The sequence below is a fragment of the Urocampus carinirostris genome, chromosome 5, assembly GCF_059441175.1.
Source record: "Urocampus carinirostris isolate Australia breed hairy pipefish chromosome 5, RoL_Ucar_1.0, whole genome shotgun sequence".
NCBI lineage: Eukaryota > Metazoa > Chordata > Actinopteri > Syngnathiformes > Syngnathidae > Urocampus > Urocampus carinirostris.
The window spans coordinates 31,455-103,543 of NC_142353.1; the positions used below are offsets into that span (position 1 = coordinate 31,455).

The window sequence follows — 72,089 nt, forward strand, 5'->3', positions numbered from 1 at the left end:
ACTGGAGCTTCTTTTTTGAAACTTTGAAGCCCAAGTAGGCCAGTCTCAACAGAACAGCTCGTGTGGCTTCGACACATTGTGTGGGTGTTTCTGCAGCAATTAGGAGGTCGTCCACATATTGGAGTAGCACAGCCCCCTGTGCGAGAGAGCACGGGGCAAACACATCGCTCAAGATTTGATTGAAAATGCCTGGTGAATTTTTGAACCCTTGTGGCAGTCTCGTGTATTGCAATTTGACCCCTCTGTATGTGAAGGCAAACACGTGCCTAATGGCGCGGTCCAATGGCACACAAAAGAATGGATGTGCCAAATCAATCACTGTGGACCACTGCTGGCGGGGGTTCAAGGAAGATAGGATGCGGTGGGGGTCTGGGACAGGCAACACCGGAATGTTTTTGACTTTCGCCATTCTCCAATCGACACCGTTTGCCTTTTGGAAGGGTCCCAGAGGAGTGTTCCACGTAGATATGGATGTCTCCTACACCCCCGCATTCCATAGTCCTGTCAAAGTGTCCTCCATGCCAGCTTCAGCTTAACTGGGCCAACAATATTTAGGACGGTGAATCGGGACCGTTTCATCAATATCCAGTCGAACTGGATCAACGGAGTGACAGTGGCCCACGTCAAAGGGGCCCTGTGCCCACACCTTTTGCGGCATTTGTTCCGACATTTCCTGAGCCTTCTCATGATCTGTGTGTTCTCGGCCATGATGCCGATTCAGAAAAACCATTTCCAAAAGTGCCTCATCCACCATGTTGGCCATGGTTGATATGATTTTGTCTATGGTGAGTACCACACATCTGAAATGTGTGATTTGTGCCAATCTTGTAATTTTGTCAGCCGCAGGACCATGGGCCTCATGACCTGGGGCGATCGCTAATGACACATGTGGCGGCCCCTCATGTGCCATTTTAAACCATCCTTTCTAGTCGGGTGTCAATTGGGTATAGGCTGCTACGCCTTCAGGGCCCACAAAGATGCATGGTGATTCCAACCTCGAATTATTACCTTGAATTTTTTCAAAAGCATCTCTATACACTTCATCTGATTCTCTATCATAATTCAGAGTGCAGTGCAACAGGTCCATTGTGGGGGTGGTATGGGGCCAGGGAAACAATCCAAGGTTTCCACAAAAGGTAGATACCTCCCCCAAATGGGGTCTCTGGGTCCAGCTTGGCCCAGTAGATTCATGCGGTGTCTTGGACAGGGGGCAAAGGTGCCATTAACCATTGCCCTTCCCCCACTGTTTGTGTACACTCCACAGACTGTCCATCCGGAAAAGTCACAGTGACCCCAGTTGGTCCACACAACACTTGAGCTCGCAGCGTTGACAACATGTCTCTTCCCATTAAATTAATGGGAGCTTGGGTGGCATGGATGTACGAATGCTAAAAGTTCTGACCAGTTTTTGAAATTGTCGTTTGCAATGGCCTCGGGAGAGGCAGCGTCTGAGGTTGTCCCGAGAAGTCTACCAACGTTGTGTGTCGTTTTGACAATGCTGTCCTTGGCAGTGGCAAGTTAATGGATGAATGAGTCGCCCCTGTGTCCAACCAACATCTGGAGGGAATGGTCTGCCACTGTCAATAAGCATTGGCTCTGCCTGGCCAGTACTTCCCGAGCTTCTCAGGCCCCCCTATTCACTGGTGTCATACCTGCCTGGGGGGGCACCACAGCCACGGCCTCTGTATCCACCCCGAAACCGCCCCTGACCTCTCCCAACCCCCACAGGAGTCTGGTACATTTGATCAACTTTATTTTTTGTTTTTTCCTGTTTTGCTTCACCATGCAGCTTTGCCTACCGTAATCTTATCAAAATTTTAGCCAGATTATCAGTTTCACTTTGTTCTTTAACTTGTTTCTCACTATGAGCCCGGCAATAATGCAACAAATGCCTTTTGAATCTTGCTTGTGGGCAAACCAGCATATCAGCTTTCATTAAAGCTTGTACTTCATTTGGCAGTCCACCTACTATCGCCGTTCTCAACATCATTTCCGCCTCTGGGTTGCACCCTGGGTACTGTACTGTCAATCCACAAATCTATACATTGTGCATAATGTTGTTCTGGCACTGTATCTGAATCATACACAAAATGGTAGGCGCCAAATCAGTTGGGTGAGGAAATGCTTGCCGCAGTTCCCTGAACTCCCCCTCTCCTTCCGAGAACTACGGAGCCTCCCACGAGTGAGTCTAGCGCTACTAAGGATTACCTTAGGCGCCTTGAGTGACTCAACAACAACAACAACAACACCAGCGGTACATACCGCGGACCATGTGCGGTCTCTACCAAGGGTGCCATGTGTCGTGGTTTCTGCTGAACCATCTGCTACGCGTACCGTAGCCTTTTGTTTCCCCCTCGGGGTCTTTGCCCTCCCCCTCATCTTTTTTACCCACATCATTAAGCACTTTCTACATATACTTTTGTTCCCGCATCAACTCATCTTCACTTTCTTCTTCCTTATCACTGTCTACTTCTCTGTCACTTATCTTATCTATTTATCTATTTGTGACTTCCCTTCCTCACGCACCCTCTCACACTGACTCTCAAAACACTTCTTTCTCAATTCTTGTTTTCCTGTTTTTCTCTCTGTATTTATTTCTTGGCTCCCTATTAGTCTGCCTACTGTCCCCGAGACTCCTGGTGTAGTCATCGGGGTGGCTTCCTGAGTTTGGACCACGCCTCGCACTCTCGCTCGTTCCTGATTTATTGGTTGCTTGATCAACTGGACAGTGGCAAGTCCATTCGCGACTCACTTTCTTCCACATCCATAAGCAAACATCCTCCTAAAGTCACCACCGGTGCCATAACCTGGTTTTGCAGGTACGGTGGTCGCTCCCCACTGAATACATGTAACCTGTAATCAATCGTATAAAATCCTTTCTAGTCAAATGTAAAAAATCCTTTACCGCCAAACTTCACCATCTGAGGCGTATTGAGGCAAGGTTTGAAAACACCAACCCGAGACAGGTCTGGGAAGGTATCGGGGCCATTACAGACCACAAGAAGAAGTTATTATCCACATCAGCTGGTAATTCCACTTTGGCTGAGGATCTTAACTTCTTTCATCCCCGCTTGGACAGGAAAAACGCTGCCCCCCTTACCCTCGACCGACCTTGCTCACGCACGCGTGAGGTGAGATGTGCCTCCCGCCATAATAACATCAGGAAAGCAGCCAGTCCAGATAAAATACTAGAACTGGTGCTGAAAGATTGTTCTGCGGGGCTGGCTAACATCTTCACCTCCATGTACAACAACTCGCTTTCTTGGTCACTGGTCCCTGCCTCTTTTAAATCAGCACCCACCATTCCCGTCCCAAACCAGTAAAATGTCACTTGCCTTAACGATCTCCAGAACTCTGATGGCAAACTTCAACAACTCAATCAGGAGTGTACTAATGTACGGATGCTTAGTGTGGTTTTTCAACTGTCAAGCAGGCTTTCCAGCGGTTGGTGAAAGCTTCCAGGAAAATTATGGGAAAAACTCTCCCTGAGATCAGCACCACCAAGACCACTCGTTGTCTGAGAAAAGTCCTAAACATCTTGCGGGACCGTAACTATCCTGCTCACCACCTCTTCCACCTTCTGCCCTCAGGGAGCAGACTGGCCAACAGTCTATATCAGGGTTGGCGAGCATGCTTCTCTAGAGCCGCATGCGGCTCTTTGCCTCATCATATTTTCTATATACAGTGGAACCTCGGTTCTCGACCATAATCCGTTCCAGAACCCTGTTCGAAAACCGATTTGGTCGATCACCGAAAATCGTGTTTCCCATTAAAAGTAATGTAAAATTGTTTTAATCAGTTCCAACACCCTGAATGTTTACCATGAACGTAAACATGAAGCTAACCCAGGCAAATCGTACGTTCGTGTTAGCGTAATCTTCCGTACGAAAGATTACGCTAACATGAACGTGTAAAAATAAAAAAAATCAGGTTGTTTACACGTGATTTAGCTTCCGGGTCTCCACAACAAGTGGCTAGCGCTTCATTGGAAAGGGAGCTCCGTTCCAACACCCTGAATGTTTTACGTAAACAAAACTAACCCAGGCTAATTGTACGTTCGCGTTACCGTAATCTTCCGTACGAAAGATTACACTAACAGGAACGTGTAAAAATGAACAAAGAAAAGAATTAGATAGATAGATAGATAGATAGATAGAAGGGAAAAGGGAAATTCACATTTCCAGCAGCATCCCTGAGCTAAGAACAATACAATAATAAAGCAAAAAAAATACAATATACAAATACCCAGTGTGACGTGCAAATGCCCACTGTAGCGTGTTATATAGAATAACTAAATAGTGCTACACATAATACATATTGCAATAAGATTTGGTAATATGCAATGTAGGTGGTGTGGTTTACTGTGGGCTTTTACTCTGCCGGGTAGAGTTAAAGAGCCTCATGGCATGAAGAAGAAAAGATCTCTTCAGTCTGTCCGTAGTACAAGACAGTGACAGCAGTCTGTCGCTGAAACTGCTCTTCTGTCTGGAGATAATGCTGTGTAGTGGATGCGATGGATTGTCCATGATTGACCGCAGCTTTTCCAGTGCCCGTCTCTCAGCTACTGTTGTTAGGCTGTCCGGCTCTTTGCCCACAACAGAGCTCGCTTTCCTAGCCAGTTTATTGAGACGAGAGGCATCCTTCTTCTTGACGCTGCCTCCCCAACACGCTGTCGCATAGAAGAGGGCGCTTGCCACTACTGTCTCATAGAATATTTTCAGGAGCTTTTTGCAGATTTTGAAGGAGGCAAGCCTTCTGAGGAAGTAAAGTCGGCTTTGCCCTTTCCTACATAGAGCTTCTGCGTTGGCAGTCGAGTCCAGTTTGTTGTCCAGCTTCACACCCAGGTATTTGTGGGTCTGGACAAATTCTACACATTCTCCTTTGATGGTTACAGGAACCGGTTGAGTTCTAGTTCTCCTGAAGTCCACCACCATCTCCCTTGTTTTGGTGGTGTTCAGGTGCAGGTGGTTTGCGTTGCTCCATTGGACAAAGTCCTGAATCAATTTCCTGTACTCCTCCTCCTGCCCATTTCTGATACATCCCACGATCGCAGTGTCGTCGGCAAACTTTTGCACATGGCAGGACTCAGAGTTGTACTTAAAGTCCGATGTATATAGAGTGAATAGGAACGGAGAGAGCACGGTCCCCTGCGGAGATCCTGTGCTGCTAACCACAGTGTCCGATGTACAGCCCCCCTGTTTCACATACTGGGGTCTGCCTGTCAGGTAGTCAGTAATCCATTCTATAAGGTGTGAGCTAACTCCCATCTCTGTCAGTTTCCTACTCAGTAGCAGAGGCTGTATGGTATTGAAGGCACTGGAGAAGTCCAAAAATGTAATCCTCACAGCCCCCTTAGCCCTATCCAGGTGAGAGAGGGATCGGTGTAACATGTATACTATAGCATCCTCCACTCCCACCTTCTCCTGGTAAGCAAATTGCAGTGGGTCGATGGCGTGACGGACCTGTAGCCTCAGGTGGTGCAGCAGCAACCGCTCCATGGTTTTCATCACATGTGATGTCAGGGTGACCGGCCTGAAGTCGTTGAGTTCCTCAGGTCTTGATTTCTTTGGGACTGGGATGATGCAGGATGTTTTCCACAGCTGAGGGACCCTCCCCTGTTCAAGGCTCACGTTGAAGATGCGCTGCAGAGGGTCTCCCAGCTCAGACGCTCAGGCTTTCAGCAGTCAGGGGGATACTCCATCTGGACCAGCTGCCTTGCTGGTTCGCAGCCTTCTCAGCTCTCCACACACCTGGGCTGCAGTTATTTTTAGTGGGGGGATGTCTTCAATGCTAGTGTCCAGAGAGGGAGGGGGAAGGACAGCTGCAGTACTCAGGGGTGAGGATGAGGCGGAGTGGTCAAACCTGTTGAAAAAGTTGTTCAACTGGTTGACTCGCGCCACATCTATATCCACAGCCGCACCCTGCTTGGTGCTGCAGCATGAATAGGATTTCTTACCTTTGTGGTGCTCAGCAGAATCCATGCTGTACTGTATGTATAGCAAGATCGGAAACTCGCACACCTTCTTCATATTTTGCAAATATAGTTTCTTTGAACGTCAGCCGGGATAGATAAGATTAACCATGTCTTCGTCAGAATTTTAGCGCAACAGTTCGTCATCTCGCGGTTCGATGCCACTTCCAGTTGTTAAATGGTCCAGTTTATTGTCCAGAGAGCGAACGTTGGAGAGGAAAATGGATGGGAGAGGCGTTTTGCAGGGTTTAGCCTTTAGCCTAGCTGTTAGCCCGGCCCGACAACCTCGCTTCCTCGTCCGGCGGTCACGCCGCTGTCTTGCCACTCTGCTTCGCTGCTTTGTAGGCCGCTGGGTCTTGTTGACATAGCAGTCCGTGGCTAATAAACACTCCCGAGTGGTCGTAGCACCGAGCGCTTGATGTCTGGATGATCGCATATCCAGCAAAAAAAACTGCGATCGTATCTTAATCTGCAGTTCGAGCCGACTTTGTGCGCCATCAAAACTGAGTCGAAGACTGGATCTAATGGCCGACGTGTAAAAAACCGTTGCGAGCCGATGCAGCCGCAGCCAAACAGGGGCGGGTCAGATGTATCGACATTTCGTTCTGTATACACGTGTACACGAATGACAATAAAGTAAATCTGAATCTGAATCTGAATAGTTGTACCGCTACTCTTCTTTTTTCACCTGTAGCAACTTTGCTGCTTGCACCGACCTTTTTCGGAGGCATAATTAGGGGCTAAAGCACTTGGTACACCTATATTAAAAGCGAAAGCCAAACGAAACACGTCCGCACGTGATAACAGTTCCTCACGAGGGGTGGGGGCAATCTACACGATCTACACCCGTACGCCGTTCAGAATCGCACCCTAGCGTACCGGCGTTCGAACCGATTTGTTCGAACTGAGAGGCATTCGAAAACCGAGGTTCCATTGTACTGTGGCTCTTTGCATCGTTTTATGTTTATTTTTTTTCCCTCTTCAAACACACTTGAATCCATCAGAGTTAATAACAAATAATAAATAATATTTTTAAATTAATTTGGCAGATGTGTTGTTTTTATGCTCCTCGGGACACAACTGACTGCCAATCATCTGCATAGGTTATGTCTAATGCGGATCAGTGCGTGGTGTGGCTCTTTGTCTCTCACGGTTAAAAATTTCGGCTCTTTGTGTAAAACGTGTTCGCCACCCCTGGTCTATATCCACAGGCTGTAAGTCTATTGAACTCTGTCCCCGCCCCTCTTTGCCTCCCACTCACACACACACTAAGGACATCAATCACACCCACCAACTGACAATAGCTTAACTGGTTGCACTACTGCAGAACTCAATCACTATTCACGACTTGTTTCCATCATGATTCCCGAGTGAACGATAATGACTGTCAGACACAATTGTACTTGAAAGTTGACTGATTTAACTATACTGCTATTAAGTTTTCATGGTACCATGTCTGCACTTTTACTTTTAATGTGTACAGTGGCTTGCAAAACTATTTGGCCCCCTTGAACTTTGTGACCTTTTGCCACATTTCAGACTTCAAACATAAAGATATAAAACTGTAATTTCTTGGGAAGCATCAACAATAAGTGGGACACAATCATGAAGTGGAACACACTTTATTGGTTATCTTAAACTTTTTTAACAAATAAATATCAAATAAAGTTATTATTCAGCCCCATTGAGTTAATACTTTGTAGCACCACCTTTTGCTGCGATTACAGCTGCAAGTCCGTGGGGTATGTATCTATCAGTTTCGCACATCAGGAAACTGATTTTTTTATCCCATTCCTCCTTGCAAAACAGCTCAAGCTCAGTGAGGTTGGATGGAAAGTGTTTGTGAACACCAGTTTTCAGTTCTTTCCACAGATTCTCAATTGAATTGAGGTCTGGACTTTGACTTGGTCATTCTAACACATTGATATGATTTTGGTGAACCATTCCATTGTGGCTTTTGCTTTATGTTTTGGATCATTGTCTTGTAGGAAGACAAATCAGTCTCAGGTCTTTTGCGGACTCCATCAGGTTTTCTTCCAGAATGGTCCTGTATTTGGCTCCATCCAGCTTTCAATTTTATTAATCTTCCCTGTCACTGCTGAAGAAAACCAGGCCCAAACCACGATGCTGCAACCACCATGTTTGACTGTGGGGATGGTGTATTGAGGGTGATGAACTGTGCTGCTTTTACGTCAAACATAACGTCTTGCATTGTTGCCAAAATGTTCGATTTTGGTCTCATCTGACCAGAGCACCTTCTTCCACATGTTTGGTGGGCCTCCCAGGTGGCTTGTGGCAAACTTTAAACAACACTTTTTATGGATATCTTTAAAAAATGGCTTCTCTCTTGCCACTCTTCCATAAAGGCCATATTTGGGAAGAATACGACTGATTGTTGTCCTATTGACAGCTTCTCCCACCTCACTTGTAAACCTCTGCAGTTCATCGAAAGTGATCAAGGGCCTCTTGCCTGCATCTCTGATCAGTTTTCTCCTTGTATGAGCTGAAAGTTTAAGGGGACGGCCGGATCTTGGTAGATTTGCAGTCTTCTGATACTCCTTCCATTTCAATATTATTGCTTGCACAGTGATCCTTGTGATGTGTAAAGCTTGGGAAATCTTTTTGTATCCAAATCCAGCCTTAAACTTCTCCACAACAGTATCTTGGGCCTGCCTGGTGTGTTCCTAGTTCTTCATGATGCTCTCTGCGCTTTAAACAGACCTGTGAGACTATTACAGTGCAGGTGCATTTATACAGAGACTTGATTACACACAGGTGGGTTCCATTTATCATTGTTAGTCATTTAGATCAGCGTTGAATCATTTGGAGATCCTCACTGAACTTCTGGACAGAGTTTGCTGCACTTAAGTAAAGGGGCCGAATAATTTTGCACACCTACTTTTTGTTTTTTTATTTGTTAAAAAAGTTTAAAATATCCGATAAAGTGTGTTCTACTTCATGATTGTGTCCCACTTATTGTTGATGCTTTACAAGAAATTACAGTTTTATATCTTGATGTTTGAAGTCTTAAATGTGGCAAAAGGTCACAAAGTCTAAGGGGGGGCAAATAGTTTCGCAAGCCACTGTATATTGGGTTATCTTTGGGTGAAGTGTTTTTATCTATGTTCTTGTCAAGACCGGAGCAAACAGTGGTCCCAAATAGGTAACGTTTCACACAACACTATCTTTTTTTATAACTTTTTTTTTCTGGTACAAATTTTGACATAGGTTTGATTCCACCATCATACATCAACACAAACACAAAACATATACACTTAACACACCCCTAAATAACACAAGGAACAACAGGAAAAAAAATAAAAATGAAATAAAAAAATAAATGTTAATACAATACAATCAATACAATAAAAAATGAGGGGGAGGTGTTTAGACATCAAGTAAAATGTGTGTGATAGGCTTCCATCTTTTCTCGAATGGATCGAGTTTCAGTTGAAGTCTTGCAGTGATTTTTTCCATTATGTACAGTTCCTCCAGGTGTCCCTCCAGATAAAAAGGGACACCAGAAAGCGGCCATGTCACTCAGGTCAGGGTGACACAACACACTCTTTTGTGGGCCCGACAGCTTTCACTGGTTTACCCCTCCTTCATCATACGGGTGCCCACCCCATCCTTAAAAACGCGTCCACAATCCCACTATCCTTTCACAACACCTCTCCACTCCTTTCTATCACCAACAAGAGCTCTAACTTCCATTATATTTAGACCTCTTTCCTGCAGTGCACTCATAACACCATCCATCCACGTCAATCGCGGCCTTCCTCTTTGTCTCCTTCCATTTACTTCTGCACTGTAGATCCTCTTCAACATTCGCTCCTCATCCATCCTCTCCATGTGTCCAAACCAACCAAGTACTCTCTTATCAACACGCTTGCTCAGTTCCACGAATACTCCAGTTCTGTCTCTCACAATTTTATTTCTCAGTCTATCCAATCTTGTCACTCCTAACATAGTCCTCAAACACTTCATCTTAAAAACATTCAACTTCCTTCTTAAATCTGCGTTCAGGCTCTAAGTCTCTGCACCATACAACACAGTCGGCACAATCACACTCTCATACAGTTCCTCTTAACATCCATTCTCATACTCTTGTTGTTCATCACTCTCCTCAGAGCACCCAAAACCTTGCTTCCTTGATTCACTCTGTGCAATACCTCACAATCCATTCCACCAACTGCAGCCACATCACAACCCAAGTACCTAAAGCTTTCAACTTCTTCCAGCACCTGTCCATGCAACCTGATTTCTAACGTCATGCCCACTCCATCACGTGAACACTTCATCACCTTACTCTTCCCTACTTTGACACATAACTTACCCCTATCACATACTCTTCCAAACTCCAATACCAACCTTCCCAATGTTTCCTCAGAATTAGCCACAAGCGCTGTGTCATCTGCAAACAACAACTGACTTACCTGCCACACTGTTCCACTGTTGTCCATCATGTCTACCCCTCTGCCAAAAACTCTTGCATTCACCTCTCTCACCACACCATCCATTTACACATTAAACAGCCATGGTGACATCACACACCCCTGTCTCACACCAGTCAACACAGGGAACCACTCATTTGTCTCACTCCCTACTCTTACACATGCTCTGCTGTTCATATAAAAACTCTTCAATGCTTCCAACAACTTTCCACCCACTCCATACATTACCATCACTTGCCACAACGCCTCTCTATGAACTCTGTCATACGCCTTTTCCAAGTCCATGAAAGCCAAATAAACATCCTTACCTTTAGCAAAATATTTCTCACACACCTGTCGTACTGCAAACACCTGATCCACACATCCTCTTCCTTTCCTGAAACCACTCTGCTCCTCCATCACCACCTCATTCGTGCTTTCTCTCACTCTCTTAATCAAGACTCTTCCATACAGCTTACAGACAACAAACTGATACCTCTCGAATGGCTACATTCATACTTATCACCTTTACCCTTATACTATGGCACCACATATGCGCTACACCAATCAACAGGAACCACACCACTTAAAAAGCATACATTCAACAAGCGTACTAACCAGTCAATCATAGCTGTGCCACCTTTTTTCAGGCATTCAGCAGTACAACCAACCAGCCCAGGTGCCTTCCCCCCTTTCATTTCTTTCACTGCCTCTTGCACCTCCCATGTTTCCACAGGCTTCACATTTAAATCACCCAACACGGGCATTCTCTACATTCAATCGATCGCCTCGACTCTCACTTCTCTCCCATCCTCCACATTTAGCAACTCCTCAAAATACTCTGCCCATCTCGTACTGACTGCACTACCGCTAACCAGCAATCTACCATCCTCATCTTTCACTTTCTCTTCCTTTCCAGACTCACTGTTTCTTACTCTTTTCACTTCTTTCCAGAACACTTTTCTCCTTTCCTCAAAGTTCACTCCTATCTTTCGACACCATTCATCATATGCTTTCCTTTTCGCTGCTTCCACTGCCGCTTTTACCAACCTTTTCTTCACTTTATATCTTTCATACGCATCTTCACTCTTATCTTGCAGCCACTCCTCAAAGGCACGTCTCTTCTGTCACAGCCTCTGATACCTCTTCATTCCACCATTCACTTCCTTTCCTAATACCTCGACCAACTTTTCTCATTCCACACACTTCTTTTGCACTCCTCAACACTGCCTCTTTAAACCACTTCCATTCAATTTCCACACTATCCATTTCTCTTCCACTAACCCGTTCATACTCTTCCCTTATCCTCTCTTTAAACTCTCTTTCCTTTTCTGCCCTATTCAACTCTGACATTTTTACCTCTTCCCTCACACTCTTCTTATAACTTGCCCTCCACGATCCATCTATTCTCAGTATTCCTTTCACATAAAAATGATCAGACATACCACTCATTTCACCTCTGTAAACATGCACATCCAACAATCTACTTAACATCCCTTTCTTAACCACTACATAATCCATCAGTGCTCTGTTGACCATCTTGCCACTATCCACTCTGACAAAGGTATACTTATTCATGTCCCTCTTTTTAAACAATGGATTTCCAAACACCAACTCATATTCCACACATAACTAAATTAATTTCTTCCCACTCTCATTTCTTCCTGGTACTCCATATCTACCAATCACATTTTCAACCGTTTCATCACCCACTCTAGCATTCAGGTCACCAGTATTACCACTTTCCACCCTTCTTTCGCACTTGCCACACATTCGGACAAGTCCTTCCAGAACTCCTCTCTCCTCAGCGCTTCTTTCTGAACCAGGTCCATATGCACTTATAAACATCCATACTTCTACACCCCACTTCAACCTCACCCACATCAATCTGGAAGATATCTCTTTCCACTCCACCAGTTTTTCCTTTGCTTTCTCACTCACAAGCACAGCCACTCCTTCTCTAGCATGTCCACCCGTAACTCCAGACCTTCTACCATACATACCTCCAAGCTGTAATTCACCCCTTCCTTTCATCTTTGTTTCACTCAAGGCTAACACATCAAGCTTCCTTTTAGTCATCATCCTTCCGATCTCCTCTTTCTTCCACTCAGTCGCTTTACTTCCACATCCTGTCACATTTAAAGACCCTATAACTAGGGTTTGCGAGACCTTTCGGTCTCCCGCCCCCCTTTCTTTGCCTTGCTGTCTCTTAGGGAGTAGAGATAGAGAGGAGAGGATCCCCAGTCCCCTCGCTCCCTCCACTTTAGTCGCCTGTTACTACACACAGTGGACCATGGTCCAACCGCAACTCCCAGCCAATAATTAATTTTATTTCTGTCTGGATACTTCTCCAAAAATTTTATATTACAGGGCAATTCCAGGAAATATGCATGAAGTCTCCGACCCCCCCCCCCCCCTCATCATTTGAATCGATCACTATTGGCTAAAGTTATTCGGAGGTAAAGGGGGCGGATCCTTTTTATCATTTACAGGCTCGCATAGGCTAAAGGGGCAAAACAAAGCCTGCAATTGGCCGAAAAAGATGAACGTGAATAGTATGTTTGGTTGTCTACGGCATAGAGAAAACATGTTTTACCATTCTGTATTTGCAAATATTTTACTCTCCTGGATTTACTACACTCACGGATATAAGAGGACCATGGTTGCACATTATTATTGAACGCAACGACTTCGGTGAGCTACTCCGGCTATATATTTTCCCAGTATCTTGTTTCAGAGTTATCTCGATGTTCTGTGATGGGTCTTTTTTAAATTAAACTCGATTCCAAGTGTTTATTGTCATATGCACAGTAAAGTTGCGAGCGAAAAAGAAAATAGAAACTAAAGAATGGTTGGCATTTCTTGAATCCCAAGACTTTAACCTTCCGAATGATATTTGGAACGATGCATTTGAGTGACATCGTACGGACACCGCATCCGCACGTGTCTACGACACATATTTGCTTCTTTGCAAGCTTTCGGAATGTTAAGGGGCTAATAAGTTTGACTGAACTATCTGACTGTTTTGTCGACGTTCCCATTGTAGCGCCTTATAATCCGGTGCGCCTTATGTATGGAAGATATAGGACCAAAAACTTTTTGGGGTGCGCCCTATAACCCAGTGCGCCCTATAGTGCGGAAAATACGGTAATTTTATATTTTGAAGTGATAGAGGGAGTATAGAAGAATTGCATTTTTACTTTCCATTCAAACTCCCTCCATGTCGGGCTGTTGGTTATGTTGTGTCCCTCTTTCAATGTTTTTTCCCATTCGTTGTCTTTTATCACTACATTAGTTTCTTGTTCCCATTTTTCCTTAACCACCATGTCATCATTACTGAGATCCATTCTCAGGGCTATATATAGTTTTGATATAACCCCCTTTATTGATTGTCCTTTTGAATATAATATTAATAATTCCTCAACTTTAGTTGGCTCCTTACATATTTTCCCCCATTCATCATGTTTCTGGAGGTAATGCCTTAGTTGCAAATATTTGTAAAAATCGTTTCTAGTAGGTCAAATTCTTGTTGGAGTTGTTCGAATGATTTCATTGCCTGTCCTTCGAATACTTGGGTAATCAACATCAATCCTTTTTGGGCCCATTTTTGAATTCCTACCTCCTTAACCCCAGGTTTAAAGTCTGGGTTTTTTGCTATTTTTGTAGCCTTATTCACAGATCTTGATATATTTTTTTTTTTTTTGGTATTGTTGACCAAGTTTTAATAGTTCCCTTAATCCATTCATTCTGGATTTTTGATTTCTTCTACCTCGTGACTGATATGTATGGTAACGATTCCGCTGCTCCATGTCCACCCATATCGTATCTTTGTCTGTAGTAATCCACAAAATAAGTGCTTTAATTTGAGCTGCCCAATAGTAATATTTAATATTGGGTAGGTCTAGGCCCCCTTTTTCTTTAGAAGCTAACAGGTATTTTATTCTGGGTTTCTTGTTTTGCCAAAAGAATTTTGTTATCAATTTATTTAACATTTTAAATGTGGATGCCGGGATCAGAATAGGAAGAGATTGAAACATAAATAATAGTCTTGGTAATATATTCATTCTAATTGTTTCTATCCTTCCGGTAAGGCTTAAGGGCAAAAATTCCCATCTTTCCAAATCTTTCCTTATTTATTTTATCAACATTCCATAATTTGCATCAAACAGCTGTGTGGAATGTGGTGTAATGGTCAACCCCAAGTATTTAAACCCTTTATTTGTCCATTTGAAATCAAATCTTTCAATCACATCTGTTGGACATTTTCCTGATATCATCATTGCTACTGATTTGCTCTCATTATTTAAATACCCAGCTACTTTTCCATATATTTTAAGGCTCTCCAACTGTGGTGGTATTGATAACAAAGGTTCTTTCAGCATTACCAACAAGTCATCTGCAAACAATGATATTTTATGTTCTGTTCCTCCTTCATCTAATATCCCCCTTTTTTCCTCATTTCGTCTTATTGATTCCGCGAGTGGTTCTATGCTTATTGCAAACAAGAGTGGACTTAAACAGTCCCCTTGCCGGACTCCTCTTTTGATATCGAAGAAATTTGAGCAGTGAACTTTTACTCTAAGACGAGATGTAGGATTTTTATAGATTATTTTCACCCATTCTAGAAATTTTTGAGGGAAGCCAAAAGCTATTAGTGTTTGATGTAAGAAGTTTCATTTCACCCTATCGAAAGACTTTTGTACATCCAAGCTTAGTATCATCGAGGGTTGGGTCTTATATTTTGTGCTCGTAATTATGTTTAGTATCCTCCTAATATTGTTTGCACTGTGCCTTCCCTGAATAAACCCTGTTTCATCATGTCTAATTAATTCCACTATGAATTTCTGCATTCTTTTTGCCAGTATGCTTGTAAGAATTTTCAGATCGTTACACAGTAAACTAACTGGTCAATAGCTTTCACACAATATTGGGTCTTTTCCTTCTTTGTGCAAGACTGTTATGATGGCTTCTGACCATGATTTGGGGGATCTCCTTTTGTTAGCGCATAGTTAAATACTCTATGCAGTACCGGTGTTAATTCTTCCTTAAAGCTTTTGTAGAACACCCCCGGGAATCCATCCGTTCCTGGTGATTTATTTATTTTTAAGTTATTTATTGTATCTTGTATTTCCTGTTTTGTAATGGGGCGAATAATTTCTAATGTATCCTCCCCTGTTAGTGTTGGTAAATGTAGTTTTCCCAAAAATTTTTGTGCCGTGTAGTTATCCAATTGCAGCTTTCCCTCCCTCCCATAATATTGATGGAGAAACCTCCCCGTTGTCATTGATTTGAAAAAAATTATACTCTGTTTTATTTCCTGTACTACGTTTTTATCTGAGAGGAGAGATACATTCATCCTCCAATACCTAAAATGTGGTTCATTGTCTAATCTTAATTTCAAAGTAATTTGAGCATGGTCACTTATATTGATATTCTCTATACCACACTCCACTACTGTATGCATATAGATAGATAGATAGATAGATAGATACTTTGTTCATCCCCGAAGGGAAATTCACATTTCCAGCAGCATCCCTGAGCTGAGAACAACCGAGAACAATCGAAAATAACACGGGAGCTGCTGGAGTGGCTGCCATTCGTGACGGCGCCGGAAGAAAAGATTCAATTTGAATCATGTACAAACAAACAAACAAAATATTCATGTTTCAATAAGTGGAGTGTTAATAAAATGGGAGGAAAATAATACTGATATAACCAGGTAAAACTAATTTTAAGTTACCTGTCCAAATGAATGTTGTGCCATCTCACCTTTCCCACTCTCTCTCCTGCAGTTGACTTGCTGCTGCTCGCTCCTGAAACTAATACTTACCTCTTGTGTATTGTGCAGTCCCTTCTCTATGGAAATATTGTTAAATGTATGTTGTCTTGAAATGTAAAATAAATCAATTCTTGAATAGCTGCCATGAGGGTTTGAATAGAAAGTATAGTCTTTAGTTTGGGGATTCTTCTCTCTCCATGGATCTATCAATCCCAAATCTTTAGTTATGTTATTTAACATCCTCGACCTCTTTGTATTTGTTCCATGTACTGATGGATACTTGTACACTTTGCCATTTTGTACAGTGTTAAAGTCACCTCCTATAAGTAACATTCCCTTCGCACAGTTCGTTATTACTTTAGCTAATACTTGAAAAAATGTCCCCTTTTCCTCAATTGGTGCATAAACATTCATTATTGATATTTCCCAACCGGCCATTGACCCTATAATCATTTTATATCGCCCCAGATTGTCCTTCACTTCTTTTTCGACTTTAAACGCCACCCCTTTTCCAAGTAAAATTGCTACTCCCCTTCTTTTACCATAGGATGTGTAGAACACCTGGTTCACCCATTCTCTTTTTAGCTTCTTATGTTCAATCTCTGTCAAATGTGTCTCTTGTAATAAGGCTATTGAGCTCTGCAATGTCTTGAGTTGATTCAATATCTTCTTTCTCTTGATGGGGTGGTTTAGTCCATGTACATTATATGAAACAATATTTAGATTGCTCATGATTTGTATTGAGTCTCACTGATTTTTGAAGCATACAAAAACACTACATTAATTACTAACACCTCCATTGACAAAACAAACCAAATAACTAACAAACATATTGACAAGCACACATAATTCCCCACCAAAAAGAAAAAAAAAAACACACCCAAAAAACAAAAACACATGTCTTCCAAGAGTCCAATCGGAGAGTTGTGGCTACCCTCCTGGAAATATGCACTCAGTGCGTGGACAACTTTTGTACAGTTGTCCATAGTTATAACTAAATAATTTAGTGTAGCTCTATACAAAAAAAAAACAAATATTGTTTTAATTTAAAGATAATAATTTTACTTACTTTTAACTTATTGAATACTTAATAGAAAGGGCAGAAATGGTCCTTACTCCTTCACCCCAAATCAGGATTTAGCTTTGTTTTGCTCCATGAGAGCTTGTAAGTCACCTTCTGTGTTAGGGGTGTTCCTTCGCCTTCCTCTCGTTCCGGTCACTGTGGTCCAAATGATCTTTGACAACATCTTTTGAAATGTCTCCGTATTGTCTTCTTCCACTACGATCCTCATTTCTTTTAGCAATGTTGCTGCCTCCGTCAGTGTAGAAAATGTTTTTATTCCTGAGTCCAAAAACATCTTCAGCTGGGCGGGATATGGTGATTGTGCCTTTACGTTTTTTTCCTTTAGCTTTTTGATGACAATCTTTACTTGTTTCCTCTTTTTTTCGATTTCCGTGGTGTAGTCTTGGTTGAAGTAAATGGTCTTGCCTTAGTACATTGTCTTCTGTTTCCATGCTTCTTTCATCACGGATTCTTTCACTCTTTAGTCAGCGAAACGTACGATAATTGCCCGTGGCGGTGCTTTACCTTGAGACTTGTTCACCAGTGAGCGGTGTGCCCTCTCAATGCGCAAATCCATATGTCCCGTTGTCGGAATGTTCGACTTCACGAAGTTTGTTATGAAGCCGATTGTGTCGTTCCTCCCGGCACCCTCCAGAATGCCATGTATTCGAATGTTGTTCCGTCGTGATCTTGACTCAAAGTCCTCACACTTTGTTGCTAGTTTGGCGGTTTGTTGGAGCAGGAAGGCTGTGAACTGTTCTAGTCGTATCGTTCGCGCTTCTGTGTTAGCATGTAGCTCCTCCATGCCTTCCACCCTCCGCTCCAGCAACGCAGTGCGCTCCAGAAGCTCTTCAATGTTTTTTTCAAGTCTTGCCATGGCAATCTTGTTCTCGTTGGCTGCTTCGGTATGTTCTCGCCTTAATTTACGGATTTCATGGATGATGGCCGAGTCACGTCCCTCGTGGACCGGTGACATTCCTTCTGCTCCCTCGATCTTTTTCTCCTTACACTGCAAAAACTGCCTCTAAAAAAAAAACAGAAAATATAGCCACTATTGCAGGAAATTTACTTGTTTCCGGCAAAATTATCTGCCAGTGCAGCAAGAAAATTCGACTTAAGTATTCTTGAAACAAGAAAAAAAAAGAAAAGAAAATAAGATACCCAAAAATGATATTTTAAGCAGTTAATACTTATATTAAGTATCAAGGTTTTTTGTCTCATTTTAAGATATTTGTGCTTGTTTTGGAGAATTATTGTTTAGAAACAAACTGGGTTTAAGCCAGGATTGCTCAAAAGTAGTTAGCAAGAAGGTTACAACAAGATCAATATTCTTGTATTAAGTTGGAAATAAATTAGAAATGGATCAAAAACAAAATAAATTTGCTTGTATTAAGTATTAAAAATCTTAGCCAAAGAAGTCTTGTTTCAAGAAATTCTCTACGTTTCGATATACTATACAAATGCAAAAATAGTTTTAATACAAAATTACCATTTTATTGGCAAACCACAACCTTTGTCATTATCACAAAACACAATTGACATATCAGTAACAGAAATACTAATTTTCTTGATAAGATCTTGAAACGTTTGTTGGCGAACTGTAAATCAAAGTTATCACTTACACATGTATCAGTGAACTGTCAAACAGACAACACATTTTTTTGACAACAGGATATAAAGTGCAAGTTACAAAATTTCCAACAGAACTGCAAACATTCTTTTTTGTCAGTTGTTTTTTTTTTTTTAAATCAGTGCTTAAACTCAAAACAAGGCAAATAAAACACACACGTAAATTACAGGGAGACTGAGAGGCCAAAGTGTCAGGGGTCACAGATGTTTTATAACAGAAAAAGTTCTCAAAGTGTGTACATGGCTGGGTGTGTGTTCCCTAGGGGAGGCAGCATTATAGAAAGTTATGCAAGAAAGGCCATCCAATCACTTCTTGCTCGTTTAAAAGCTGGTGTGGCATCTTTGTCATGGATTGAGTCCCCCAGGACCTCAGTTTGTAGAAGTGAAAGAACAGAGGCCACACATTTGGGGTAGGTCATATGTAATTCATAATAGTATGCAATTATGTACAATGCTGCATCCCCTAGGTACCTTTTGGGTAATGGGATTGCTTCGGTTCCAAGGCAGAGAAAGGAGTCGAGATTTTCATCCACCAAAAGGAGTGGTGTGGTGAGTGGCCTTCTGTTCAGGAACGTCTCGGGGTCCTCTGTGGGCTTAACAGAAAAACACAACATCAGTAGGACAGCAATCACATCCCTCCATTCCTTGACTAAACATGACAATTTAGTATGAACAGAATAGTGGACCAACAAAAGGATCAACCATATTTGAGAAAGTTTAGTATGCACTTATGTAAAAGTTTGTGACTTACCAGAAGAACATGGATGAGAGCTTCAGAGGCAGATATCATCTTCTTGGGCACAGCAACATTAGACGGGAAAAGAGCTGGCAGCATGGTCAAGAGGTTTATTGCTTGCTCCTCTAAAAAAAAAAGAAATAAAATAAAATATTTGTCTCTCAGTAAACAGAAACAAACAAAGTTACAGATTCTATTGGTATTACGTTGGCTGTCCTTACCAGCTGAAAGTGACATTGGAGGTTTCATTGCCCTCTTGTAAACCCCATAGAAGCATAATCTAGATTTAAATTCGACCCACCGCTCCCTCAGCTCTTGCACGAAGTTGGAGTTGTTCTTGTCTATTATTCGTCTTAGTTCATCAAGAACATTTGGTGGGGAAGACACACAGAAATGTTGTATGGAAATATCCAACACATAATAGTTAAAGCATCACTTGAAAACGACAATTATATGTAGAGACGTATTCTGAAAAACTATGTTCCCCCTTCCCCTCCTCCATTTGTGAAAATAATTCCATTCACACTGATGATAAAACGCTAATAGACAGGTGTGTTGCAAATAACTTGCGAAACCGATGGACTATCAGATATTCTAAAGAAGGAAAAAAATCACATCACGATGCATAAATGCCGTTTTCCCTGTCTACATGCAGAAATAAAACCACATTGCTCGTTTTTTTTTCAGAGAAAATATATGAAAGGTTTTCCTGCATGTAAGTGGGGTCGAAACAGCTATTTAATGTATCAAAGCAGTATGCATCCAATGTTCAAAAGAACAATTTCACTGTTCAACTGAATCAAAGTGTGAATTGTGATCATACTTACATAGTCAATGTCTCTAAAGCATGGCTATGCCTCCAATATTTTTGCCGGTCTGTCTTGTTCCCTTATTGTGTCCAAATCAATGAAGGCCCTCCTCCCCTCAAACTCAAGGTCAAGAAGTTGTGCCACATCAGCTCTGTTCTGTTTGGTATTGCGATATAGCTCCTGCAGAGTTGTGTAGTGTTTAGCCTGGGCCATGCGGCTGTCCTGCCTACATTCTAAAAAGGTCAAAGAAGATATCACAACACAGTTGAGGTCAAAATTGTTTTCTTCTTGCTAATGTTATTCATGCTACTGTTTCTACTGGAACAAAGACAAAATGTCCACTACATCTAATGAAGACATTCATTAATATTACTTGAATAGAAACAGAAAAAGGCAAAAATTACAAGGTCAAGATTTTCACCCCCCTTGTAAAAAAAATAGTATTTATGGGTTTTTTGGTGCCTGGCCTTGTTCTTTTCTGCTTTTTCCTGTTTCTGTTCAGCCCACCAGTTGAAAATTTCAATAAAAGCTGGAGATTTTGTCTGTGCCCTCCTAAAAGAAGTAGAACGATGTGCAGTGCTGATTTATCTTGTATTTTGTGTAATTTCAATGAATGGGTCTACTCCATTGAGAATGCCACAATTTTTTTATACAATTACCAAGAGCATCAGCTTCTTTTGCTGGAGTGCTGGTTATGACTTGGGGGTCCCCTTCACTTTCTGGGTTGCTGATGGTGCTACTGCAGCTTGGGGAGACAATGACAGTGGAAGTGCTGGAGTCAAAATCCCCCTCATCTTCTTTCTCTGTGGCGCTAAACTGAAGGCGTCTCTTTTTTCCCCTTGCTGGTGTAGCCCCCTGGGTTTTGCGTGGAGTCCTGATGTTTTGCAACCTCTTGTTCAGTTGCTTAAAGAGTTTGAACTGAAACATGAAATATAAAGACCATGAGTAAACAGAAACATTTAGACAACACATGGACTAACAAAGACAAACAATCCATTTACTTGTGTTGGTTAGGAGTGTGCAAGGGTAAAGATGTTAATACAGAACCATTTTGTTCCAAGATATCAATACGTTTATCAAACTTAGTTACTTGTCTATAGATAAGATGGACAGCATACTATCTAGATCCCAATTCCCATATTGTCTGAGACTGGAAACAAATTCCTATCAGTCAAATTAAGTGGCTGACTATATCCATTTCATCAATTCATATAATAAATAATGACAACAAAGGATTCCAATCACCAAGTCATTGTACTATTTCACTCATATTGTGATGAAATGATTTCATGTTGAAATGCTTGCTTACCCATCGACGTTGTAGATCCAGTTTATCGGACAACATTGGGTAATACAAAACAAGTCTCCTTGCCATTGACTGCAGGTCTTCTTTGGTAGGGTATTTTATGAAGTCTTCGACGGTCGAGGCCCTCAATGTAGAGACCATGTTAGTCACTGTATTTCTAATGAGCCTACAAGACAGCTCTCTAGAGAGCACACACTCTCCTCCTCGTCCAATTTTTTTCATTTCAAAATAGTGTTTTCTAACATGCTCTAATTCACTATCTGTGTAAATAACATATTGGAGGCTCGGAAGTTGTATGGTTTTGGCTGGACTTTCCTCTTTGTTGGTATCGTCGTTTGTTGGGTGTTGGTTGCTGGATGAGGCCTGCTCCTGTGAATAAATCCATGAAAAGAAGACAAATTTACCCTTGCTGAGATGGTGTTTTAAGAAAATCTCAAGGGACAATGAGACAAGTTTGTCATACCTCAGGATGCACAACATTCCAAATGGATTTTCTCCGACGAAAATGTTCAGGCCCTGGAAAAAGGTCTGAAAGTGTGTGCAGAGCATCTGCATCAATTTGTGCCACTGTGTGACAAATAGAGACAGAGGAAAATGAATTGAAGAATAATGACAACTGATTAAGAATAATCCAGAGATTATGTAGTTCTAGCACTGTTACGTTCCTTTACCTAAAACTCTTGTTCCAACATGCTTAGAGGTTAAGACATGTAGGTCATAATAGAGACAGCAGCACAATATCTCTAAATTTTGTAGTACTGAATAAACGCATATTTCATAAGAAACTATTACAGAAATATTATGAGTAAAGCAAAACGAACTGAGAAAAAGTTGAGCGGGGCAAACACATACAATACCCGTGGAACCTATCCAGTAAACTTGAGTGTGGATAAGTGTTCAACATGCAGCAAATATTACTATATTAATGCTGATATGTTTTTATCCAAACATTTGAAGTCTGCATAAAATAAGATAAATCACCCAGTGTTGGTTTAAGACTAGTGCTATACAGTTAAGCTGTGTGTGATGTGCAAGTAGCGTGCTGTTGATATTGCTACAGTAAGAATTGTGTGCATTCAATTGTCAACATCTTGTCCAATTAATTCATAGTCTAAATATCCAGACCCATATCTACCTCTGGCCATCCAGGGTAATTGAATGATGTACCTTGCTGTGGCTAAAGCCAGACCACAACTAAATCTCCTCTAAGATTGAGAATTGGTTAGGATTTTTTGTGGTACACCCCTTGCCTGGCAAATGCCAGACCAAGCCCTTGTCATGCACAACTTTGAACAGGACTGATCAACAGGAGAAAAGCCTGTTTGTAGCTGGGGTAAGGCTAAAGTGCAAAACGGAATCCCTACCCAGGCTATGAGCCACCAATAGTTGTACCATGGATCATGTGACAACCAAACCCAATGTAATTTGTTAAATAGTAAAATATGACATCATTCTTACCTGCTAGAATGTCCTTTGCCACCTGGTCCAATTTTTCTGGGGCATTCATGCTTCTGTTAAAATTTAAACAATTAATTTGATGCATTATACCTTGTTTACAATTACCCAAATAGGTTCATTATTACTCTTACTTTAGCAAAATAGTTTAAGTTAATCAACCTAATTAATAAATCAATCGACCCAATGTTAAGCTAAAGCAGGATATGCATGTGTGGATATATGATATATATTCATGCTGAACAAAGAGAGAAACTGTGTAACATGTAATCCTGGTCACTTAGATTGGTACAGGGCTCTTGTCGTAATGTTGAATAGTTTTAACGTTATATATTATAGTTAACGGTTTAAATCAACGACCGTTTTGTAAGGGGTTAGCTCAAGACTCAAGCTAACGCCTTACAAAACGTTCGTTGATTTAAAACGTTAACTACGCATAAATACCGTTGAGAATAATATTTTATTCTTAATCACATTGTTTCTTGTTAAATGTTAAGACAATACAAACCTTTTAATTGTAAAAGTGTTTCACTTCTCTTGAAGTCAAATTACCGAATGGAGTTCGTCGAACGTTGGGGTTGTATGAGCGAGTCCAAGTAGGTCCGAATAAATGGGCGGAACCATATAAAGGAACGCACTATACAATTATTAAACAAAATCTATTTAACTATCTCAAGGAAAAAATATAGTGTTCTCATTTATACATATTAAATTTGTGTTTCGAAGTAAAGACTATCCAATTTTAGTAAGGACACCGTACGGGCCAGTCACTTGCATTGTAAATGGCATCCCTCTTGTTTTGATATGGAATTAACGAGCGCGAAAAAAGGCGGAAACTAGCACCTAAAGTATGCAACACCATTATCACAACCTCACTCGATTTTATTACAGTACTGCTGTAGCAGACATGGGTGGATGGCGCTGCCTTATTTGTTTTGCATTTATTGCGTTGACTTTGAAGGCACTCCTAAGTCACATTAATATAGCCCACGGACGTAATAGGAACTTTCGTGCAATTTGTGGAATTGATGAATGCAAAGAACAGTACCGAGTATTCAATTCGTTTTACTATCACATCAAACGGAGGCATGCTTCATATATGGCCAATGGACGCCCACCCATGCAGTGCGTGCCGTTTCGCACAGGCTGGGTTGGAGGTGAGAGGTTCGATACAGCAATATTTTCAAACTATTACACCCACCGGCAACCAAATTGAAGAGTCGACCTCAAGTACTGTGACTTGCGATGATGCAAATTGCAATCAGGCCGCCTTCTCGCAAAAAGATGCTTTCCATTGTGAGTGCGCCAGAATGCCAAACCAAGAGCGAGTCCACGATACTCAGCCAACTATCAAGGAACATGTAAGCTCTCATATTGAAAGCGACGAAGTACAACAATTTGGCTTTTTTTGATGCAGTTCAATTAGTGTGACTTGTTCTGACATGTTAAGCTCAATCCAGGCTCCCACAGCTAGTTCTGTTTATTGCTAAACAATAAGTTGAACTTAGCTGCTAAAATATGACCATAGGCTATTTTGTTCATGTCATTTGTACTTTTGACATGATTTGCATGTTTGTTGGAACATGACAATATCCTACATAACTTATGTTCTCGTCAGATATACTGTAGGCCTATTCTGATGCACCCGAAAACAATATTTAAAAAGTCCACTGCACGGAAATCATATAGTGTTAAGTTATGGAGAGATGTGGGTAAATGTTCATTTTGGAATGAAGAATATATCATTAACGTCAAGACTAATAGTTTTATGATTTGAAGGGCAAAATACAGTGGGACCTCGCTACTTCTCGCTTCGACGTTCGCGGATTCAGAGCTTCGCGGGCCTAAAAAATAATTATGATAAAATAAAATATTTTATTTTTTTCTCAAGCATTTTTGAAGGGGCGTCGCTACTTCGCAGATTTTCACTTTTCGCGGGTGGTTTTGGTCCCCATTAACCGGGTCTAAAAAAATAATACATTTTTTTTTTTTTTTTTTGTTTTTTAGGTGCCCCGCTACTTCGCGGATTTTCACTTACCGCAGGTGGTTTTGGTCCCCATTAACCGGGATAACCGAGGTCCCACTAGTTATCATAAGGCTGAATATATTTATTTTAACAGGACTTGTCCAGACGTGCAGCTGCCTTCACTGTGGATATTCGTGAAAGATGTTGTCTGTCTCGGGTAGGCTATATGCATTTAGTAGACACTTTCTAGAGTGAGGAGAAATCATATTGTCACATTAATATCAAAAATATTTGTGACCATACAAAAATACTTACTACTTGAAATTGAATTGTTCTTCAGGGGCTAATAAAGTATTCTGATTCTGATACTACTGCCGTCATATTTTGCACTTTTCTTGAGAATTTACTGATTAAAGGACAAGGTTGTGTTTTTAGACATTAAGCCTGGTTTGCAGATTAAAATGGTTCTCATTAAAATATTGACAAATGCTTCTGTTTCGTGACCCCTCTACCCAATCACATTACTTGTGCTGTAGTTGATTGATCTTATCAAATGAGATCTCTCTCACTCTCTCTCTCTACAGAGGAATATTAACAGCATTGTGTCAGAAGTACAACAATTTCAATATCATCTTGTAGAAACCTTGAAAGAAAGAGTAAAAGACATTTTTGACACTCATGGCCATTCAGACAACATAGAACATCTACGGCATGAGGCTCTGGCAACATTTGATGACTTTCCAGATCAATTCTACATGTTGACCACAACATTCATGCAAGACCAAACCATTAAGGAACATTTTACCCCAGTTGAAGCGGAGGAGGTTATAATATCCCAAAGACTGTGTAAAGTTAAGAGAGGTTCTTCACGGGTTCTTAAACTTAAAAACAAGGTTTTTTTCTATGTTCCCCTCATCAAGAGCCTAGAGCAGCTGTTGTCCAACCCAAGAATACACGGTATGGCCAGTACTCCTCCAGAGAATTGTAACAAAGATGGATTTCTCTGTAACATAGTGGATGGTAGCCTTTTCAAAAGTCATCCGTTATTTTCATCGAAGCCCACTGCTTTACAGTTGATATTGTACTCTGATGAGATAGACTTATGTAACCCTCTTGGACCGCATACTTCTGTGAACAAGTTACTCATGTTTTATTATACACTAGGAAACATAGACCCCGAGTTTAGGTCAAAACTGGCTGCTATACGACTACTTGCTATTGCCAAAGCTAAGGACATTGCACAAGCAGGTGTTGATGTTATTTTAGAACACATTGAAAAGGATTTGAAAGAATTGTACAATGGTGTCAAATTGGGACAGGTCAAATTATACATGGTGCAGCAATATTTATATGTGGCGATACTCTTGCTCAGCATGAACTGGCTGGGTTTAAGTCTGGAGTTGGGTTCTCATTCAGTAAATGTAGGCATTTTGAATGTGATTTTGAGACCATGCAGAACAATTTTGATGAAAAGAGTTTTACCATGAGAACGTTAGAAAATCACATGAGACAGTGTACAGAAATAGAGAGGGCCAGACAGACCACGTTAAAAATGCTCTTAAGACTACCTATGGTATTAACAGGAGGAGTAAACTTACACATTTTCCAGCATATGACCTTATCCAGCAAACTCCAAGATATAATGCACGTTATGCTTGAGGGTGTTGTGCCCCTAGAATTTAAATGTGTATTAAAATTCCTAATTTTGTCAGGAGAGGTTGATCTGGATTATATTAATTCAGGTATAAATTGTTTTAGATATTCACCCAGTGATATAAAAGACAAACCATGCCCAATCAGTGTCAGTACAATGACATCTAATGACAACAAAACTTAAACAGTCTTCTGGGCAGATGCTGATACTTTTGAAGATACTTTCTTATATTTTGAATAGTATCAAGGACCATAGCCATGTTAAATTCATCTTAGAATTGATTCAGATAACCCAGATCCTCTTTACTCCTCTACTATTTAGGGAAACCCTTCACAAACTTAGAGTGATGATAGAGAAGCACCTTAAAACATTCAAGGAGCTGTTCCCTGAGAACAATATAACACCAAAACAGCATTATATGTTGCATTTCCCTTCACAAATTGAGGCGCTGGGTCCTTTAACAAGGCACATGTGTATGAGATTTGAGTCGAAGCATCAATTTTTTAAAAAGTGGTCTTCAAAATTAAACTACAAAAATGATTGCAAATCTCTTGTAGGTCACAGTAAAGTGGCAAAAGTGTTCATAGTCACACAAATGAAATTTTTGCACATGAGAAAGAATTGGGTTCTGTATCAGAAGTGTCAAACTTGGAATATGTGAATTCAAAGATAAGAGATTTCTTAAATATTGACCATTTACAGCATATCATATCTGTTAAGTGGATTATTATCAATGGTAACAAGTATAAAAATAATAAGACTCTCATCGTCACAGATTCAAAAGACGGGCTTCCTATTTTTGGATTGATAAATAAGTCTCATTACGTCCATTGACTTAGGGCGTTTTTAATTTCCGCCCAGAGAAACGCTGAAACAGCCAAATTTGTCCAAACTTAAAGGAACAGTGAGTGTAAAAAACGTGAAAACCATTGAATGACTTTGGATCGAAGCCTTTTTCAAATATGAGGTTGCAGTGCCTCAGAAATACCCTTACTTGCCTTGGACATAAAGGGACAGTGTGTAATTAATAATGAGTCATTTTAGGTCCATTGACCCTGAGCGTTTTTAATATCCGCCCACAGAAATTTTGAAAGACCCAAATTTGTCTGAACTTAAAGGAACGGTGAGTTAAAAAACGTGAAACCCATTGAATAACTTTGGCTTGAAGCGTTTTTAAAATTTGAGGTTGCAGTGCCTCAGAAATGCCCCTGCTTGCCTCGGACATAAAGGGACATTGTGTAATTAATAATAAGTCATTTTAGGTCCGTTGTCTTAGGGCGTTTTTAATTTGCGCCCACAGAAACGTTGAAGGAGCCAAATTTGTCTGAACTTAAAGGAACAGTGAGTGAAAAAACGTAAAATCCATTGAATAACTTTGGCTCGAAACGTTTTTCCGAATTTGAGGTTGCAGTGCCTCAGAAATGCCCTTGCTTGCCTCGGACATAAAGGGACAGTGTGTAACTAATAATAAGTCATTTTAGGTACATTGACCCAGAGCGTTTTTAATGTCCGCCCACGGAAACGTTGAAATAGCCAAATTTGTCTGAACTTAAAGATTCAGATTCAGATTCAGATCTACTTTATTGTCATTCTAGTACACGTGTATACAGAACGAAATGTCGATATATCTTACCGGCACAGTTTCCTTGAATGTACAGATATAAATAAAATGTTGTATTGAGTACTTATAATATACTAAATATTTATGGCTATATATAGTATTTTATAGTAGTGCAAACAGTGCAAGAGGAGCAGCTAACCAGATGTGCAAAATGGGCAGTCAGGTGAACAAGTCAGGTAAACAGTAACAATAACACTGTAGTACGAATAGTGCAGAGAAGAACACTGTGCAAGGAGTGGCTAGCTATAAAGAACTGCCAGTAGTGCAATAAAGTCAAACAAAACCAACGGATGTACAGATTAGCTGCAGTTTAGATTTACTATGTGTTTGATTGACCATTTAACAGTCTAATGGCCAGGGGGACAAGACTATTGTGGAACCTGGTGGTCCTGCACCACACACTGCAGTACCTCTTCCCAGAGGCTAGCAGAGTGAACAGTCCATGATGGGGGTGAGAGGGGTCCCTGCTAATGTTCTTGGCTTGGGATAGGCAGTGCTTCTGGCCAATGTCCTGAGTGGAGGGGAGAGAAGTCCCGATGATTTTCTCTGCTGTCCTTGTCACCCTCCTCACACTACCCCAGTCGGAAGCGCTGCAGCTTCCACACCACACAGAGATACAGCTGGTCAGGATACGCTCTATGGTGCCCCTGTAGAATGTGATGAGGGAGGGTGGGGGCAGGTGGGCTCTCCTCATCCTCCGCAGGAAGTACAGGCGCTGCTGTGCCCTCTTCACCAGTGAGGCAGTGTTCACGGACCAGGTGAGTTTGTTTGTGATGTGCACCCCTAGGAACTTGATGCTACTGACAACCTCCACAGCCTTGTTGTTGATGAGAAGTGGGGCATGGTTGGGCTGTTTTTTCCTGAAGTCGATAATGATCTCTTTAGTTTTGTCAACATTCAGGACCAGGCTGTTGTCCCTGCACCAGCCCACCAACTGCTCCACCTCCTCTCTGTAGGCCAAGTCGTTGTCGTCCCTGATGAGGCCCACCACCACTGTTGTGTTGTCCGCAAACTTCACGATGTGGTTTGTGGCTGACCTAGGGACGCAGTCGTGTGTCATCAGGGTGAACAGCAAGGGGCTCAGGACACAGCCTTGGGGGGAGCCCGTGCTGAGGGTGATGACATCGGAGATGTTCTGACCAATCCGCACTGACTGGGGTCTGTCAGTGAGGAAGTCCAGCAATCAGTTCCGCAGGGGGGTGTTGAAAACCAGGAGTCTCATTTTGTCTACCAGGTGTTGTGGGATGATGGTGTTGAATGCTGAACTGAAGTCCAGGAACAGCATCCGCACATGGGTGTTCTTCTCCTCTAGGTGTGTGAGGCTCAGGTGAAAAGCAGAGGAGATGGCATTCCCGGTGGAGCGATTTGTCCTGTAGGCAAACTGAAAGGGGTCGAGTGAGGAGGGGAGCCTGGAGGTGATGTGCTCTTTAACCAGTCTCTCAAAGCACTTCATTATGATGGGAGTCAGTGCAACGGGCCGGTAATCGTTCAATGATAAGATCTGGGTGTCACGAGACGTGGTGGCGTGGAAGGGGACCGGACCAGAACGGAGGCAGGAGGCATGAAGGGAGAACTCAAATGCGTTGACGATCCATAGGTTTTATTTAATAAAATAAAAGTCGCCCAATACTCCGAGGCAAAACAGAACAATACAGAGTTCCTCCGGCACGAACTCAACAGGACAAGGCATAACAGACTAAAACAGGACAAGGCATAACAGACCGGGATTGTGAATAATGAGTAGTAATGAACCCGCAACCGCAGAGCCCACCATGCAGCCTTAAATACAGACCCACCATTAGTGGAACTGCTTTCAGCTGTTGCCCAGGGGGCGGGGCAGACTGGTCACCAAGGCGACCGTGACAGAGCCCCCCTCTTAAGGGACAGCTCCCGAGGTCCCAAAAAAGAAAAAAATTACAACCTCACGCCCCGGAATGGTTCGACGCTCACGATTGGGGCAACCCCGCTCCCTCCTCCGAACACGCAGGAACGGGGAGAGGCAGGCGCCATCTGCGTCGGGCGGATCGGAATCGGCGCTCGGCAGGGGGGGGTCCGGCGGGCAAGCTGGACAGGGGATAACAGACAGGCAGAACCGACGAGAACAGGACAGGCAAAATCAGAGCAGAATCAGAACAGGTAAACAGGACAGGCAAAATCAGAACAGGTAAACAGGACAGGCCTCTACAGAAGAGTCGCACTCAGGACAGGCCTCTACAGAAGAGTCGCACTCAGGTCAGGCCTCTACAGAAGAGTCGCACTCAGGTCAGGCCTCTACAGAAGAGTCGCACTCAGGTCAGGCCTCTACAGAAGAGTCGCACTCAGGTCAGGCCTCTACAGAAGAGTCGCACTCAGGTCAGGCCTCTACAGAAGAGTCGCACTCAGGTCAGGCCTCTACAGAAGAGTCGCACTCAGGTCAGGCCTCTACAGAAGAGTCGCACTCAGGTCAGGCCTCTACAGAAGAGTCGCACTCAGGTCAGGCCGATGCAGAAGAGTCGCACTCAGGTCAGGCCGATGCAGAAGAGTCGCACTCAGGGGGGGATCAGATTCAGAACAGACAAGACAGGACAGGAAAGACTGAACAAAATCAGTACAGGGAGACTCAAGGCAGGCATGGGAGTCGAACAGGCAGGCATGGGAGTCGAACAGGCAGGCATGGGAGTCGAACAGGCAGGCATGGGAGTCGAACAGGCAGGCATGAGAGTCGAACAGGCAGGCATGGGAGTCGAACAGGCAGGCATGGGAGTCGAACAGGCAGGCTTGGGAGTCGAACAGGCAGGCTTGGGAGTCGAACAGGCAGGCTTGGGAGTCGAACAGGCAGGCTTGGGAGTCGAACAGGCAGGCTTGGGAGTCGAACAGGCAGGCTTGGGAGTCGGAGTCGGGCTGGCACGCAGGGGAGACGGAATAGCAGGCAATCGGCACGGGAGTCGGGCAGGCAGGCATGAGAGTCGAACAGGCAGGCGTCAATTCCTCCCGGGAGTCGATTCGAGGCACAGCAAGGGCCACGACGGGCGGGGCCGTGGTTCGAACGAGCAGGGAAGGCCAACTCAGTAGGCGCCTGCCGAACTGCGCTCTCCAGCTCTCCCCAAGTCGCGCTGGGATCGTTCGCTGAGTTCTCTTTGTTGGCGGGTTCATTCTGTCACGAGACGTGGTGGCGTGGAAGGGGACCGGACCAGAACGGAGGCAGGAGGCATGAAGGGAGAACTCAAATGCGTTGACGATCCATAGGTTTTATTTAATAAAATAAAAGTCGCCCAATACTCCGAGGCAAAACAGAACAATACAGAGTTCCTCCGGCACGAACTCAACAGGACAAGGCATAACAGACTAAAACAGGACAAGGCATAACAGACCGGGATTGTGAATAATGAGTAGTAATGAACCCGCAACCGCAGAGCCCACCATGCAGCCTTAAATACAGACCCACCATTAGTGGAACTGCTTTCAGCTGTTGCCCAGGGGGCGGGGCAGACTGGTCACCAAGGCGACCGTGACACTGGGGGTTCTTTGGCACTGGGATGATGGTGGCAATCTTGAAGCATGATGGTACCATGGTTTGGTCTAGCGAGGTGTTGAAAATGTCTGTTAGTACAGAAGCCAGCTGATCGGCGTAATCCCTAAATTTTGGCTCGAAGCGTTTTTCAAATTTGAGGTTGCAGTGCCTCAGAAATGCCCCTGCTTGCCTCGGACGTAAAGGGACTGTGTGTAAATAATAATAAGTCATTTTAGTTCCATTGACCCAGAGCGTTTTTAATATCCGCCCACAGAATCGTTAAAAGAGCCAAATTTGTCTGAACATAAAGGAACAGTGAGTGAAAAAAAGTGAAACCTATTGAATAACTTTGGTTTGAAGCGTTTTTCAAATTTGAGGTTGCAGTGCCTCAGAAATGCCCCTGCTTGCCTCGGATATAAAGGGACAGGTTGTAAATAATAATTTTAGGTCCGTTGACTTAGGGCGTTTTTAATTTCCGCCCACAGAAACATTGAAACAGCCAAATTTGTCCAGACTTAAAGGAAAAGTGAGTAAAAAAAACGTGAAACCCATTGAATGACTTTAGCTCAAAGCCTTTTTCAAATTTGAGGTAGCAGTGCCTCAGAAATGCAACTGCTTGCCTCGGACATAAAGGGACAGTGTGTGAATAATAATAAGTCATTTTACGTACATTGACTTAATGCATTTTTAATTTCCGCCCACAGAAACGTTGAAAGAGCCAAATTTTCCAAACTTAAAGGAAAATTGAGTTAAAAAAACGTGAAACCCATTGATATGACTTTGACTCGAAGCGTTTTTTCCGAATTTGAGGTAGCAGTGCCTCAGAAATGCCACTGCTTGCATTGGACATAAACGGACAGTGTGTGAATAATTATAAATGATTTTATGTCCATTGACTTAGAGCGTTTTTAATTTCCGCCCACAGAAGCGCTGAAACCGCCAAATTTGTCCAAACTCAAAGGCCCAATCCCATTCCTCTCACTTGGCCCTGAGAACCCTCCAGTGAGGTCCCTCGATAGGGAAGTGCCCTCCGTGAGTGGAGTGCAAAGTGGAGATTGTCCCCTAAGAAATTGGACGACACTTGCAAGGTTCCACCCCAGTCCAGTAGATGGCCGTAATACGAATTGGCTGTAGACCTCAGTGACGTATTAGTCTACGTCACATGTAAATAACTCGAGTCTCAACCTGTGGTGTGTGAGTTGGAGAGTTCGTGCAACGTTAAAAATGCCCGCTACAGCTGTGTTATTACCGATTGCCTGAAAGCTCATCATCTTTTCCGTGTCTCCAATCAACGGAGGAGAAATGTGCTATACTGAAGACAGCTTCGGCGCTATGTAGTGCTGATTCATCTTTACAAGGTACGTACACTCATTAAAAAAAAAATGACCCGTTCGGTCAAATACAGTAAGTTAACATACAATGCACGTTCACATAATACCTTGTTTGTGTAGACATAAATGGCAATCTACTTATTAGTATCTTAATGCCATTTTATGACATATAGTAGGGGTCTTTAGTGTGTGACATGATGAAAAGTAAACAAACACAAGAACAGTCCACCTGACCCTTAAGCTGACATAATATCGTCATCAAACTTCCCTGTACGACCCAAAAACCTTAGTTCATAAGGAATTCAATTCAAAAGAGTTGTCATTGGATATAAAAAAGGTCATTTCAACATTTTTTCATGATGCTTACATCTCGAGTAAAAGCTGTCTTTTTCTTTTCTATGCCCAAATTTATGTCTAAATTGTTTGTTATCTATTGTGTTCCAGAGTGGCTGTCCCATAAGCGTGGACAGGTTGGACAGGAATGTTCCCATCCTGTGCTTATGGTTCGATGTGAAGTCAAAACTCTTAAGGACTTAAGGTTGAGCAAGAAGGTCATGTGGGCCCTGCAGGAGCTGCTAAAGAGGGAACAGGGCCATGGCTGGAGGGCCTGTACTGGCTGGCCCACGGTCTGTCCTACCGTGTGGTGTCACGGGTCTTCAGGGTTCCCAGGTCCACCATACACAGAATTGTCCACAGTTAATATGGAATAAATTGCCCAAAAGCCATGTTTTAGGCTTTGGAAGTCAGACCCACATTTGCATTCCGTGCTTTTCAGCATTACTATTCAATAAACATCTTTATTTTGAGTAACACCTTGGTGGTTTATTTCATAATGATGTGAGATACTGTGTGTGAACTATGTGACTGTTGGACAGAAAACAACTACAAATCATCAGTTTAAATAATAGTTTACTTTCAGAAAAACAAAATCACATTGGGCCGAAATACATAATAGTAAATAAATAATGTGTCACAAATTGTAACAAAAATATACCAATACTTCCATAAAGCTGGAAAACACAAACTGGAACTTCATTGAGTACTTAATAAAATAAAATATTTTCCTTTTATAAAACAAAGGGAAACATTGCAGAGATGTCACTGTTCTGGAAATTTGTCCACGAGCTTCCCAAAAAGGACGGGAACAGCTCAGTTTTGGCCACAGTTTCCTCGAGCCTTTTCGTCACTCTGGCAGACTCCTCTTTCAAAAAGTCAAGGAGTGTATCGTGCTTCCTTTTTTTTCTGGGTGATTTGGGGTTTGACGCCGGATTAGAAGATGCCAACGACGTGCCCGTCGGTGTGGATGGCGTGGTAGCTGTGATGGTGGCCAGCTCTTCCACGGGACGTTCTACATTGGCCTTTAGGTTGGGTGGAAAAAAAACAAGAATTACTTAATGCTTGTGTATTGCACAAAAACAACTGTGTATAGGATGCTCAACAATTTGATGTGAGAAATTCTAGGATGTGTTCTGGATAATTATTTGATAGTGAATAGATACACAAAATTGACATGTTATTCTCATGGCTGTAAGAGCCTTCTATTGGCCAGCATCACATATGCTTTAGAATTGTCTCCACATTTTGACAACATTTTGAGAAGGTAATTAGTTTACTTAATATGTGTTTACAGAGAAGGCAGTGGACTGTGTGATAGTAATTTGTTTCAACTGTATTTCCACGTGAAATTCGGAGACATTACTCATAATGCATGATGAAAACTAATGCATTCTGATCTCACATGAAAGAATCATATTGTAAATAAAACACGACACCCGAAATTGTGTGCAGTAAACAAGCGCTTATGTACAGAACGTTATTCTGACTATGCTCCTTTAGCGACTGGCCATGTAGATGTAAAAGCACGACTCGTTTAAGATACAAACAGGGATGGGCTGAACCGTGATTTTCTGCACAGTTATCCTACTTTACAGTTTGTAGCGTGAAGATTCTTTTTTGGCAGCTCCCTTGGTAGATTTGTGCACTTCGTAAAGTAGCGATTTTGCAATGTTCATGTTTTAACGCGAAAATACGATTTTCTATTGCATTTACGTCTAACTAAGATATCTCAATACATTTTGTTGCAAATACATGCGTGGTTGTGGAAAACTACTTACATTTGTGCGGTCCCTTTCCGGGCATGTTTGTTGATATTGAGAATTCGCAAAGCCTTCTGGGTAGTCACTTCGCCGCCAAGTGAGGTAGGGAGCTCCCTAGGTCTGAAGTGGTTATGACATGGTTTGAGGGCACTTCTCCCTCGGTCTTGAGAGTATCAGGACACACCCCATTTTCACGTGAACGCGCAAACCCGAGTGACTAGGGCACATAGCGAGTGAAAGTGCGAAGAATGGGACTCAGCCAAAGGATCAGTGAGTGAAAAAAATATGAAAACGAGTAAATGATATTGGATCAAAGCCTTTTTCAAATATGAGGTGGCAGTGCCTCAGAAATGCCCCTGCTTGCCTCGGACTTAAAGGGACAGTGTGTAAATAATAATAAGTCATTTTAGGTCCATTGACCCAGAGCGTTTTTAATATCCGCCCACAGAAACGTTGAAAGAGCCAAATTTGTCTGAGCTTAAAGGAACAGTGAGTGAAAAAACGTGAAACCCTTTGAATATCTTTGGCTCGAAGCGTCTTTCAAATTTGAGGTTGCAGTGCATCAGAAATGCCCCTGCTTGCCTCGGACATTAAGGGACAGTGTGTAATTAATAATAACTTATTTTAGGTCCATTGACCCAGAGCGTTTTTAATATCCTCCCACAGAAATGTTGAAGGAGCCAAATTTGACTGAACTTAAAGGAACAGTGAGTGAAAAAACGTGAAACTTATTGAATAACTTTGGTTTGAAGCGTTTTTCAAATTCGAGGTTGCAGTGCCTCAGAAATGCCCCTGCTTGCCTCGGACATAAAGGGACAGTGTGTAATTAGTAATATGTCATTTTAGGTCCATCGATACAAAGCGTTTTTATTTTCTGCCAACAGAAACATTGAAAGAGCCAAATTTGTCTCAACTTAAAGGAAGAGTGAGTATAAAAAACGTGAAAACCATTGAATGAATTTGGCTCAAAGCCTTTTTCAAATTTGAAGTTGCAGTGCCTCAGAAATGCCCCTACATGCCATAAAGGGACAATGTGTAAATGATAATATGTGATTTTACGTCCATTGACACTGAGCATTTTTAATTTCCGCCCAAAGAAACGTTGAAAGAGCCAAATTTGTCCGAACTTAAAGGAACAGTGAGTGAAAAAAACGTGAAACCCATTGAATGACTTTGGTTTCAAGCGTTTTTCAAATTCGAAGTTCTAGTGCCTCAGAAATGCCCCTGCTTGCCTCGGACATAAGGGGACAGTGTGAAAATAATAACAAGTCATTTTACGTCCATTGACACAGAGCGTTTATAATATTCGCCCACAGATACGTTGAAAGAGCTAAATTTGTTTGAACTTAAATGAACAGTGTGTGAAAAAAAACGTGAAAACCATTGTACGACTTTGGCTAAAAGCCTTTTTTCAAATTTGAGGTTGCCTCAGAAATGCCCCTCTTTGCCTCGGACATGAAGGGACAGTGTGTAAAAAATGTTAAGTCATTTTAGGTCCATTGGCAAAGAGCGTTTTTACTGTCCACCCACAGAAACATTGAACGAGCCAAATTTGTCTGAACTTAAAGGAACAGTGAGTGAAAAAACGTGAAACCCATTGAATAACTTTGGTTTGAAGCATTTTTCAAATTTGAGGTTGCAGTGCCTCAGAATTGCCCCTGCTTGCCTCGGACATAAAGGCAGAGTGTGTAATTAATAATAAGTCATTTTAGGTCCAATGACAAAGAGCATTTTTAATTTCTGCCAATAGAAAGGTTGAAAGAGAAAAATTTCTCCAAACTTAAAGGAAGAAAAGTCTTTTTTATTTACATTGACTGAAAGTTTTTTTTATTTATTTTCTGCCCGCAGAACCATTGAACAGCCAAGTTTTGTCACAACTTAAAGGAACAGTGTGTGAAAAAAAACGTAAAACCCATTTAATGACTTTGGCTCGAAGCATTTTTCAAATTTGAGGTTGCAGTGCCTCAGAAATGCCCCTGCTTGCCTCGGACATAAAGGGACAGTGTGTGAATAATTATAAGTCATTTTATGTCTGTTGACTTATGGCGTTTTTAATTTACGCCCACAGAAACGTTGAAAGAGCCAAATTTGTTTGAATTTAAAGAAACAGTGAGTGAAAAAATGTGAAACCCATTGAATGAGTTTGGTTCGAAGCGTTTTTCCGAATTTAAGGTTGCAGTGTCTCAGAAATGCCCCTGCTTGCCTTGGACATAAAGGGACAGTGTTGAATAATAACAACTCTCTTAGTCTCAATTGACTTAGGGCGTTTTTAATTTCCGCCCACAGAAACGCTGAAACAGCCAAATTTGTCTAAACTTAAAGGAACAGTGATTGGAAAAAAATGTGAAAACCATTGAATTACTTTGGATCGAAGCTTTTTTCAAATATGAGGTTGCAGTGCCTCAGAAATACCCCTGCTTGCCTTGGACATAAAGGGACAGTGTGTAAATATTAATAAGTCATTTTAGCTTTAAACTCATGCCACAAACGGCGACAACGGCGACATCTTGTGACTATCTCTACAAAGACTTCAGCTAAGTCAAATGATTTAGCAAAGCTAAAATTTGGTCTTTTAAATATTAGATCGCTTGCTCCTAAAGCTTTACTTGTTGATAACATTATTCGTGATTATAAACTTAACTGTATCGGTCTTTGTGAAACTTGGTTACGCCCGAATGAGTATTTAGCGCTAAATTATGCTTCACCCCCAGACTACGTGAGTAGCCATGTAGCACGCACGTTGAAAAAGGGTGGCGGTGTCGCGCTCATTTCTGAAAAAAAAAAACGTTCAAATTTAATCCTCGTACTTCTAATAATTACAAGGCGTTTGAGGCTCTTGTGATGCGGTCCTCTCTATTGTCAATTTATGTAATAACTATCTATCGCGCACCTGTGCCGTACTCAACTTTCTTAGACGAATTTGCTGAACTTTTGTCTGAACTAGTTACCTATGCAGACAAAATTATAATTATAGGGGACTTTAACATTCATATGAACTCCCCACTCAGTTCACTTACTATTGTGTTTCGGTCTTTAATTGATGCATTTGGTTTTAATCAACTGGTTGATTTGCCAACACATTAAGATGGAAACACACTAGACTTGGTTCTGACTCGAGGAGTTTTAACCTCAAACATTATGGTGTTACCGTGTACTACCGTTATCTCGGATCATTATTTAGTTACATTTGAGGTGCTAGCTAAATGTAGTGCTAAAAAAGCTGAAGGATTTAGCGGACGCAATATAAGCACTGGCACAGTTTCTGAGCTCTTTGAACTCCTTCCTGGAGCAGTTGCGTCCTTTCCTTCATACAATGGCTCGATTGACTCACTCATGAATGAGTTCAATACTACCCTGACTAGTGTCCTGGATTCAATAGCGCCCATAAAGCTTAAATCACGTCCTAAAAGACACACGCCTTGGTTTACTGATGAAACTAGAACCCTTAAACAAGAATGCAGGAAATTGGAAAGAAAATGGCGCGCTACCAAGCTTGAGGTTTTCCATCAGACCTGGTGTGACAGCTTGTTAAAGTATAAAGCGGCCCTTCCCTCTGCAAAATCGGTCTACCTTTCGAAGGTGATTGCGTCTCAAAAGAACAATCCCAAAGTCATTTTTGACACTGTAGCATCGCTTACAAGGCAACAGACTATCGCAGATAGTTTGACGCTCTCTGCTCATGACTTAATGGTCTTCTTTACTAAGAAGATTCAATGCATACAGGAAGAAATTGCTAAAGACATTATTAATACCACACATATTAAAGGGCTGAAATCTACAGATGCACGACAGGGTGGCTGCCCAGGGAAATTGTCCTGTTTTAGTGAACTGTCTCTTGATGATCTCAAACAGGTGGTGAATGTGGCCAAACCGACAACTTGCCAATTCGACCTGCTCCCAGGTTCACTTATTAAAAGTCTTTTTGGCGTCTTTGGACCTTCAGTTCTAAATATTATAAACATATCACTCTCCTCTGGTGTAGTTCCAGCAGCTTTTAAGTTGATGAGTCGGCATCGAGTAATTGTCTCTGGCCCCTTGCCTGCGAGAGGCAATGATGAGAGGTTTAGCAGACTAGTCTCGCTAAACCGATGGCTGGCAAGTTTTTGCAATCAGAAGGGATTTAGGTTTGTGGATAACTGGCCTGCTTTCTGGGGCCGACCTGACCTGCTGAGGAGAGACGGCCTTCACCCTAACTGGGAAGGTGCTCTCACTCTTTCTAAAAATATAGATTACAGGGAGTGCAGAATTATTAGGCAAATGAGTATTTTGACCACATCATCCTCTTTATGCATGTTGTCTTACTCCAAGCTGTATAGGCTCGAAAGCCTACTACCAATTAAGCATATCAGGTGATGTGCATCTCTGTAATGAGAAGGGTGTGGTCTAATGACATCAACACCCTATATCAGGTGTGCATAATTATTAGGCAACTTCCTTTCCTTTGGCAAAATGGGTCAGAAGAGGGACTTGACAGGCTCTGAAAAGTCAAAAATAGTGAGATATCTTGCAGAAGGATGCAGCACTCTTAAAATTGCCAAGCTTCTGAAGCGTGATCATCGAACAATCAAGCGTTACATTCAAAATAGTCAACAGGGTCGCAAGAAGCGTGTAGAAAAACCAAGGCGCAAAATAACTGCCCGTGAACTGAGAAAAGTCAAGCGTACAGCTGCCAAGATGCCACTTGCCACCAGTTTTGCCATATTTCAGAGCTGCAACATCACTGGAGTGCCCAAAAGCACAAGGTGTGCAATACTCAGAGACATGGCCAAGGTAAGAAAGGCTGAAAAACGACCACCACTGAACAAGACACACAAGCTGAAACGTCAAGACTGGGCCAAGAAAAATCTCAAGACGGATTTTTCTAAGGTTTTATGGACTGATGAAATGAGAGTGAGTCTTGATGGGCCAGATGGATGGGCCCGTGGCTGGATCGGTAAAGGACAGAGAGCTCCAGTCCGCCTCAGACGCCAGCAAGGTGGAGGTGGGGTACTGGTATGGGCTGGTATCATCAAAGATGAGCTTGTGGGGCCTTTTCGGGTTGAGGATGGACTCAAGCTCAACTCCCAGTCCTACTGCCAGTTTCTGGAAGACACCTTCTTCAAGCAGTGGTACAGGAAGAAGTCCGCATCCTTCAAGAAAAACATGATTTTCATGCAGGACAACGCTCCATCACACGCATCCAAGTACTCCACAGCGTGGGTGGCAAGAAAGGGTCTAAAAGAAGAAAAACGAATGACATGGCCTCCTTGTTCACCTGATCTGAACCCCATAGAGAACCTGTGGTCCCTCATCAAATGTGAGATTTACAAGGAGTACACCTCTCTGAACAGTGTCTGGGAGGCTGTGGTTGCTGCTGCACGCAATGTTGATCGTGAACAGATCAAAGCACTGACAGAATCCATGGATGGCAGGCTTTTGAGTGTCCTTGCAAAGAAAGGTGGCTATATTGGTCACTGATTTGTTTTTGTTTTGTTTTTGAATGTCAGAAATGTATATTTGTGAATGTTGAGCTGTTATATTGGTTTCCCTGATGAAAATAAATAATTGAAATGGGTATACATTTGTTTTTTGTTAAGTTGCCTAATAATTATGCACAGTAATAGTCACCTGCACACACAGATATCCTCCTAAAATAGCTAAAACTAAAAAAGCCCCACTCCAACTTCCAAAATATTCAGCTTTGATATTAATGAGACTTTTGGGTTCATTAAGAACATGGTTGTTGTTCAATAATAAAATTAATCCTCAAAAATACAACTTGCCTAATAATTCTGCACTCCCTGTACTGTCTAAGCCTTCCATGACAGGATAGACTAGTGCAGGCCAGGTCACAGGTGATTAGTGAACCTGTTACCATGGGTGTGGAGTCTGTAACGCTAGAGCTAACTAGCGCTATGCTAGATTCATGCAATTCACATAGTTTTTGTAGTTTAGAGTGTTCTACTTACTGCACCATACACCCTGATTTATACTATTCTATAGCATCTTCTTCTGTGCCTCTTACCTCTGTTTCTCCCTTGTTAGGTGAGGAGGGAGAAGAAATAACATTATTTTCTACCAATAGTCATCCTGCTACTCCACCGGTCAACAATATTCCTGTGGTATGGAATTCGGGCCGCATCTGCCGTCATGCAAGGCACAAGACCCGAGAGCGGCAGTCGAATCCTGTGGTGGTTACCACTAAGGTGCAAAACTCGCGAAAGGTTTCAGCTCAGTCCACAGTGCTGAAGCTTGGCCTTCTTAATATTAGATCACTAGCCTCCAAAGCTTTACTTGTTAATGACCTTATTAATGAACACAATCTTAACCTTATTGGCCTTTGTGAGACCTGGTTGAAACCAAATGAGTTTGTAGTGTTAAATGAGGCTTCTCCCCCTAACTTTGTGAGTGCGCACTTGGCACGACCATGCAAAAAAGGTGGAGGTGTTGCTCTTATATCGGAAAATAGGTTGAAATTTACTTCTAATACCCCTACTAGTTTTAAAACGTTTGAAGCACTTGTTATGAGGTCCTTAATGTCAACACCAATTTATGTAGTTGTTGTGTATCGCCCACCTGGACCATACTCAAATTTTTTGGAAGAATTTTCTGATTTGTTAACAGACTTAGTTACGTATGCGGATAATGTTGTAATTATTGGTGATTTTAATGTTCACATAAACTCCCCATCAAATTCACTTGCAATTGCATTTAAGTCACTGATGGATACATTTGGTTTCAATCAAATAGTTGATGTGCCAACTCATAAAGATGGGAACACTCTAGATCTTGTCCTGACCCGTGGCGTAGTAGCCTCAAATGTTACAGTGTTACCGTATCCTAATGCCATCTCTGATCACTATTTTGTTAAATGTGAGGTGTTGTTTAATGTTTACTGTGATAAGGAAAATATAGGCTTTAGCAGTCGCAATATCCGCCCTAAAACAGTGTTAGCCTTAAAAGAATTATTACCTACGGTAACTGCAGCCTTCCCTTCGTACACTGGGTCTGTTGACTCACTTACAAACAACTTCAATACTGCTTTGGTAAATGTTCTTGATTCTGTGGCGCCCCTAAAGTATAAATTCCAACCCAAGAAGAATACACCTTGGTTTACTGAAGAAACTAGGTTACTCAAACAAAGTTGCAGAAAAATTGAACGAAAATGGCGCACTACTAAGCTGGAGGTTTTTCGACTGGCCTGGTGTGACAGTTTGCTGAAATATAAAGTAGCTCTTGCCTCAGCTAAAGCTTCGTATTTCTCTAAGATTATTGTTGAACATAAGAATAATCCAAAAATTTTATTTGACACAGTGGCGAAACTTACCAGACAACAACTTAACCCAAATGGTTGCACTCATTCTGCTAATGACATTATGGAATTTTTTAATAAAAAGATTCAACTAATCAGGAATGAAATTTTAAAAGAACGCTCTGTTTCCTCCTCCTATATCAAAGATGTGGAGGTGCTAGGTATGGACTGTGTCAGCGGTTGTTTAGAAACATTCTCCAGTTTCAATGAATTGTCCCTTGATAATCTAACACAGATGGTCAGTAGGGCCAAACAAACTACGTGCCTGCTTGATCCGTTTCCAGCTTCACTGGTGAAGGATCTGTTTGAGATCTTAGGACCATCAGTTTTAAATATTATTAATATATCGCTATCCTCGGGTATTGTTCCTGTAGCCTTCAAGTCTGCCGTCATTAAACCCACACTTAAGCGACCTAACCTTGACCCAGAAAGCCTAGGTAATTATAGGCCAGTGTCAAATCTGCCATTTCTTGCGAAATTACTTGAAAAGGTCGTTGCACAGCAGCTAAATGACTTCATGTCAGAAAATAACCTTTTTGAAACTGTCCAGTCAGCATTTAGAGCAAATCATTCTACTGAGACAGCCCTTGCAAAAGTAACCAATGATCTCCTTTTAACAATAGATTCTGGTGCCTCATCAATGTTACTGCTGCTGGATCTCAGCGCTGCTTTTGATACGGTCGACCACAACATATTATTGATTCGTCTAGAACGCATTGGTATCTCAGGAACTGTACTCTCGTGGTTTAGGTCCTACCTGTCAGACAGGATGCAATGTGTTAACTATGGCAATATGACCTCTAAACAATCTAATGTCCCTTGTGGTGTTCCTCAAGGCTCTGTACTTGGCCCCCTTCTTTTTAGTATTTATATGATCCCGCTTGGTGACATTATCCGCAAGTATAATATTAGTTTCCATTGCTATGCATATGACACTCAACTGTATGTGCCACTGGAAAAAACTGGACATTTAAGTTTTAGAAATCTGGAGGATTGCCTTACTGAGATTCAAAGATGGATGTCAAATAATTTTTTACGCCTTAACCCAGAAAAAACTGAAATGTTGATTATTGGTCCAGCTCACTGTCGTCATTTGTTTTCAAACATTACCCTGAACCTAGACAAATGTAATATCACCCATAGTGACTCGGTCAAAAATCTAGGTGTTATATTTGATCCTAATCTGTCGTTTCAGTTACATGTGAAAAATATTACTAGAATAGCTTTCTACCACCTCCGTAATATTGCGAAGATTCGTTCAATGCTGTCCCAATCAGATGCAGAGATTTTAATTCATGCGTTTATTACTTCTCGGCTTGATTACTGTAATGTATTGCTTTCTGGTCTCCCGATGTCTAGCATTAAAAGTTTGCAGCTGGTTCAGAATGCGGCAGCTAGACTTTTGACTAAGACTAAAAAGTTTGAGCATATTACACCTGTATTGGCCAACTTGCACTGGCTCCCAGTCCACTTAAGATGTGACTTTAAGGTTCTCTTATTAACATATAAATGTTTGCATGGGCTTGCACCCTCTTATCTCTCTGATTTGATTTCCCCCTATGTTCCTGCACGGAGTCTGCGCTCGGAAAATGCCGGTCTACTTGTGATTCCGAGAGCCAAGAAGTCTGCGGGCTCGAGAGCGTTCTCCATCCGGGCCCCGGTGTTGTGGAATGCCCTGCCTCTGGAGATAAGATCTGCAACCTCAACGGAAGTTTTTAAATTGAGGCTTAAGACACACTTCTATTCCAAAGCATATGATTGATGCCCACCTCGTATTCTGTTTTGTCCTGTCTTTTTCTGAGGCCTGCCTGGCTGATACGAAGGAGAAGGATGATTTGGGATGGGTCAGCGGACCGGGGTCTGACCTGCAGCATGTCAACCCCTGCATTTACCAGCTGGCGTCGTCGTTGATGTCATGCTCTTTCCGGACATTTTCAACATCTTACCTAGTGTTTACTATTCTGTGTACAGTAATGCTAATTGTAATTCACCCTGTTCAATCCTGGAAGGGGGATTACCACATGTGAGGTCCTTTCTCAAGGTTTCTCTTTTCTCCTCACACTGAGGTTTTTGAGTTTTTCCTTGCCCACATGCTGGTTTGCTAGTTTAAGATCAGGTAACTGTATAATTTTGTAACTGTAATCCTGTGCAGTCCTTTGAGACATTTTTGTGATTAAGGGCTATATAAATAAATTTGACTTGACTTGACTTGACTTATGTCCGCCATTATTAAACCCACACTGAGACGACCCAACCTTGATCCAGAAATCTTAAGTAATTATAGACCTGTGTCAAACCTACCTTTCCTTTCTAAAGTACTTGAAAAAGTAGTGGCACAGCAGCTGAATGATTTCATATCCGAGAATAACCTTTTTGAAGCTATGCAATCAGGATTCAGGGCTAACCACTCTACTGAGACAGCTCTGATCAAGGTAACAAATGATCTCCTACTGGCAATGGATTCTGGCGCTTCATCACTTCACTTAGTGCTGCTTTTGACACAGTGCACCACAATTTCCTACTAGAACGCTTAGAAAAATGGATTGGTCTTTCAGGAACCGTCCTCTCGTGGTTCAGATCCTTCCTCTCAGATAGGACGCACTAAAAATATGTTAAATATGGCGAAATGACATCTGAACCTTTTAATGTTACCTGTGGTGTTCCGCAGGGTTCAGTGCTTGGCCCCCTTCTTTTCAGCATTTACAGGCTTCCATTAGGTGATATTATTCGCAAGTACAATATCAGCTTCCACTGCTACGCAGACGACACTCAACTATATCTTCCGTTGGAGGAATCTCCCACACTAAACTGTGGAAATTTGGAGGCCTGCCTCATTGAGATAAAAGAGTGGATGTCACTCAATTTCTTGCGTCTTAACTCTGAAAAGACCGAAATGTTAGTCATTGGTCCATCTAAATGCCGTGACTTATTCTCAAAAACTGCTGTGACCATTGACAAATGTCACATCACACAGAGTGACTCAGTTAAAAATGTAGGTGTCATCTTTGACCCTGATATATCCTTTGAAATGCATGTAAAGAAAATTACTAGAACCGCTTTCTTCCATCTTCGTAACATAAAAGGTAAAATCCGTTCAGTACTATCTCAGTCGGATGCGGAAATTATAATTCATGCATTTGTTACCTCCCGTCTCGATTACTGTAATGCACTACTCTCTGGTCTCCCGAAGTCTAGAATTAAGTCTCTTCAGCTGGTACAAAATGCCGCAGCGAGGCTTTTAACTAGGACAAAAAAGTACGATCACATAACACCGATTTTGGCTAACCTGCATTGGCTCCCAGTTAGCCTTATATGTAATATCAAGGTTCTCTTAGTATTATACAAAATCATACATGGACTTACTCCCTCTTATCTTTCAGATCTGATTTCCCCCTATGTCCCGGTCCGAAGCCTACGATCTGAGAGTGCCGGTCTTCTGGTGATCCCAAAAGCAAAGAAGTGTTCTGCTGGTTCGAGAGCGTTCTCCATCCGGGCACCGGTGCTGTGGAATGCTCTTCCCCCTGAGATCCGATCTGCAACCTCAGTGGAAATGTTTAAATCTAAGCTTAAAACTCACTTCTACTCCATAGCATATGAATGACCTACTCTTCTCGTCGGCTGAAAAATAGTCTGTGTAATATAGTGTGATAATCTGTGAAGCCCTTTGAGACTCTTCGTGATTTAAGGCTATACAAATAAAAATGACTTGACTTGACTTGACTAGGTCCAATGACCCTGAGCGTTTTTAATAGCCTTCAAAAGAAACTTTGAAAGAGACAAATTTGTCTGAACTTAAAGGAACGATGTGTGAAAAAACGTGAAACCCATTGAATAACTTTGGCTTGAAGCGTTTTTAAAATTTGAGGTTGCAGTGCCTCAGAAATGTCCCTGCTTGCCTCAGACACAAAGGGACAGTGTAAAAAAAAAAGAGTCATTTTAGGTCCAGTGACACAGAGCGTTTTTAATATCAACCCACAGAAACGTTGAAAGAGCCAAATTTGTCCGAATTTAAAGGAACAGTGAGTGAAAAAAAGGGAAAACTATTGAATGACTTTGGTTAAAAGCCTTTTTCAAATTTGACGTTGCAGTGCCTCAGAAATGCTCCTGCTTGCCTTGGACATAGAGGGAAAGTGTGTGAATAATTATAAGTCTTTTTAAGTCCATTGACTTTGGGCGTTTTTAATTTCCGCCCACAAAAACGCTGAAACAGCCAAATTGGTCCAAACTTAAAGAAACAGTGAGTGAAAAAAACGTGAAAACAATAGAATAACTTTGGATCAAAGCCTTTTGCAAATATGAGGTTGCAGTTCCTCAGAAATACCCCTGCTTGCCTTGGACATAATGGGACAGTATGAAAATAATGATAAGTCATTTTAGGTCCATTGACATAGAGCGTTTTTTATATCCACCCACAGAAACGTTGAAAGAGCCAAATTTGTCCGAATTTAGAGGAACTATGAGTGAAAAAAACATGAAAACTATTGAATGACTTTGGTTGAAAGCCTTTTTCAAATTTGAGGTTGCATTGCCTCAGAAATGCCCCTGCTTGCCTTGGACATAAAGGGACAGTGTTGAATAATAATAACTCTTTGTACGTCCATTAACTTAGGGCGTTTTTAATTTCCGCCCACAGAAACGCTTAAACAGCCAAATTTGTCTAAACTTAAAGGAACAGTGAGTGAAAAAAAACGTAACTTTGGATCGAAGCGTTTTTAAAATATGAGGTTGCAGTACCTCAGAAATACCCCTGCTTGCCTTGGACATGAGGTGACAGTGTGTAAATAATAATGAGTCATTTTAGGTCCATTGACACAGAACGTTTTTAATTTCTGCCCACAGAAACTTTGAAAAAGCCAAATCCGTTCGAACTTAAAGGAACAGTGAGTGAAAAAACATGAAACCCATTGAATAAGTTTGGGTCGAAGCGTTTTTCCGAATTTGAGGTTGCAGTGCCTCAGAAATTCGCCTGCTTGCCTCTGAGATAAAGGGACAGTGTGTAATTAATAATAAGTCATTTTAGGTCCATTGGCCCAGAGCGTTTTTAATATCCGCCCACAGAAACGTTGAAAGAGCAAAATATGTCTGAAGTTAAAGGAACAGTGAGTGAAAAAACGTGAAACCCATTGAATAACTTTGGCTCAAAGCGTTTTTCCGAATTTGACGTTGCAGTGCCTCAGAAATGCCCCTGCTTGCCTTGGACATAAAGGGCCAGTGTGTGAATAATAATAAGTCATTTTACGTCTATTGACTTAGGGCGTTTTTAATTTCCGCCCACAGAAACGCTGAAACAGCCAAATTTGTCCAAACTTAAAGGATCCGTGAGTGAAAAAAAATTGAAAACCATTGAATGACGTTGGATCGAAGCCTTTTTTTAAATATGAGTTTGCAGTGCCTCAGAAATGCCCCTGCTTGCCTTGGACACAAAGTGACAGTGTGTAAAGAATAATAAGTCATTTTAGGTACATTGACACAGATCGTTTTTATTTTCCGTCGACAGAAATGTTGAAATAGCCAAATTTGTCCGAACTTAAAGGAACAGTGAGTGAAAAAAGGTGAAACCCCTTGAATAACTTTAGCTCGAAGCGTTTATCAAATTTGAGGTTGCAGTGCGTCAGAAATGCCCCTGCTTGCCTCGGACATAAAGGGACAGTGTGTAAATAATAATAAGTCATTTTAGGTCCATTGACCCAGAGTGTTTTTAATATCCACCAACAGAAACGTTGAAAGAGCCAAAAGTCTCTGACCTTAAAGGAATAGTGAGTGAAAAAACGTGAAACCCATTGAATAACTTTGGCTTGAAGCATTTTTCCGAATTTGACGTTGCAGTGCCTCAGAAATGCCCCTGCTTGCCTCGGACATAAAGGGACAGTGTGTGAATAATAATAAGTCTTTTTACGTCCATTGACTTAGGGCGTTTTTAATCTCCGCCCAAAGAAACGCTGAAAAAGCCAAATTTGTCCAAACTTAAAAATTCAGTGAGTGTAAAAAACGTGAAAACCATTGAATGACTTTGGATGGAAGCCTTTTTCAAATATGAGGTTGCAGTGCCTCAGAAATACCCCTGCTTGCCTCGGACATAAAGGGACAGTGTGTAAATAATAATAAGTCATTTTAGGTCCATTGACACGGAGCGTTTTTAATTTCTGACCACAGAAACGTTGAAAGAGCCAAATTTTTCCGAACTTAAAGGAACAGTGAGTGAAAAAAACCTGAAAGCCATTGAATGACTTTGGCTCAAAGCCTTTTTCAAATTTGAGGTTGCAGTGCCTCAGAAATGCCCCTGCTTGCCTCTGACATAAAGGGACAGGTTGTAAATAATGAAAAGTCATTTTATGTCCGTTGACTTATGGCGTTTTTAATTTCCGCCCACAGAAACGTTGCAAGAGCCAAATTTGTCTGAACTTAAAGGAACAGTGAGTGAAAGAACGTGAAACGCATTGAATAACTTTGGCTCGAAGCGTTTTTAAAATTTGAGAATGCAGTGCCTCAGAAATGCCCCTGCTTGCCTCGGACATAAAGGGACAGTGTGTAATTAATAATACGTTATTTTAGGTCCATTGACCCAGAACGTTTTAAATATCCACCCACGGAAACATTGAAAGAGCCAAATTTGTCTGAACTTAAAGGAACAGAGAGTGAAAAAAACGTGAAACCCTTTGAACAACTTGGGTTTGAATCGTTTTTAAATTATGAGGTTACAGTGCCTCAGAAATGCCCCTGCTTGCCTTGGACATAAAGGGACAGTGTGTGAATAATTATAAGTGATTTTACATCCATTGACAGAGGGCGTTTTTAATTTCCGCCCAGACAAACGCTGAAACAACCAAATGTTTCCAAACTTAAGGAACAGTGAGTGAAAAAACGTGAAACCCATTTAATAACTTTCGTTTGAAGCATTTTTAGAATTTCAGGTTGCAGTGCCTCAGAAATGCCCCTGCTTGCCTCGGACATAAAGGGACAGTGTTTAAATAATAATAAGTCTTTTTACGTCCATCGACGCAGAGCGTTTTTAATTTCTGCCGAGAGAAACGTTGAATGAGCCAAATTTTTCCAAACTTACAGAAACAGTGAGTGAAAATACCTGAAAGCCATTGAATGACTTTGGCTCAAAGCCTTTTTCAAATTTGAGGTTGCAGTTCCTCAGAAATGCCCCGGCTTGCCTCGGACATAAAGGGACAGTGTGTGAATAATAATAAGTCATTTTATGTCCGTTGACTTATGGCGTTTTTAATTTCCACCCACAGAAACATTGAAAGAGACAAATTTGTTTGAACTTAAAGGAACAGTGAGTGAAAAAAAATGTGAAACCCATTGAATAAATTTGGCTCGAAGCGTTTTTCCGAATTTGAGGTTAGAGTGCCTCAGAAATGCCCCTGCTTGCTTTGGACATAAAAGGACAGTGTTGAATAATAATAACTCTTTGTACATCCATTAACTTAGGGCGTTTTTAATTTCCGCCCACAGAAACGCTTAAACAGCCAAATTTGTCTAAACTTAAAGGAACAGTGAGAGAAAAAAACGTAAAAACCATTGAATGACTTTGGATCGAAGCCTTTTTCAAATATGAGGTTGCAGTACCTCAGAAATACCCCTGCTTGCCTTGGACATAAAGTGACAGTGTGTAAATAATAATAAGTCATTTTAGGTCCATTGACATAGAACGTTTTTAATTTCTGCCCACAGAAACGTTGAAAAAGCCAAATCCGTCCGAACTTAAAGGAACAGTGAGTGAGAAAACATGAAACCCATTGAATAAGTTTGGGTCGAAGCGTTTTTCCGAATTTGAGGTTGCAGTGCCTCAAAAATTCGCCTGCTTGCCTCTGAGATAAAGGGACAGTGTGTAATTAATAATAAGTGATTTTAGGTCCATTGGCCCAGAGCGTTTTTAATATCTGCCCACAGAAACGTTGAAAGAGCAACAGACAAGAACAGTGAGTGAAAAAAACGTGAAACCCATTGAATGACTGGATCGAAGCCTTTTTCAAATATGAGGTTTCAGTGCCTCAGAAATACCCCTGCTTGCCATGGACATAAAAGGACAGTGTGTCAATAATAATAAGTCATTTTAGGTCCATTGGAACTGAGCATTTTTAATTTCTGCCCACAGAAACGTTGAAGGAGCAGAATTTGTCCGAACTTAAAGCAACGGTGAGTGAAAAAACGTGAAACCCTTTGAATAACTTTGGCTCGAAGCGTTTTTAAAATTTGAGGTTGCAGTGCCTCAGAAATTCCCCTGCTTGCCTCGGACATAAAGGGACAATGTGTAAATAATAATAAGTAATTTTAGGTCCATTGTCACAAAACTTTTAAATTTCTGCCAACAGAAACGTTAAAAAAGCCTTATCTGTCCGAACTTAAAGGAACAGTGAGTGAAAAAACGTAAAACCCATTGAATAATTTTGGCTCGAAGCGTTTTTCCGAATTTGAGGTTGCAGTGCCTCAGAAATGCCCCTGCTTGCCTTGGACATAAAGGGACACTGTGTGAATAATAATAAGTCATTTTATGTCCATTGACTTAGGGCGTTTTTAATGTCCGCCCACAGAAACGCTGAAACAGCTAAATTTGTCCAAACTTAAATGAACAGTGAGTGTAAAAAACGTGAAAACCATTGAATGACTTTGGATCGATGCCTTTTTCAAATATGAAGTTGCAGTGCCTCAGAAATACCCTTACTTGCCTTGGACATAAAGGGACAGTGTGTGAATAATAATAATAATTTTACATCCATTGACTTAAGGCATTTTTAATTTCCGCCCACAGAAACGTTGAAAGAGCCAAATTTGTCCAAACTTAAAGGAAAAGTTAGTGAAAAAAATGTGAAACCCATTGATATGACTGACTCGAAGCGTTTTTTCCGGATTTGAGGTAGCAGTGCCTCAGAAATGCCCCTGCTTGCCTTGGACATAAACAAACAGTGTGTGAATAATTATAAATGATTTTTATGTTCATTGACTTAGAGCGTTTTTAATTTCCGCCCACAGAAACGCTGAAACAGCCAAATTTGTCCAAACTTGAAGGATCAGTGAGTGAAAAAATATGAAAACGAGTAAAAGATATTGGATCAAAGCCTTTTTCAAATATGAGGTGGCAGTGCCTCAGAAATGCCCCTGCTTGCCTCGGACTCAAGGGACAGTGTGTAAATAATAATAAGTCATTTTAGGTCCATTGACCCAGAGCGTTTTTAATATCCGCCCACAGAAACGTTGAAAGAACCAAAATAGTTCTGAACTTAAAGGAGCGGTGAGTGAAAGAACGTAAAACCCATTGAATAACTTTGGCTCGAAGCGTTTTTCAAATATGAGGTTGCAGTGCCTCAGAAATGCCCTTGCTTGCCTCGGACATAAAGGGACAGTGTGTAAATAATAATAAGTCATTTTAGGTCCATTGACCCAGAGTGTTTTTAATATCCGCCAATAAAATGTTGAAAGAGCCAAATTTGTCCGACCTTAAAGGAACAGTGAGATAAAAAAACGTGAAACCCATTGAATGACTTTGGATCGAAGCCTTTTTCAAATATGAGGTTGCAGTGCCTCAGAAATACAGTACACCTGCTTGCCTTGGACATAAAAGGACAGTGTGTCAATAATAATAAGTCATTTTAGGTCCATTGGTACTGAGCATTTTTAATTTCTGCCCACAGAAACGTTGAAGGAGCAGAATTTGTCCGAACTTAAAGCAACGGTGAGTGAAAAAAACGTGAAACCCTTTGAATAACTTTGGCTCGAAGCGTTTTTAAAATTTGAGGTTGCAGTGCCTCAGAAATGCCCCTGCTTGCTTCGGACATAAAGGGACAGTGTGTAATTTATAATAAGTCATTTTAGTTCTGTTGACTTAGGGCATTTTTACTTTCCGCCCACAGAAACGTTAAAAGAGCCAAATTTGTCAAAACTTAAGAAACAATGTTTGAAAAAAAATATGAAAGCCATTAAATGACTTTGGCTCAAAGCCTTTTTCAAATTTGAATATGCAGTGCCTCAGAATTTCCCCTGCTTGCCTCGGACATAAAGGGAGAATGTGTAAATAATAATAAGTCATTTTAGGTCCATTGACACAGAACTTTTAAATTTCCGCCAACAGAAACGTTGAAAAAGCCCAAATCTGTCTGAACTTAAAGGAACAGTGAGTGAAAAAAACGTGAAACCCATTCAATGATTTTGGTTGAAAGCCTTTTTCAAATTTGAGGTTGCAGTGCCTCAGAAATGCCCCTGCTTGCCTCGGATAAAAAGGGACAGTGTGTAAATAATAATAAGTCATGTTAGGTCCAGTGACACGGAGCGTTTATAATTTCTGCCCACAGAAACGTTGAAAAAGCCAAATCTGTCCGAACGTAAAGGAACAGTGAGTGAAAAAAACCTGAAAGCCATTGAATGACTTTGGCTTGAAGCGTTTTTAAAATTTGAGGTTGCAGTGCCTCAAGAAATGCCCCTGCTTGCTTTGGACATAAAGGGACAGTGTGTAAATAACAATAAGTCATTTTATGTCCATTGACTTAGGGCGTTTTTAATGTCCGCCCACAGAAACGCTGAAACAGCCAAATTTGTCCAAACTTAAAGGAACAGTGAGTGTAAAAAACGTGAAAACCATTGAATGATTTTGGATCGAAGCCTTTTTCAAATATGAGGTTGCAGTGCCTCAGAAATACCCTTACTTGCCTTGGACATAAAGGGACAGTGTGTAATTAATAATGAGTCATTTTAGGTCCATTGACCCAGAGCGTTTTTAATATCCGCCCACAGAAATTTTGAAAGAGCCAAATTTGTCTGAACTTAAAGGAACGATGAGTTAAAAAACATGAAACCCATTGAATAACTTTGGCTTGAAGCGTTTTTAAAATTTGAAGTTGCAGTTCCTCAAGAAATGCCCCTGCTTGCTTTGGAAATAAAGGGACAGTGTGTAAATAACAATAAGTCATTTTATGTCCATTGACAGGGCGTTTTTAATGTCCGCCCACAGAAACGCTGAAACAGCCAAATTTGTCCAAACTTAAAGGAACAGTGAGTGTAAAAAACGTGAAAACCATTGAATGACTTTGGATCGAAGCCTTTTTCAAATATGAGGTTGCAGTGCCTCAGAAATACCCTTACTTGCCTTGAACATAAAGGGACAGTGTGTAATTAATAATGAGTCATTTTCGGTCCAATGACCCAGAGCGTTTTTAATATCCGCCCACAGAAATTTTGAAAGAGCCAAATTTGTCTGAACTTAAAGGAACGATGAGTTAAAAAACGTGAAACCCATTGAATAACTTGGCTTGAAGCGTTTTTAAAATTTGAGGTTGCAGTGCCTCAGAAATGCCCCTGCTTGCCTCGGACATAAAGGGACATTGTGTAATTAATAATAAGTCATTTTAGGTCCGTTGTCTTAGGGCGTTTTTAATTTCCGCCCACAGAAACGTTGAAGGAGCCAAATTTGTCTAAACTTAAAGGAACAGTGAGTGAAAAAACGTAAAATCCATTGAATAACTTTGGCTCGAAACGTTTTTCCGAATTTGAGGTTGCAGTGCCTCAGAAATGCCCCTGCTTGCCTCGGACTTAAAGGGACTGTGTGTAAATAATAATAAGTCATTTTAGGTCCATTGACCCAGAGCGTTTTTAATATCCGCCCACAGAAACGTTGAAAGAGCCAAATTTGTCCAAACATAAAGGAACAGTGAGTTAAAAAAACATGAAAACCATTGAATGACTTTGGCTCAAAGCCTTTTTCAAATTTGAAGTTGCAGGGCCTCAGAAATGCCCCTACATGCCTCGGACATAAAGGGACGGTGTGTAAATAATAATAAGTGATTTTACGTCCATTGACACAGAGCATTTTTAATTTCCGCCCAAAGAAACGTTGAAAAAGCCACATTTGTCCGAACTTAAAGGAACAGTGAGTGAAAAAAACGTGAAACCCATTGAATGACTTTCGCTCGAAGCGTTTTTTCCGAATTTGAGGTAGCAGTGCCTCAGAAATGCCCCTGCTTGCCTTGGACTTAAAGGGACAGTGTGTGAATAATTATAAATGATTTTACGTCCATTGACTTAGAGCGTTTTTAATTTTCGCCCACAGAAACGCTGAAACAGCCAAATTTGTCCAAACTTAAAGGATCAGTGAGTGAAAAAAATATGAAAACCAGTGAATGATATTGGATCGAAGCCTTTTTCAAATATGAGGTGGCAGTGCCTCAGAAATGCCCCTGCTTGCCTCCAACTTAAAGGGACAGTGTGTAAATAATGATAAGTCATTTTAGGTCCATTGACCCAGAGCGTTTTTAATATCCGCCGACAGAAACGTTGAAAGAGCTAAATTTGTCTGAACTTAAAGGAACAGTGAGTGAAAAAATGTGAAAACCATTGAACCACTTTGGCTCAAAGCCTTTTTTAAATTTAAAGTTGCAGTGCCTCAGAAATGCCCCTGCTTGCCTCGGACATAAAGGGACGGTGTGTAAATAATAATAAGTGATTTTAGGTCCATTGACACAGAGTATTTTTAATTTCCGCCCACAAAAACGTTAAAGAGTCAAATTTGTACGAACGTAAAAGAACAGTGAGTGAAAAAACGTGAAACCCCTTGAATAACCTCGGCTCGAAGCGTTTTTCAAATTTGAGGTTGCAGTGCCTCAGAAATGCCCATGCTTGCCTCGGAAATAAAGGGACAGGTTGTAAATAATAAGTCATTTTAGGTCCGTTGACTTAGGGCGTTTTTAATTTCCGCCCACAGGAACGCTGAAACAGCCAAATTTGTCCAAACTTAAAAAAACAGTGAGTGAAAAAAACCTGAAACCAATTTAATGACTTTGGCTCGAAGCATTTTGAATTTCATCCCTCAGAACCCCTACAGCCAAATTGTGTCAGAACATAAAGGGACAGTGTGTAAAAAAAAGGAGTCATTTTACGTCCATTCCCCTCAGAGTGTTTTGAATTTCATCCCTCAAAACCCCTAAAACAGCCAAATTTTGTCAGAACATAAAGGGACAGTGTGTAAAAAAGGAAGTCAATTAGCACCCATTCCCCTCAGAGCGTTTCAAATTTCCTCCCTCGGAACCCCTAAAACAGCCACGTTTTGCGGGAACTTAAAGAGACAGCCAGAATTTGTTTCCAATGGGAGTGCAGGACTGAAAAAAAACCACAAGATGGCAATCGACCCAAAAGTACAACACCGTTAAATTATCGCCAATTCATTTATATGGGAGAATTTGTATTAAAAAAGTCAAAGCTTTGTCAGCCATAAAAAGACAATATTTAAATTGAAAAAAAAATAAATGTCTTTTTTATTTACAATGACTGAAGGTTGGTTTTCTTTTTTAATTTCTGCCCGCAGAACCGTTGAAACAGCCAAGTTTTGTCACAACTTAAAGGAACAGTGAGTGAAAAAAACGTCAAACCGATTTAATGACTTTGGCTCGAAGCGTTTTTCAGAATTTTAGGTTGCAGTGCCGCATATAATGCCCCTGCTTGCCCCGGACATGAAGGGACAGTGTGTGAATAATAATAACTCTCTTTACGTCCATTGAGTTAGGGCGTTTTTAATTTCCGCCCACAGAAACGCTGAAACAGCCAAATTTGTCCAAACTTAAAGGAACAGTGAGTGAAAAAAACGTGAAAACCATTTAATGGCTTTGGCTCGAAGCGTTATGAATTTCATCCCTCAGAACCCCTAAAACAGCCAAATTTTGGCAGAAGGTAAAGGGACAGTGTGTAAAAAAAGGAGCGTTATGAATTTCATCCCTCAGAACCCCTGAAACAGCCAAATTTTGTCAGAACGTAAAGGGACAGTGTGTAAAAAAAGGAAGTCAATTTGCATCCATTCCCCTCAGAGTGTTTTAAATTTCCTCCCTCGGAACCACTAAAACAGCCACGTTTCGCGGGAACTTAAAGGGACAGCCAGAATTTGTTTCAGAACTTAAAAGAACAATAATTGAAAAAAAAAAGTGAGACATAAAGTACTGCAAAAAAATCAGCCTGGAACCTAAAAAATGAACAACAACGACGTTGTCAAATAGGACACCCTTCATTTCAAATGGCTTATTGTATTTCGAACGATAGCCGCAGTACCGCAAAAATCCATGCAGCGACGCTGTGGTTTCGGCATCCAAACGGCCTATTAATTCCCAATGGGGGTTGCAGTAGCCTCCCGCAGCCATTTGCCATTAAAAGTAATAAAAATAGTTTTAATCCGTTCCAACACCCTGAATGTTGACCATGAACGTAAACATGAAGCTAACCCAGGCTAATCGTACGTTCGCGTTGGCGTAATCTTCCGTACGAAAGATTACGCTAACATGAACGTGTAAAAATAAAAAAAAGGATTATGATTAGGATTTCTTACCTTTGTGGTGGACGGTGGGGAGAGAAAAATCATCAAAAGTTTTTCAACCTCTTCCAAAACTTGCGGCAGTTGCTTGCTTATAGCGCTAACTTCCTTAGCCGCATCACTCGATTTCACAGTCTCCTTATTCTTTACTATCGTACTGATAGTAGATTTAGCCATGCTGTATCAACTAGCATCATCGGAAATTCATATACCTTTCATATTTAGCTATTATGTCTTTCATAAAGGCAGAGACAACTTGTCTTTTTTCGCCTGTCCTGCTTGCACCAACCTTCTTCTGAGGCATAATTAGAGGCTAAAACACTCGTACGCCGCTCAGCATCGCACCCTAGCGTACCGGCGTTCGAACTCCGATTTTTTGACCGAACAGCGAAGCAAGAATTTCTCGAAATTTTTGGTCGAACACCAATTCGTCCGAATGAGAGGCGTTCGAAAACCGAGGTTCCACTGTAAGTCATTTTACGTCCATTGACAAAGTGTTTTTAATATCCACCCACAGAAACGTTGAAAGAGCCAAATTCGTCCGAACTTAAAGGAACAGTGGGTGAAAAAACGTTAAACCCATTGAATGACTTTGGCTCAAAGGGTTTTTCAAATTTGAGGTTGCAGTGCCTCAGAAATGTCCCTGCTTGCCTCGGACATAAAGGGACAGTGTGTGAAAAATAATAAGTCTCTTTACGTCCATTGACTTAGGGCGTTTTTAATTTCCGCCCACAGAAACGCTGAAACAGCCAAGTTTGTCTAAACTTAAAGGAACAGTGAGAGAAAAAAACGTGAAAACCATTTAATGACTTCGGCTCGAAGCATTTTTTTCCGAATTTGAGGTTGCAGTCCCTAAGAAATACCCCTGCTTGCCTTGGACAAAAAAAGGACAGTGTGTGAATAATAATAAGTCATTTTACGTCCATTGACTTAAGGCGTTTTTAATTTCCTCCCACAGAAACGTTGAATGAGCCAAATTTGTCCAAACTTAAAGGAACAGTGAGTAAAAAAAAAACATGAAAGCCATTGAATGACTTTGGCTCAAAGACTTTTTCAAATTTGAGGGTGCAGTGCCTCAGAAATGCCCCTGCTTGCCTCGGACATAAAGGGACAGTGTGTAAATAATAATAAGTCATTTTAGTTCCGTTGACAGAGAGCATTTTTAATCTCTGCCCACAGAAACGTTGAAAGAGCCAAATTTGTCCAAACATAAAGGAACAGTGAGTTAAAAAAACATGAAAACCATTGAATGACTTTGGCTCAAAGCCTTTTTCAAATTTGAAGTTGCAGGGCCTCAGAAATGCCCCTACATGCCTCGGACATAAAGGGACGGTGTGTAAATAATAATAAGTGATTTTACGTCCATTGACACAGAGCATTTTTAATTTCCGCCCAAAGAAACGTTGAAAAAGCCACATTTGTCCGAACTTAAAGGAACAGTGAGTGAAAAAAACGTGAAACCCATTGAATGACTTTCGCTCGAAGCGTTTTTTCCGAATTTGAGGTAGCAGTGCCTCAGAAATGCCCCTGCTTGCCTTGGACTTAAAGGGACAGTGTGTGAATAATTATAAATGATTTTACGTCCATTGACTTAGAGCGTTTTTAATTTTCGCCCACAGAAACGCTGAAACAGCCAAATTTGTCCAAACTTAAAGGATCAGTGAGTGAAAAAAATATGAAAACCAGTGAATGATATTGGATCGAAGCCTTTTTCAAATATGAGGTGGCAGTGCCTCAGAAATGCCCCTGCTTGCCTCCAACTTAAAGGGACAGTGTGTAAATAATGATAAGTCATTTTAGGTCCATTGACCCAGAGCGTTTTTAATATCCGCCCACAGAAACGTTGAAAGAGCTAAATTTGTCTGAACTTAAAGGAACAGTGAGTGAAAAAATGTGAAAACCATTGAACCACTTTGGCTCAAAGCCTTTTTTAAATTTAAAGTTGCAGTGCCTCAGAAATGCCCCTGCTTGCCTCGGACATAAAGGGAAGGTGTGTAAATAATAATAAGTGATTTTAGGTCCATTGACACAGAGTATTTTTAATTTCCGCCCACAGAAACGTTAAAGAGTCAAATTTGTACGAACGTAAAAGAACAGTGAGTGAAAAAACGTGAAACCCCTTGAATAACCTCGGCTCGAAGCGTTTTTCAAATTTGAGGTTGCAGTGCCTCAGAAATGCCCATGCTTGCCTCGGAAATAAAGGGACAGGTTGTAAATAATAAGTCATTTTAGGTCCGTTGACTTAGGGCGTTTTTAATTTCCGCCCACAGGAACGCTGAAACAGCCAAATTTGTCCAAACTTAAAAAAACAGTGAGTGAAAAAAACCTGAAACCAATTTAATGACTTTGGCTCGAAGCATTTTGAATTTCATCCCTCAGAACCCCTAAAACAGCCAAATTGTGTCAGAACATAAAGGGACAGTGTGTAAAAAAAAGGAGTCATTTTACATCCATTCCCCTCAGAGTGTTTTGAATTTCATCCCTCAAAACCCCTAAAACAGCCAAATTTTGTCAGAACATAAAGGGACAGTGTGTAAAAAAGGAAGTCAATTAGCACCCATTCCCCTCAGAGCGTTTCAAATTTCCTCCCTCGGAACCCCTAAAACAGCCACGTTTTGCGGGAACTTAAAGAGACAGCCAGAATTTGTTTCCAATGGGAGTGCAGGACTGAAAAAAACCCACAAGATGGCAATCGACCCAAAAGTACAACACCGTTAAATTATCGCCAATTCATTTATATGGGAGAATTTGTATTAAAAAAGTCAAAGCTTTGTCAGCCATAAAAAGACAATATTTAAATTGAAAAAAAAATAAATGTCTTTTTTATTTACAATGACTGAAGGTTGGTTTTCTTTTTTAATTTCTGCCCGCAAAACCGTTGAAACAGCCAAGTTTTGTCACAACTTAAAGGAACAGTGAGTGAAAAAAACGTCAAACCGATTTAATGACTTTGGCTCGAAGCGTTTTTCAGAATTTTAGGTTGCAGTGCCGCATATAATGCCCCTGCTTGCCCCGGACATGAAGGGACAGTGTGTGAATAATAATAACTCTCTTTACGTCCATTGAGTTAGGGCGTTTTTAATTTCCGCCCACAGAAACGCTGAAACAGCCAAATTTGTCCAAACTTAAAGGAACAGTGAGTGAAAAAAACGTGAAAACCATTTAATGGCTTTGGCTCGAAGCGTTATGAATTTCATCCCTCAGAACCCCTAAAACAGCCAAATTTTGGCAGAAGGTAAAGGGACAGTGTGTAAAAAAAGGAGCGTTATGAATTTCATCCCTCAGAACCCCTGAAACAGCCAAATTTTGTCAGAACGTAAAGGGACAGTGTGTAAAAAAAGGAAGTCAATTTGCATCCATTCCCCTCAGAGTGTTTTAAATTTCCTCCCTCGGAACCACTAAAACAGCCACGTTTCGCGGGAACTTAAAGGGACAGCCAGAATTTGTTTCAGAACTTAAAAGAACAATAATTGAAAAAAAAAAGTGAGACATAAAGTACTGCAAAAAAATCAGCCTGGAACCTAAAAAATGAACAACAACGACGTTGTCAAATAGGACACCCTTCATTTCAAATGGCTTATTGTATTTCGAACGATAGCCGCAGTACCGCAAAAATCCATGCAGCGACGCTGTGGTTTCGGCATCCAAACGGCCTATTAATTCCCAATGGGGGTTGCAGTAGCCTCCCGCAGCCATTTGCCATTAAAAGTAATAAAAATAGTTTTAATCCGTTCCAACACCCTGAATGTTGACCATGAACGTAAACATGAAGCTAACCCAGGCTAATCGTACGTTCGCGTTGGCGTAATCTTCCGTACGAAAGATTACGCTAACATGAACGTGTAAAAATAAAAAAAAGGATTATGATTAGGATTTCTTACCTTTGTGGTGGACGGTGGGGAGAGAAAAATCATCAAAAGTTTTTCAACCTCTTCCAAAACTTGCGGCAGTTGCTTGCTTATAGCGCTAACTTCCTTAGCCGCATCACTCGATTTCACAGTCTCCTTATTCTTTACTATCGTACTGATAGTAGATTTAGCCATGCTGTATCAACTAGCATCATCGGAAATTCATATACCTTTCATATTTAGCTATTATGTCTTTCATAAAGGCAGAGACAACTTGTCTTTTTTCGCCTGTCCTGCTTGCATCAACCTTCTTCTGAGGCATAATTAGAGGCTAAAACACTCGTACGCCGCTCAGCATCGCACCCTAGCGTACCGGCGTTCGAACTCCGATTTTTTGACCGAACAGCGAAGCAAGAATTTCTCGAAATTTTTGGTCGAACACCAATTCGTCCGAATGAGAGGCGTTCGAAAACCGAGGTTCCACTGTAAGTCATTTTACGTCCATTGACAAAGTGTTTTTAATATCCACCCACAGAAACGTTGAAAGAGCCAAATTCGTCCGAACTTAAAGGAACAGTGGGTGAAAAAACGTGAAACCCATTGAATGACTTTGGCTCAAAGGGTTTTTCAAATTTGAGGTTGCAGTGCCTCAGAAATGTCCCTGCTTGCCTCGGACATAAAGGGACAGTGTGTGAAAAATAATAAGTCTCTTTACGTCCATTGACTTAGGGCGTTTTTAATTTCCGCCCACAGAAACGCTGAAACAGCCAAGTTTGTCTAAACTTAAAGGAACAGTGAGAGAAAAAAACGTGAAAACCATTTAATGACTTCGGCTCGAAGCATTTTTTTCCGAATTTGAGGTTGCAGTCCCTAAGAAATACCCCTGCTTGCCTTGGACAAAAAAAGGACAGTGTGTGAATAATAATAAGTCATTTTACGTCCATTGACTTAAGGCGTTTTTAATTTCCTCCCACAGAAACGTTGAATGAGCCAAATTTGTCCAAACTTAAAGGAACAGTGAGTAAAAAAAAAACATGAAAGCCATTGAATGACTTTGGCTCAAAGACTTTTTCAAATTTGAGGGTGCAGTGCCTCAGAAATGCCCCTGCTTGCCTCGGACATAAAGGGACAATGTGTGAATAATAATAAGTCATTTATGTCCATTTACTTAGTGCGTTTTTAATTTCCGCCCATAGAAACGTTGAAAGAGCCAAATTTGTCCAAACTTAAAGGAACAGTAAGTGAAAAAAACGTGAAACCCATTGAATGACTTTCGGTCGAAGCGTTTTTTCCGAATTTCAGGTAGCAGTGCCTCAGAAATGCCCCTGCTTGCCTCTGACATAAAGTGACAGAGTGTGAATAATAATAAGTCATTTTACGTCCATTGACTTAAGGAGTTTTTTAATTTCCGCCCACAGGAACGCTGAAACAGCCAAATTTGTCCAAACTTAAAAAAACAGTGAGTGAAAAAAACGTGAAACCCATTTATAACTTTGGCTCGAAGCATTTTGAATTTCATCCCTCAGAACCCATAAAACAGCCAAATTGTGTTAGAACGTAAAGGGACAGTGTGTAAAAAAATTAGTCATTTTACATCCATTCTCCTCAGAGCGTTTTGAATTTCATCCCTCAGAACCCCTAAATAGCCAAATTGTGTCAGAACGTAGAGGGGCAGTGTGTTAAAAAAGGAAGTCAATTTACATCCATTCCCCCTCAGAGCGTTTTAAATTTCCTCCCTCGGAACCCCTAAAACAGCCACGTTTTGCGAGAACTTAAAGGGACAGCGAGAATGTGTTTCCAACGGGAGTGCAGTACTGAAAAAACCCCACAAGATGGCACTCGACCCAAAAGTACAGAAATTTTGAAAGAGCCAAATTTGTCTGAACTTAAAGGAACGATGAGTTAAAAAACGTGAAACCCATTGAATAACTTTGGCTTGAAGCGTTTTTAAAATTTGAAGTTGCAGTTCCTCAAGAAATGCCCCTGCTTGCTTTGGACATAAAGGGACAGTGTGTAAATAATAATAAGTCATTTTATGTCCATTGACAGGGCGTTTTTAATGTCCGCCCACAGAAACGCTGAAACAGCCAAATTTGTCCAAACTTAAAGGAACAGTGAGTGTAAAAAACGTGAAAACCATTAAATGACTTTGGATCGAAGCCTTTTTCAAATATGAGGTTGCAGTGCCTCAGAAATACCCTTACTTGCCTTGAACATAAAGGGACAGTGTGTAATTAATAATGAGTCATTTTCGGTCCAATGACCCAGAGCGTTTTTAATATCCGCCCACAGAAATTTTGAAAGAGCCAAATTTGTCTGAACTTAAAGGAACGATGAGTTAAAAAACGTGAAACCCATTGAATAACTTTGGCTTGAAGCGTTTTTAAAATTTGAGGTTGCAGTGCCTCAGAAATGCCCCTGCTTGCCTCGGACATAAAGGGACATTGTGTAATTAATAATAAGTCATTTTAGGTCCGTTGTCTTAGGGTGTTTTTAATTTCCGCCCACAGAAACGTTGAAGGAGCCAAATTTGTCTGAACTTAAAGGAACAGTGAGTGAAAAAACGTAAAATCCATTGAATAACTTTGGCTCGAAACGTTTTTCCGAATTTGAGGTTGCAGTGCCTCAGAAATGCCCCTGCTTGCCTCGGACTTAAAGGGACTGTGTGTAAATAATAATAAGTCATTTTAGGTCCATTGACCCAGAGCGTTTTTAATATCCGCCCACAGAAACGTTGAAAGAGCCAAATTTGTCCGAGCTTAAAGGAACAGTGAGTGAAAAAACGTGAAACCCATTGAATAACTTTGGTTTGAAGCGTTTTTCAAATTTTAGGTTGCATTGCCTCAGAAATGCCCGTGCTTGCCTCATACATAAAGGGACAGTGTGTCAATAATAATAAGTCATTTTAGGTCCATTGACACAGAACGTTTTTAATTTCTGCCCACAGAAACGTTGAAAAAGCCAAATCTGTCCGAACTTAAAGGAACAGTGAGTGAAAAAACGTGAAACCCCTTGAATAACTTTGGTTTGAAGCGTTTTTCAAATTTGAGGTTGCAGTGCCTCATAAATGCCCCTGCTTGCCTCGGATGTAAAGGGACTGGTTGTAAATAATAAGTCATTTTAGGACCGTTGACTTAGGGCGTTTTTAATTTCCGCCCAATGAAACGTTGAAAGAGCCAAATTTGTCCAAACATAAAGGAACAGTGAGTTAAAAAAACGTGAAAACCATTGAATGACTTTGGCTCAAAGCCTTTTTCAAATTTGAAGTTGCAGGGCCTCAGAAATGCCCCTACATGCCTCGGACATAAAGGGACGGTGTGTAAATAATAATAAGTGATTTTACGTCCATTGACACAGAACATTTTTAATTTCCGCCCAAAGAAACGTTGAAAGAGCCACATTTGTCCGAACTTAAAGGAACAGTGAGTGAAAAAAACGTGAAACCCATTGAATGACTTTCGCTCGAAGCGTTTTTTAAATTTAAAGTTGCAGTGCCTCAGAAATGCCCCTGCTTGCCTCGGACATAAAGGGACGGAGTGTAAATAATAATAAGTGATTTTAGGTCCATTGACACAGAGTATTTTTAATTTCCGCCCACAGAAACGTTAAAGAGTCAAATTTGTACGAACGTAAAAGAACAGTGAGTGAAAAAACGTGAAACCCCTTGAATAACCTCGGCTCGAAGCGTTTTTCAAATTTGAGGTTGCAGTGCCTCAGAAATGCTCCTGCTTGCCTCGGACATAAATAATAATAATAATTTACTTGTATTGTCATTCTTTGTAACAATGTACACAGAACAAAATGTCGATACACCTGACCCGTACAGTTAAACTGTAGCGAGCCGATGCAGCCGCAGCCAAACAGGGCGCAGCCATTTTAGTCATTAGGTGAGCAAACCCCCCCATTCCACCCCTTAATGCTGAGCGCCAAGCAGGGAGGCAATGAGTACCAATGTTGTAAAAGGACAGTGTGTAAATAATAATTAGTCATTTTAGGTCCGTTGACTTAGGGCGTTTTTAATTTCCACCCACAAAAACACTGAAACAGCTAAATTTGTCCAGACTTAAAGGAAAAGTGAGTGAAAAAAACGTGAAACCCATTGAATTAATTTAGCTCAAAGCCTTTTTCAAATTTGAGGTCGCAGTGCCTCAGAAATAGCCTTACTTGCCTTGGACATAAAGGGACAGTGTGTAATTAATAATGAGTCATTTTAGGTCCATTGACCCAGAGCGTTTTTAATATCCGCCCACAGAAATTTTGAAAGAGCCAAATTTGTCTGAACTTAAAGGAACGGTGAGTTAAAAAACGTGAAACCCATTGATTAACTTTGGCTTGAAGCGTTTTCAAAATTTGAGGTTGCAGTGCCTCAGAAATGCCCCTGCTTGCCTCGGACATAAAGGGACATTGTGTAATTAATAATAAGTCATTTTAGGTCCGTTGTCTTAGGGCGTTTTTAATTTCCGCCCACAGAAACGTTGAAGGAACCAAAATTGTCTGAAGTTAAAGGAACAGTGAGTGAAAAAACGTGAAACCCATTGAATAACTTTCGTTTGAAGCATTTTTCAAATTTGAGGTTGCAGTGCCTCAGAAATGCCCCTGCTTGCCTTGGACATAAAGGGACAGTGTGTAAATAATAATAAGTCATTTTAGGTACATTACACTGATCGTTTTTATTTTACGTCGACAGAAATGTTGAAAGGGCCAAATTTGTCCGAACTTAAAGGAACAGTGAGTGAAAAAACGTGAAACCCCTTGAAAAACTTTGGCTCGAAGCGTTTTTCAAATTTGAGGTTGCAGTGCCTCAAAAATGCCCCTGCTTGCCTCGGAATTAAAGGGACAGTGTGTGAATAATAATAAGTCATTTTACGTCCATTGACTTAAGGCATTTTTAATTTCCGCCCACAGAAACGTTGAAAGAGCCAAATTTGTCCAAACTTAAAGGAAAAGTGAGTGAAAAAAACGTGAAACCCATTGATATGACTTTGACTCGAAGCATTTTTTCCGAATTTGAGGTAGCAGTGCCTCAGAAATGCCCCTGCTTGCCTTGGACATAAACGGACAGTGTGTGAATAATTATAAATGATTTTATGTCCATTGACTTAGAGCGTTTTTAATTTCCGCCCACAGAAACGCTGAAACAGCCAAATTCGTCCAAACTTGAAGGATCAGTGAGTGAAAAAAATATGAAAACGAGTAAAAGATATTGGATCAAAGCCTTTTTCAAATATGAGGTGGCAGTGCCTCAGAAATGCCCCTGCTTGCCTCGGACTCAAAGGGACAGTGTATAAATAATAATAAGTCATTTTAGGTCCATTGACCCAGAGCGTTTTTAATATCCGCCCACAGAAATGTTGAAAGAGCCAAATTTGTCTGAGCTTAAAGGAACAGTGAGTGAAAAAACGTGAAACCCTTTGAATATCTTTGGCTCAAAGCGTTTTTCAAATATGAGGTGACAGTGCCTCAGAAATGCCCCTGCTTGCCTCGGACTTAAAGGGACAGTGTGTAAATAATAAGTCATTTTAGGTCCATTGACCCAGAGCGTTTTTAATATCCACCCACAGAAACGTTGAAAGAGCCAAATTTCTCTGAACTTAAAGGAACAGTGAGTGAAAAAATGTGAAACCCTTTGAATATCTTTGGCTCAAAGCGTTTTTTAAATTTGAAGTTGCAGTGCCTCAGAAATGCCCCTGCTTGCCTTGGACATAAAGGGACGGTGTGTAAATAATAATAAGTGATTTTAGGTCCATTGACACAGAGCATTTTTAATTTCCGCCCACAGAAACGTTGAAAGAGTCAAATTTGTACGAACGTAAAAGAACAGTGAGTAAAAAAACGTGAAACCCTTTGAATAACTTTGGCTCTAAGCGTTTTTAAAATTCAAGGTTGCAGTGCGTCAGAAATGCCCCTGCTTTCCTCGGACATAAATGGTTAGTGTGTAAATAATAATTAGTCATTTTAGGTCTGTTGACTTAGGACGTTTTTAATTTCCACCCACAGAAACGTTGAAAGAGCCAAGTTTGTCCAAACTTAAAGGAACAGTGAGTGAAAAAAACATGAAAGCCATTGAATGACTTCGTCTCGAAGCGTTTTTTTTCCGAATTTGAGGTAGCAGTGCCTCAGAAATGCCCCTGCTTGCCTCGGACATAAAGGGACAGTGTGTGAATAATAATAAGTCATTATACGTCCATTGACTTAGGGCATTTTAAATTTCCGCCCACAGAAACGTTGAAAGAGCCAAATGTGTCCAAACTTAAAGAAACAGTGAGTGAAAAAACGTGAAACCCTTTGAATAACTTTGGCTCGAAGCGTTTTTCAATTTAAGGTTGCAGTGCGTCAGAAATGCCCCTGCTTGCCTCGGACATAAATGGACAGTGTGTAAATAATAATTAGTCATTTTAGGTCCGTTGACTTAGGGCGCCTTTAATTTCCGCCCACAGAAACGTTGAAAGAGCCACATTTGTCCAAACTTAAAGGAACAGTGAGTGAAAAAAACGTGAAACCCATTGAATGACTTTGGCTCAAAGCGTTTTTCAAATTTGAGGTTGCAGTTTCTCAGAATTGCCCCTGCCTGCCTCGGACATAAACGGAGAGTGTTTAATTAGTAATAAGTCATTTTAGGTCCATCTATACAAAGCGTTTTTATTTTCTGCCAACAGAAACCTTGAAAGAGCCAAATTTGTCTGAACTTAAAAGAACAGTGACTGAAAAAAACGTGAAAACCATTGAATCACTTTGGCTCAAGCCTTTTTTAAATTTGAAGTTACAGTGCTTCAGAAATGCCCCCGCTTCCCTCAGACATAAAGGGACAGTGTGTATATTGATAAGTCATTTTAGGTCTATTGACCAAGAGCGTTTTAATATCCGCCCACAGAAACGTTGAAAGAGCCAAATTTTTCTGAACTTAAAGGAACAGTGAGTGAAAAAACGTGAAACCCTTTGAATATCTTTGGCTCAAAGCGTTTTTCAAATATGAGGTTGCAGTGCATCAGAAATGCCCCTACTTGCCTCGGATATAAAGGGACAGGTTGTAAATAATAAGTCATTATAGGTCCATTGACTTAGGGCGTTTTTAATTTCCCCCCACAGAAACACTGAAACAGCCAAATGTGTCCAGACTTAAAAGAACAGTGAGTGAAAAAAAACGTGAAACCCATTGAATGACTTTGTCTCGAAGCGTTTTCACCGAATATGAGTCAGCAGTGCCTCAGAAATGCCCCTGCTTGTCTCGGACATAAAGGGACAGTGTGTGAATAATTATAAATGATTTTACGTCCATTGACTTAGATCGTTTTTAATTTCCGCCGACAGAAACGCTGAAACAGCCAAATTTTTCCAAACTTAAAGGTTCAGTGAGTGAAAAAAATATGAAAACGAGTAAATGATGTTGGATCGAAGCCTTTTTCAAGTATGAGGTGGCAGTGCCTCAGAAATGCCCCTGCTTGCCTCGGACTTAAAGGGACAGTGTGTAAATAATATTAAGTCATTTTAGGTCCATTTTCCCAGAGCGTTTTTAATATCCGCCCACAGAAACGTTGAAAGAGCCAAATATGTCTGAACTTAAAGGAACAGTGAGTGAAAAAACTTGAAACCCTTTGAATATCTTTGACTCAAAGCGTTTTTCAAATTTGAGGTTGCAGTGCATCAAAAATGCCCCTACTTGCCTCGGACTTAAAGGGACAGTGTGTAATTGATAATAACTCATTTTAGGTCCATTGACCCAGAGCGTTTTTAATTACTTCCCACAAAAATGTTGAAGGAGCCAAATTTGTCTGAACTTAAAGGGACAGTGAGTAAAAAAAAAATTTGAAAGCCATTGTATAACTTTGGCCATTTTCAAATTTTAGGTTGCAGTTCCTCAGAAATGCCCGTGCTTGCCTCGGATATAAAGGGACAGGTTGTAAATAATAAGTCATTTTAGGTCCTCTGACTCAGGGCGTTTTTATTTTCCGCCCACAGGAACGCTGAAACAGCCAAATTTGTCCAAACTTAAAAAAACAGTGAGTGAAAAAAACCTGAAACCCATTTAATGACTTTGGCTCGAAGCATTTTGAATTCCATCCCACAGAACCCCTAAACAGCCAAATTGTGTCAGAACATAAAGGGACAGGGTGTAAAAAAGGGAAGTCAATTTGCATCCATTCCCCTCAGAGCGTTTTAAATTTCCTCCCTCGGAACCCCTAAAACAGCCACGTTTTGCGGGAACTTAAAGGGACAGCCAGAATTTGTCTCCAACGGGAGTGCAGTACGGAAAAAAACCCACAAGATGGCAATCGACCCAAAAGTACAACACCGTTAAATTATCGCCAATTCATTTGTATGGGAGGATTTGTATTAAAAAAGTCAATGCTTTGTCAGCCATAAAAAGACAATATTTAAATTGAAAAAAAAAAATAAAAGTCTTTTTTATTTACAATGACTGAAGGTTGGCTTTCTTTTTTATTTTCTGCCCGCAGAACCGTTGAAACAGCCAAGTTTTGTCACAACTTAAAGGAACAGTGAGTGAAAAAACGTAAAACCTATTGAATGACTTTGGCTCAAAGTGTTTTTCAAATTTGAAGTTGCAGTGCCTCAGAAATGTCCCTGCTTGCCTCGGACATAAAGGGACAGTGTGTGAATAATAATAAGTCTCTTTACGTCCATTGACTTAAGGCATTTTTAATTTCCGCCCACAGGAACGCTGAAACAGCCAAATTTGTCCAAACTTAAAAAAACATCGAGTGAAAAAAACGTGAAACCTATTAGATGACTTTTGCTCGAAACATTTTGAATTTCATCTCTCAGAAGCCCTAAAACAGCCAAATTATGTCAGAACGTAAAGGGACAGTGTGTAAAAAAAAGGAGTCATTTTACATTCATTCTCCTCAGAGCGTTTTGAATTTCATCCCTCAGAACCCCTAAAACAGCCAAATTGTGTCAGAACGTAAAGGGACAGTGTGTTAAAAAAGGAAGTCAATTTACATCCATTCTCCTCGGAGCGTTTTAAATTTCCTGAAACAGCCATGTTTTGCGAGAACTTAACGGGACAGCCAGAATGTGTTTCCAACTGGAGTGCAGTACTGAAAATACCCCAAAAGATGGCACTCGACCCAAAAGTACAACACCGTTAAATAATTGCCAATTCATTTGTATGGGAAGATTTGTATTAAAAAAGTGAATGCTTTGTCAGCCATAAAAAGACAATATTTAAATTTAAAAAAAAGTCTTTTTTTATTTACAATGACTGAAAGGTTGGTTTTCTTTTTTACTTTCTGCCAGCAGAACCGTTGAAACAGCCAGGTTTTTTCACAACGTAAAGGAACAGTGAGTGAAAAAACCGTCAAACCGATTTGATGACTTTGGCTCGAAGCGTTTTTCATAATTTTAGGTTGCAGTGCCTCAGAAATGCACCTGCTTTCCTCTGACATGAAGAGACAGTGTGTGAATAATAATAAGTCTCTTTACGTCCATTGAGTTAGGGCGTTTTTAATTTCCGCCCACAGAAACGTTGAAAGAGCCAAATTTGTCCGAACTTAAAGGAACAGTGAGTGAAAAAACGTGAAACCCCTTGAATAACTTTGGTTTGAAGCATTTTACAAATTTGAGGTTGCAGTGCCTCAGAAATTTCCCTGCTTGCCTCGGACATAAAAGGACAGTGTGTAATTAATGATAAGTAATTTTAGGTCCATTGACCCAGAGCGTTTTTAATATCCGCCCACAGAAACGTTGAAAGAGCCAAATTTGTCTAAACTTAAAGGAACAGTGAGTGAAAAACGTGAAACCCATTGAATAACTTTGGTTTGAAGCATTTTTCAAATTTGAGGTTGCAGTGTCTCAGAAATGCCCCTGCTTGCCTCGGATATAAAGGGACAGTTTCTAAATAATAAGTCATTTTAGGTCCGTTGACTTAGGGCGTTTTTAATTTCCGCCCACAGAAACACTGAAACAGCCAAATTTGTCCAGACTTAAAGGAAAAGTGAGTGAAAAAAACGTGAAACCCATTGAATTAATTTAGCTCAAAGCCTTTTTCAAATTTGAGGTCGCAGTGCCTTAGAAATACCCCTGTTTGCTTCGGACATAAAGGGACAGTGTGTGAATAATAATAAGTCATTTTAATTCCATTGACTTAGGGCCTTTTTAATTTCCGCCCAAAGAAACGTTGAGAGCCAAATTTGTCCAAACTTAAAGGAACAGTGAGTGAAAAAAACGTGAAACCCATTTAATGGCTTTGGCTCGAAGCATTATGAATTTCATCCCTCAGAAATCCTAAAACAGCCAAATTGTTTCAGAACTTAAAGGAACAATAATTGAAAAAAAAGTGAGACATAAAGTACTGCAAAAATATCAGCCTGGAGCCTGAAAATGAACAACAACGACGTTGTCAAATAGGACACCATTCATTTCAAATGGCTTATTGTATTTCGAACGATAGCCGCAGTACCGCCAAAATCCATGCAGCGACGCAGTGGTTTCAGCATCCAAATGGCCTATTAATTCCCAATGGGGGTTGCAGTAGCCTCCCGCGGCCACTTCCAATTAAAAGTAATGTAAAATCATTTTAATCCGTTCCAACACCCTGAATGTTTACCATGAACGTAAACATGAAGCTAAACCAGGCTAATCGTACATTCGCGTTAGCGTAATCTTCCGTACGAAAGATTACGCTAACATGAACGTGTAAAAAAAAAAAAAAAGGATTATGAATAGGATTTCTTACCTTTGTGGTGGACGGTGGGGAGAGAAAAATCATCAAAAGTTTTTCAACTTCTTCCAAAACTTGCGGCAGTTGCTTGCTTATAGCACTAACTTCCTTAGCCGCATCACTCGATTTCACAGTCTCCTTATTCTTTACTATCGTACTGATAGTAGATTTAGCCATGCTGTATTAACTAGCAAGATCGGAAATTCGTATACCTTTCATATTTAGCTATTATGTCTTTCATAAAGGCACAGACAACTTGTCTTTTTTCACCTGTTCTGCTTGCACCGACCTTCTTCGGAGGCAAAATTAGGGGCTAAAACACTCGTACGTCGCTCAGCATCGCACCCTAGCGTACCGGCGTTCGAACTCCGATTTTTTGACCGAACAGCGAAGCAAGAATTTCTCGAAATTTTTGCTCGAACACCGATTTGTCCGAATGAGAGGCGTTCGAAAACCGAAGTTCCACTGTAAGTCATTTTACGTCCATTGACACAGAGTGTTTTTCAATATCCACCCACAGAAATGTTGAAAGAGCCAAATTCGTCCGAACTTAAAGGAACAGTGAGTGAAAAACCGTGAAACCTATTGAATGACTTTGGCTCAAAGCGTTTTTCAAATTTGAGGTTGCAGTGCCTCAGAA

General features: G+C 40.9%; 1 protein-coding gene and 1 pseudogene across 2 annotated transcripts; one reads left to right on the top strand and one right to left on the bottom strand.

Moving 5' to 3' along the window:
• Positions 1–18,779: 18,779 nt before the first annotated feature.
• On the bottom strand, positions 18,780–23,895 carry LOC148364913 (uncharacterized). Of its 2 annotated transcripts, XM_088335000.1 has the most exons (8): positions 23,690–23,895; positions 23,185–23,237; positions 22,190–22,293; positions 21,730–22,095; positions 21,080–21,338; positions 20,439–20,653; positions 19,627–19,736; positions 18,780–19,468 (listed from the first exon to the last, which is right to left on the bottom strand). In XM_088335000.1, the coding sequence occupies exons 2-6, from the start codon at positions 23,231–23,233 to the stop codon at positions 20,463–20,465; spliced, it is 969 nt and encodes a 322-aa protein (XP_088191126.1). In that variant the 5' UTR covers positions 23,234–23,237; positions 23,690–23,895; the 3' UTR covers positions 18,780–19,468; positions 19,627–19,736; positions 20,439–20,462. The 2 variants fall into 2 exon arrangements, with proteins under 2 accessions (XP_088191126.1, XP_088191125.1); XM_088334999.1 differs by lacking the exon at positions 23,690–23,895 and having other exon boundaries at positions 23,185–23,338.
• Positions 23,896–25,902: 2,007 nt separating this feature from the next.
• Positions 25,903–26,984, top strand: LOC148364914 (uncharacterized; annotated as a pseudogene).
• Positions 26,985–72,089: the final 45,105 nt, after the last annotated feature.

Bases quoted from the DNA above. Each gene is read 5' to 3' on its own strand.
- LOC148364913 (XM_088334999.1), bottom strand. From the start codon at position 23,269: ATGCATCAAATTAATTGTTTAAATTTTAACAGAAGCATGAATGCCCCA. The intron at 22,096-22,189 runs GTATGACAAACT...ATTTATTCACAG, and splicing joins GGAATGTTGTGCATCCTGAG to GAGCAGGCCTCATCCAGCAA. The intron at 20,654-21,079 runs GTAATTGTATAA...TGACCTTTTTAG, and splicing joins AAAAGAAGCTGATGCTCTTG to AATGTAGGCAGGACAGCCGC.